Here is a 72,089-nt window from a genome sequence, read left to right as displayed (position 1 = left end):
AGATATTAACCCCAAACTTATTTTATCATTTGCACAATATTGTTGGTAACTTTTAGTTATTTTTTTAGAAAAAATCTTTTAATTTTACAAAATACGTAAGCCTACAAAAACAACAAAAAGCTGATAAGAATTGACTTCAAATTTTGTATCACACGAAATATTGTTATAAATATTTTTTTTTAATTTTAGACAAATCGACAAACGGGTATGGATGGGAAGTTATCAGTGTGAGGAACATCTCAGCCTTTTTTTTAAAGGATTAAGTTTTCCGGAATTGGTTTTTAAATTGAATAAATTTGAGACACATTAAATCTTAAAACTTATTAAGATTTTTCGAACATTTTTTGTAAAACTAAAAATATTTTAACTTATATGTAATCAAGGGATTATAGATGTAACGTCTAAGTTTTTTTTTTATTAAAAAGACAAAGAAATAAAAACGCAAACCACTTTGTAAGAAACCTTTTGAATTGTATTTAAGTCATAAGACTTGATGTACATAATATTCGATCGTACAATCATTTCATTTATTATTTGACATAAAGATTTTGTGGACTGTATTTGATATTTGTAATAGGTTTGTTTCCTTCAAGTGATAAATTGTCCTCTCTCCTTAAATTCCTATCAATTTGTACTTGTACTTTCGTACAATGTATTTGAAAAACCCTCAATTATTGTATTAAAAGAAAAAACAACTTTATGAATTTAGAAACCTTAAAAAAGCCTTATACATATACAATCAACTTCAATTGAATACGCACACAACATTTTGAGCACTTTAAGTTCTAAGAACTGTAGTTTATTTCATTTTATCATTTTCTAAAAAATCTTTAATAATAGGATTTAATAATAGTTCACTAAATAACATAAAAAGTAGGTTTGATATTGGTTCGATCCAGTTAAGTTTTGAAGAAGTTAATTCCGGACTAAAATCACTTCAGTTTAATTATAGTTCTGAACCAGATGGCATTCCTTCGGCAGTGTTGAAAAATTGTTGTGATTCGATCTGTGCTCCTTTACTAAACATATTCAACAAGTCCCTAAAAGATGGTATTTTTATTGATTAATGGAAACTTTCTTACTTGGTCCCTATACATAAATCAGGTTCTAAAAATTAAGTAGAAAATTATAGGGGTATTTGTGAACTCTCAGCAATTCCCAAATTGCTTGAAAGCATAGAGAATATTTATCAGAAGTACAGCATGGTTTTGTATCCGGTTATTTCACTTCGTGTGTCACTAATGCTATGGAACAAAAATTTCTTTTTTTACTTTAGTAAAGCCTTTGATTCTGTGAACCACCAAACACTTCTAAAAAAACTTGAGATTTTTGGTTTTCATTCGCACTCTCTTCGTTGGTTATCGTCATATTTATCTTGTAGAACACAACAAGTTAAGGTTGGAGACACATATACTCTAAGGAAATTCAGTGTACATCAGGTGTCCCGCAAGGTAGCCAACAAGGTCCGCTCCTTTTCATAATGTTCGTTAACGATATTGTCTCGGTCTTTAATTATTGTGAATGCTTATTATATGCGGACGATCTGAAAATATTTTCAAAAGTTTCGAGTTTGGACGATTGTCAACATTTGCAATCTGACATTGATTCTTTATCAAATTGGTGTTACATCAATAGCCATAAATTGAATATCAAAAAGTGTAACACGATTTCCTTTTCCAGAAAATCTCATATTTTTTTTATTCAACTATGCAATTGAATCTGTGGATTTAGATAGGGTTTCAAGTATTAAAGACTTAGGAGTTATTCTTGATTTCCAACATTCTTTTAAAGGTGATTTCGATTATTTAAGTCCTAAGGCCAACTCACTAGTAGGTTTCATAAACCGAAATGGAAAAGACTTTAAAGACCCTTTCGTGTTATTATCCCTGTATATATCTCTCGTCAGATCAATTTTGGAATATGCTGATGTTATTTAGAGTCCTTTATATATAGTTCATTCTGATCGGATTGAAAAGATTCAAAGACGATTTACAAAATATATATTTAAGAAAATTGGTTTTAACTTTAGTCCTAGTTATGAGGCTAGATGCCAATTACTTGGAATAAAGTCGTTACAATCAAGAAGAAAAATTCATAGTGTTATGCTTGTTAGAGACTTACTATGCTACCATATTAAATGTACATCCCTTCTTACCATGGTACCAATCTATGTTCCCGCTAGGTCTATGAGAGCTAGATTCTTCTTATTCCAAAGAATTATCAAGATCTATTATATATTTCAATGAAGTGTCTTCAAATATTGACTTTTTTAATCTTAATCGTAATAAATTTAAAATTGGAGTATTATATTTATTCACTTTTTAATTTGCTCTTGGAGTGCTTATATCTGTTAGCTGTAATATTGCTTGAAGATTAAATAAATAAATAAATAAAAAAAAAATTAAGCTAAGCAATGAAGATTAGGAGGGAACTTCATTTAATGCCAAAAGGCATTTTGTAGGAGTATTTGAAAAATTAGTATAGAAGAAATTCTCCAAAATGTATACGTTTATTGAATACACTTGTATAATGATTCTCTTAACATCCGTTCTTAATATATGTACCAAGATATTTTATATTGTATGAACATATGTACATTGGCAATTGAATGTCATGTTCATAAATTACGGATGTTTATGAACATGACAGTTTGGCTTTCAATCTATCTATACTTTCATTTTTTGGAGTATGTGTGTTTTTGACAGCTGTCACTTGATGTATGTTTAGTTTGGTTTGCAATTTTACAATGAAAAGAACTGCGCTTGACTTTTGCAAATCGTGCAAATTTATTACCATAATAATACTTCAGTTTGCGCTACATCCCATACAGCCAACGAACTAAATATTTTAAAACTCTAAGCAGAGCCTTTTCTTTACAATACCTAAAGCTAAATTCTTGGCCATAACATTAAATAATATGCGTTATATTGCTTCTTGAAAGCCAACTGTCTAAAAATACATATTACACATTTCTCATATAACCTACCATTTTTTTAGATATATGTAAATAAATTAAAGAAGAATATATTTCAGTGTTGTTAATTAAAACTAAGACATTTACTTACAATAACAAAAGGGAACCCAAAACTGAATATCTGGTTATCCGAATATTTGGTAGCCCTTGATTAAAGCAATGCAAATTGTAAACTGAGATTAGTCATTAATAAATAAATGTTTAGAATTGTCATTGTAAGCTAAATCGATCTACTTTTTGTTTGTTTGTAACCGTACTAGCACCCAGAAAGGCGAAACCAATTTCTTTAGTTTAACTAACTTGCACAGTTTTTTCTTTTGCCATAAATGGTCCTGGCCTTAACGAACTGTTGTCTAAGTTTAATCTTTTTATAAAGTTCAGCGACCTCAAAACACATATAAAGACAAAATTTAATTAAGCAGAACAACATAGAAAATCGCCACAAATAATTTGCTACCAATTAACCGCTATTATCAATATTTGAAATAAGACTTTTTTTGGTTCTGCTGTGCTTTGCTAAAAGCAATTAGCAGAGTAACGAAAAACATAGCATGTGACAAAACTAAAAAAAATTGCAACTTATTAAAGACTGCAAATTATCCAAGAAAATCGTTTGATAATGCAGATTTTCACTAAGGCATAACACTAGTGAAAGTCTGTTATTGAAAAGTTCAAATTGGATTCTAGATACTACATTTACTATAGGTAATTGTCCGAATTTGTTGTTTTACAAGTTTTATACATTAAAATGTTGAGTGAATTCAGGGTGGACTTTAGTAACATTCGTGGTTTAAGAAAGAATTCCTATGCCACATATGTCCACATTGCATCAAACAGGCCAGCTGTTTTGGCATTGAGTGAAACTCAAATAGGTGAAGATTCCGATCATTCGGAATTCAATCTAAATGGGTATAACTTAGTGCCATTATTTTTTCCTCATCATGGACTAGCCGTATATATAAGAAATGATGTTGCATACCAACTCCAGCCACAATATGGTTTGTGCTCTAACACAAACTTTAACTTCATGTGGTTAAAATTCACGGTAAATAAACACATCATCCGCACATGTTTTTTATATCGAAGTCCAAATCTGGACAGAAATTCAACTTTTAACGAATTTGATGCTCTGTCTGACTCCATTCAAAGAATTGTTGCCCATTATCCTCACACTGAAATTGTCATTGCGGGCGATTTCAATGTACACAATTCTTCTTGGCTTCGTTATTCTGGTCAGTCAAAACCGGAAGGAAGGTATGTTGAGATCTTTGCTGAGTTAAATCAATTAACCCAGCTTGTCGATGAGCCAACTCGAATCCCTGACGTTGCAGGTCAATCCGCCAACACCCTAGACTTGTTTCTTACCTCTGACCCTAATAAATACACAATTAGTGTATTACCGCCTCTAGGCACATCAGACCATTGTATCATATCTGCAAAATTCTCATGTCGAAAAAATCCAGTTAAAGAAAAAACTCCTATGAGAACCGTTTGGCAATATGAGAAAGCCAACTGGGACGGTCTCAATGAATTCTTCAGGAACTTTAACTGGTCACTATGCTTCCTCGATAGTGACGTGGATTCCAGCGCAGATATGGTTACAAATTTAATTCTTTGTGGAATGAGAAATTTTATCCCGAACAGGGTAAAATCTATCAAACCCAAAGAGAACTCATGGTTTGATTCGAGCTGTAAAGAGGTTATTAGGATCAGAGATGTAAGTTTCCGTTGTTACAAAGCCAACCCGACCGAGGAAAACCGGAATAAGTTCAAACAAGCTAGGAAGACATGTAATGGTCATATTCGTCGAACCAAATTTTTGCATGATCAGAAATTAAGGCAAAAAATACTACAATGTCCCAAAGGTAGTAAAAATTTCTGGTCATTTGTAAAAAACGTACGAAACACCACGTCATCCTCGGTTCCAACGCTCGTCCACAATGACACTCCCTATGTAAGCTCGATTGATAAAGCCAATTTGCTTGCAGCACAGTTTGCTGTTAATTCGACGCTACCGGAAAGTGTCATGAGTCCTCCTGTTCTTGAGAGCGTAAATGATTCAATGGGACGAATCTTCTTTCGCACTCGTGCAGTTGCAAGAGTACTGAAAGACCTTGACATACTCAAATCCGCTGGCCCGGATAGTATCTCCCCAATTGTTCTGAAGAGGTGTTCTTCATCGCTGGCAAAACCACTGCGTAAACTTTTCCATCTTTCCTACTCTACAGGTCTTTTTCCGAGCGGATGGAAAATAGCATTTGTCCAGCCTGTCCCTAAAAAAGGCGAATCCTCCTCTCCCTCTAACTATCGTCCAATAGCACTCACGTCCCTTCTTTCCAAGGTCATGGAAACGCTGATTAATTATCAGCTCAAGAAATATCTCGAAGAACGGAAGCTTCTTAATGACCGACAGTATGGTTTTCGTAGCAATAGGTCCACTGGTGATCTCATGGTCCATCTCACCGAACAGTGGAACAAATCTTTACATCGTTTTGGAGAAAGTAAGATTATTGCACTTGATATTTCAAAAGCATTTGATAGAGTTTGGCACCAAGCTCTCTTATCGAAAATGCGTGCTTTTGGTATTGATGAATCTCTTCTTCGTTGGATTAGAAATTACCTTTCTAACCGTTCAATACAAGTTGTATTGGATGGTTACAAGTCTGAAATTCTTAAAATAAATGCTGGTGTTCCCCAGGGCTCCGTTTTGTCTCCGACACTCTTTCTTATATTCATAAATGATCTTATGTCTGCCACTTCTAATCCATTAACCTGTTTCGCCGACGACAGTACCCTCAGCTTTTCATACTCGTTTATAGATTCACATCCCTGTCCTTCGGATGTGGAACTTCAACGGCAGCGTATGATAAGCTCATTAAATTCTGATCTTGACAGCATTGTCCAATGGGGAATCAAAAACCGTGTAGAATTTAATGCTTCCAAAACTCAATGCTGTCTCCTGTCGTTAAAGCGTAACCCACCCCCGATGCCGCTATCCATGAGCGGCACTTGCATCCAGGAAACTAATCAACTTTCAGTACTTGGTATGAATATCACAGATCACCTCTTATGGAATGATCACATATTCGATATCGCCAAAAATGCTGCCAGATGCTTAGGATTTCTCCGAAGATGCAAGAAATTTTTCACCCCTTCTGATCTGGCTATAATCTACAAAGCTTTTATCCGTCCAAAGCTTGAATATAATTCTCATATCTGGGCAGGTGCCCCCAAAACAAATTTAAATCTCTTGGATAGAATTCAAAAAAGGGCTTTAAAAATGATAGGCGACAGAACTATAATCGAAACATTTACATCGCTAGAACACCGTCGCAATGTTTCATGCCTTTCGTTATTTTATAGATATTTTTACAAACAATGTTCTGTCGAATTAGCCAGTTGCATTCCACCCCTTAAACAATTCAGCCGTAATACTCGCACTTCTGGGAATGCTCATCAGTTTACCCTTGAGCTCAATTTCGGGCGTACTGTTAAGTACAGAGATTCTTTCTTAAATCGCACATCGAGAATGTGGAATGCTTTGGCCAACTCTGTTTTTCCCTCCCATTTTGATGTTCAGAACTTTAAGACCAATGTGCACCGGTATCTCCTCTTAAATCCTTCCCTATTTTCCTAACGCTCGCACTGTGTTTAAATATAAACATATAAAGGGTACTAATAACCCCTTGAGTGCCTGCATATTATAAAAAAAAATTGAACACTTTTTTCTTTCACAGCAAATTTATTTTGAGCATAAGAATTTTGAAGCATAAGAATCGATAAACAACATTTTAAAATACTTTTCAAACAGTAACATGATATGATTATTTTGAATTGCTAAAAAGCTTGGTTTTTGTTTTATTTTTAATGATCATATGGATTGAAGGTCGTTTATTATAGGTGATCGGTACAATTTTTGGAATTAAAAATTTGAACATTTCTCGCCGTTTCAAGTCGTTTATTAACAGATAATAATATCAAAAGAAGCAATCACTTTTTTAAAAAAGTGAAAAATTTGGTTAGCCCCAAATATCTCTCGAACCAATACCGCTAGCGACTTCAATTAAATGTTTTATTATAAATTGTAACGTGATGCCAAATTGGTAGAAATCCGAAACAAATTCCACTAACTTGTTTTTAAGAACTGAAAAAAAAAAATAATTGTCACCCCAAACATTTTTACAAACAATAATAGAATTGTAGTACCCGTGGCATGATGGTAAGTGCGTTGGACTGTCATGATAGAGGTATTGGGTTCGATCCCTGCCTGTGTCATCTAAAGTTTCTTTTCACGGGTACTGTCTCTTGCGAGGAATTGACAAATTCTCAAAGAGTAATTATTATAATTATTACGAAAACTGCTTTCTAAAATTAGCCTTTCGGATTCGGCTTAAAACTGTAGGTCACCTCACTTTTTACGCCAAATCCGAACGGCTAATTTGAGTAAGCACTTTTCACAACAAAAATCACTTTTAGAGGATTTGTTAATTCCTCACAAGAGGAATTTCTTGTGAAATAAACCGCATAGACGGAAATTTATGCACTAACCATCAAGCCACGGGTACAACGAAAAGTTCTTAAACATCGACTTTCGACTCGAATATCATGGCAAAAGTTAAAGGTGTTCAAACTTATTTTGTCTGATTAAAAATATTTTTGTTAACATTAAGTAAATTTTTTAGAAAAATTCAATTGGCAGTTTTCTTATAAAATAATGTCTGGAGAATAAGTGAAGGTACAGACTTTCAAATCACCAGTCAATGCAAAATATTATTGTTAATATTAGATATTTGTTTTCGACAAATAAAATCTGCATTTATAATATTAAATAAAGACTTTCAAAAAATGCTACTAAAATTTGGTAAAAATCGGTTCTCGACTAAAAATCTCGCGAACAAGAAAAGATATTAAAATCAAACAATAAACTGATAAGTAATTGTTTTCGACTTACGAGTAAATATTATGAGAACATGGAAAGATGTTGACTTAAAATGTTTTTTATCTCACCCAGGAATATTGCTATTAATATTTGGTTAAAGTTTTAGAAAAATCGAAAATTCCCTAGCCCAACGTTGGCTAACTAAACGGTGATTTTTTAAGAGCTTGAGAACTTTTAAAAAAAAAAAAGCATACAATTTGCAAAATCTCATCGATTCTTTATTTGAAACGTTAGATTGGTCCATGACATTTACTTTTTGAAGATAATTTCATTTAAATGTTGACCGCGGCTGCGTCTTAGGTGGTCCATTCGGAAAGTCCAATTTTGGGTAACTTTTTCGAGCATTTCGGCCGGAATAGCCCGAATTTCTTCGGAAATGTTTTCTTCCAAAGCTGGAATAGTTGCTGGCTTATTTGTGTAGACTTTAGACTTGACGTAGCCCCACAAAAAATAATCTAAAGGCGTCAAATCGCATGATCTTGGTGGCCAACTTACCGGTCCATTCCTTGAGATGAATTGTTCTCCGAAGTTTTCCCTCAAAATGGCCATAGAATCGCGAGCTGTGTGGCATGTAGCGCCATCTTGTTGAAACCACATGTCAACCAAGTTCAGTTCTTCCATTTTTGGCAACAAAAAGTTTGTTAGCATTGAACGAAAGCGATCGCCATTCACCGTAACGTTGCGTCCAACAGCATCTTTGAAAAAATACGGTCCAATGATTCCACCAGCGTACAAACCACACCAAACAGTGCATTTTTCGGGATGCATGGGCAGTTCTTGAACGGCTTCTGGTTGCTCTTCACTCCAAATGCGGCATTTTGCTTATTTAGCCATTCAACCAGAAATGAGCCTCATCGCTGAACAAAATTTGTCGATAAAAAAGCGGATTTTCTGCCAACTTTTCTAGGGCCCATTCACTGAAAATTCGACGTTGTGGCAGATCGTTCGGCTTTAGTTCTTGCACGAGCTGTATTTTATACGGTTTTACACCAAGATCTTTGCGTAAAATCTTCCATGTGGTCGAATAACACAAACCCAATTGCTGCGAACGGCGACGAATCGACATTTCACGGTCTTCAGCAACACTCTCAGAAACAGACGCAATATTCTCTTCTGTACGCACTGTACTCATTCGTGTGGTTGGTTTAATGTCCAATAAAGTAAACTGAGTGCGAAACTTGGTCACAATCGCATTAATTGTTTGCTCACTTGGTCGATTATGTAGACCATAAATCGGACGTAAAGCGCGAAACACATTTCGAACCGAACACTGATTTTGGTAATAAAATTCAATGATTTGCAAGCGTTGCTCGTTAGTAAGTCTATTCATGATGAAATGTCAAAGCATACTGAGCATCTTTCTCTTTGACACCATGTCTGAAATCCCGCGTGATCTGTCAAATACTAATGCATGAAAATCCTAACCTCAAAAAATCACCCTTTAATAAGGCCCATACACTACACACACTGTTAGAGCTAACGAATGAATTTTGTTGTTTTACAAATGTTTGTGCAAACTGTTTGAGTAGTGTGTAGCGATGATGCGTGTTTGCGCAAGCGGTGTGTATTGAGTTTTGCTCAAACCGATGCCAATTTTCATAAAGTTAACAAGGGGAACACATTTTTTGGACACCATATTCTTTTTCCATGCACATTTTGAAACCTACTGACTTAAAAATGAATCTTCATGACAATTCTTCTACAATTACGCCCGCTCTTGTAAGTCGGAATCTATAATAATTTGTATTATAACACAATATTTATCATTTAGTGGTTTGGTTTTTAATTTATTAACTTCCCATAGGAAGTTATTGTAATGGGTTCGATTTGACAAATTGAAAATTTTGACATTTCTCAACGTTTCAATGTCCCTAGAGTCGAAATAAAAGATTTTTAGAAAGATGTCTGTGCGTGTGACGTTTTTTTCGTGGTCCATAGCTCGAGAACCAGAAAAGATATCGATTTCAAAAAAATTTTGTTACACAGATAATAATGCAGAGAGATGCAGAAAGGGCTCTCAAGAAAATTGCGTGGGTGGTTTTTTTACCATAGCAGTTTGAAAAAAAAAGGTGACAATTTTGGTTAACCCTAAATATCTTGCGAACCAAAACCGCTAGAGACTTGAATTAAATTTTATATAATATATTGTAACGTGTATTCAAAAAACTGAAAAAAATGTGTAGTCTGCAAAATTTTACGGCTAAAATATGATTTTATCTCCAAAATAATTTTGCGCAACGAAGAATAATGTTTTTGACATCTGATAAAATTTTGAGAAAAATCAAATTGACAGTTTTTTTATAAAAAATAAAAAAAAAAAAACATTACTCAAAGTTGGTAAAAATTGAATATCGATTCAAATATCTTTACAAAAACTTAAAATTAAGGTTTCAAACTTATTTTATCTTATAAGAAATATTGTTTTCAGCATTCTGAAAAATGTTGAGAAAAATCGAATTGACAGTTTTTTTAGAAAAAATAAAAACCTAAAAAAAAATCAATAAAAGTTGGTAAAAATTGATTTTCGACTCAAATATCTTTTTAAAAATTTGAGATAATAGCTTGTATCTAATTTTTTCTTATAAGAAATATTGTTTTCAACATTAGGACAAATTTTGAGAAAAATCGAATTGGCAGTTTTTTTTACAAAAAATAAAAACCTAAAAAAAAATTAATAAAAGTTGGTAAAAATTGATTTTCGACTCAAATATCTTTTCAAAAATTTGAGATAATAGCTTCTAACTAATTTTTACTTATAAGAAATATTGTTTTCAATATTCTGAAAAATGTTGAGAAAAATCGAATTGACAGTTTTTTTACAAAAAAATAAAAACGGGAAAAAAAATTAACAAAAGTTGGTAAAAAATGATTTTTGACTCAAATATCTTTTCAAAAATTTGAGATAATAGCTTCTAACTAATTTTTACTTATAAGAAATATTGTTTTCAACATTAGGACAAATTTTGAGAAAAATCAAATTGACAGTTTTTTTACAAAAAATAAAAACCTACAAAAAATTAATTAAAGTTGGTAAAAATTGATTTTCGACTCAAATATCTCTTCAAAAATTTTAAATATTGGCTTCAAACTAATTTTATCTTATAAGAAATATTGTTTTCAACATTCGATAAAATTTTGAAAAAAAATCGAACTGACAGTTTTTTTACAAAAAATAAAACTCTAAAAAAAAAACAATACTAAAACTTGGTAAAATTTTACTTCCGACTCAAATAGCTTTTCAAAAATTAAAAATATTGGCTTCAAACTTATTTTATTTCACAGAAAATATTGCTTTCGACATTAAGTAATTTTTATATAAAAATCCAACAGTACGCAAATTGGGTAAAAATTGATACGAGTGCATATAGACAAACTTTTAAGCAAGACAAATCGACAGACGGGATGGGAAGTTGTCAGTGTGGGTCGCATCCTGGCCTCTTTTTTATAGCTAATATTTACTATCTTATATAAGATAATTGATTTCCTCTCATGTTCGTAAACTTATAAAACAAACAATTTCACCTTTTTTCACTTACCTACTTCCACCATCAACCGCACTTCATATTATTTGATGTTGTACACCGTGGTATCGCTCTGTGAACGCATGATTTGAATATAAAATAAGATATAGGATAAAAATGATTATTTCGGACCTTTATTATGATTATGAGGCTGGAAACACACTCGATTACTTAACTTTAAAAAAAAAAACTGTTTCCTATTTTCTGAACGAAATAAAAAATATTATCTCGAGCAAACTTACATAACTTTTTTAGCGAACTGATTTAGATTCCGTCTGCAGGGGTTAACTGCCGGCTCTGCTGTCAAACTCTCGTACCGACCGCCATTAAATTCGTTAACGTTTGTTTAGGAGGAAATAAACCTTTTTAATTGGCATGGTTTTGGTTTTTTGTATTGTTATTGGGCCAGGTAGACATTTGAAAAAAGTAAACAATAAAATTTGAATTTATTGCATTGCACGACTTGACACAATTTTTGTTTGGTAAATCTGATCTCAAGCCAACGCGCATGTGCTGTGAATGTGAGTCACGATCGCGATCGCGATTTTTCTTCTTTTTTTGGGACTTTTAATTGAATTTTTTATTATTTTTAAAATATCATTAAGTGCTCGACATGAATCTCTCTCTCTGATCAATGGTCATCGATTTTCGTCGTATTAATTCAAGAATATGTGGAGGTTGTATGCAGGTACCTATAATAAAAATCGAAAGTGAGTTCAGAGTACCTCAATGTCTTCAGCTTTCTTTTTCTTTTGTTTTTGTTGTTTTTCAATAATTCTACCTACCTGTGAACTAAAATTACAATGCGAATAAACAATATAAAATTATAATCACTATACTCGAAATAAATGTTTATATATCAGAATAATTATCACCTGGAAAAAAACTTAAATCTTAAGCCTTAAGGCGAGATCAAATAATTTAAAAAAGTGTGTTTCAGCTTTCAGTGAAGGTAGATATAGGTTGTATTAAGTGCTTGGTGTTAAGATTATGTTTGTGATTTCACTTTCTCAATCAACAGACGAAACACGAGACTTATGCTTTGTTAAGGTTTAGATCATTTGAATAAAAATTTTAACACAAAGTGATAAACAGATCTTATCGCTCTGGCTTATAATTGGGATAGTTACATAATGATACAGTGAAACCTTTTCTTGAATAAAATTAAGGTAGAGGTAGATAGAGTTCAACGCGGGTATGATAAATAATGAAACTGTAAATTTGAATCAAGAAAGAAGATCGTAAACGATTATAATTTACATATGTATACTTGAAATAGGAACTGGAAACTTTCAAAATACATACCTATGTCACCTTTAACGTTCTTTGATTGGTTATAAATAGTTCTTCGTGTTATATAAATAATTATGTGCCACAACAGTTCGTAGAAAACTAGGGCCTATCGACCATTCCTGCGTGTGCGAGTCATTTCAGGGATGGGGGGACCTACATCTTAAAGCCGAATTCGAACGGAGAATTTGAGGAAGCACTTTTGATGACAGAAATTGCTCTTGGAGGATCTTTTAATTCTTCGCCAAGGCAAAACCCGTCAAAAAAAGTTCACAGGCATGGATTGAGCCCAAGACCTCTAGCATGACAGTCCTACAGACCATCGCGCCACGGGTACTGCTTCAGATTTCTAAACTATAAAATTTACTTCACAAACGCTAACCCTATGTCAATGCAGAGGAAACAAATATGTCTAGAAAATACAAGGACTTAGAGCTTAAAGTCGAGTTTTAAATATTGATTGGAAATGAAGTCAAGAAAAACTTCAAAAAGTCAAGCGTACTTGTTTTAAAATATCATAAGTTTTCTCACTCAACTAAAATTTAAAATATCTTTTTTTTTATTCTTTACAACAATGGAGATTGGAGTAAAAATGTAAAAATTGAGTGAACTTAAATCATGATAATGGTTTTTAACTATTTGGCATTAAAACTATGAAAATTTGTTTGTAAAACAGACTTTTCATGACGACGCCATTTTGTTAGATTTTAATTCTTATTTTTCATTTAACCAACAAAACTATATGTCTCCTTAATAAACTGAAGACATTGGGCGCATCCACAAAGCTAGTCTTCCTCTACTGCGCCGTCCCTCGGGATTGGATTCGAAGACCTTCCGGGCTGGAGCGTTGATGTCCATCCGCTCTACATGACCTAGCCATCTAAGCCGTTGGACTTTAATTCTGCTAACTAGGTCAGTGTCGCTGTACAGCCCGTAAAGTGGGATCATGACGAAATCTAGAATGCCAAACATCTCGAATGCCGAAAATCTCGAAAATAAAAAAAAATTATCTAGAACACTAAAATCTCGAATCCACAAAAATCCAGAATTAACAAAAATCTCGAAAGACTCTATCTAGAAAAAAATCTCGAAAAAAAATTTTAATTCGAGATTTTTTTTTTTGCATTTTTAACAGTTAATAGTCAATAAAACACAAATACATCAGTTTACCCAATATTTTATTTTCTGAGCAAGAAATAAAATTTTTGCGAATAATAAGAAAGGTGCATTTGTGTAGCAATGTGCAATTGTATGTCAACTTGTCAACTTTAAGTTTGTTAAGGAGCAGTAGGTTATCCCGAATGTATGTTTGAATTTTTGAGGCAATGTTAAAAATTCGCGCGAATTTTAAACATTGCCTCAAAAATTCAAACATACATTCTGAATTTTTGCATTCGAGATTTTTTTTTCTAGATTTTTCCATTTCGAGATTTTATTTTCTAGATTTTTGTTTTCGAGATTTTTTCCATTCTAGATTTTTGTTTTCTAGATTTTCATTTTCGAGATTTTTACTTTCTAGATAATTAATTTCTAGATATCGTGGTAGACCCCCGTAAAGTTCGTCGTTATATCGAGCCCTTCCCGCCATTTTATCGTAAACGACATTTTCAATAAAAAAGACAACTTAATTATTAAAATTAACTAGTAGCACATAGAGACTTGAAGGTTATTGTAATGTCTTAACTTAAGAATAGTTAATAATTTCCAATACTGACTATGGGTACAAGTTGTTTCAAGGACCAGCAGTAAGTTTTTGATTTGTCGTTTACGATACAATTTATTTTAGCGCTTACGATAAATTGGCGGGAAGGGCTAGATATCTTCTGCTCCATTTTCCATCTATGCGTATGGGACCAAAAATCACCCGAAGAATTTTTCTCTCGAAGCATCCTAAGACGCTCTCATCTTTCTTTGACAGGGTCCAGGCCTCAGCGCCATAAATGAGAACCGGGATGATGAGTGTCTTATAGATGGTGATTTTAGATGCTCGAGAGAGGATTTTAATTCACAATTGCCTTCTAAGTCAAAAGAAGAAGCGATTTGCAAGAGTTATTCTTCGTTTGATTTCAGCGCTGGTGTCGTTGTCTGCATTAATAGCGGTGCCTGGGTAGACAAAGTCATTAACTACCTCAAAGTTATAGATGTCCATGGTGACGTTTTGTCCAAGACGTCGTTGTTCAGTGTCCTTTTTTGATGACAGCATATACTTGGTCTTGCCCTCATTGACCACTAAACTTCTTCGCTTCCGTCGCAATGCTCAAAAACGCTCCACTGACATCACGGTTTGATCTTCCAATTATGTCAATATCATCTGCGTATCCGAGTAATTGGATGGATCTTTGGAAGATTGTGCCTCTAGTGTTGACGGTTGTGTTTTGCACAATGCTTTCTAGAACGATGTTGAAGAAGTCGCATGACAGTGCATCGCCTTGTCTAAAACCTTTTTTGACATCAAATGCATCGGTATGATCTTTTCCGACCTTGATAGAGCAGCGTGCATTCTCCATCGTCATTCTGCACAAACGGATAAGTTTGACGGGGATGCCAGAACTAGATATTGCTCGGTAGAGCTCTTCCCTATAAATGCTGTCATACACGGCTTTAAAATCGATAAAGAGATGGTGGGTATCGATTTGAAGCTCCTGGGTTTTTTCCAAGATCTGCCGTAGTGTGAATATTTGGTCGATAGTGGACTTTCCTGGTCTGAAGCCACACTGTTAAGGACCAATCAGGTTGTTGACGAATGGCTTCAGACGTTCACATAATACGGCAGAGAGGATCTTATACGCAATGTTAAGGAGACTGATGCCTCTGTAGTTGGCGCAGTTTCGAGGGTCTCCTTTCTTATGTATCGGGCACACTATGCTGAGATTCCACTCATGCTTTCTTCCGATCATATTTTGCAGATGAGTTGGTGCATGCTCCGTACCAAGTCATCACCTGCTGCTTTGAATAGCTCGGCAGCGATGCCGTCAGCTCCAGCAGCTTTGTTTGACTTAAGTTTAGATATAGCTATCTTCACTTCGTCAAGGTCGGCTAGGCGGAATTGTTGATCTGCGTCGCCGAGGTTGAGTGGTTCTATCTCCCTTACAGCGAAATTCGGTTCGTCATCGGCGTTATATAATTTGGAGAAGTGATCGTTCCATATTCTCAGCATCGACTGCAGTTCTACTACGATGTTCCCCTGATCGTCTTTACAGGCTTCGGTTCGTGGCTGGTACCCTTGGGAGGTTTTTTTACCTTTTGGTATAATTTACGAACCTCATTCCCGTTGTGACATCCCTCTATCTCCTCGATCGCGCGCTACTCATCTTTTTTTTCCATCTAAGAAGCCGGTGTTCCTCTCTCCTCTTTTGCTCGTAGAGCTCGCGAGCAGCTCTAGTCCTTTTGTGCAGCGCCGTTTTGTATGCCTATTGTTTCGCTGCGTGCGCTTGCCGGCATTCGTCGTCAAACCAGGGGTTTCGCTGTGGTGGCCGTGTAAAACCTAGCACTTCAGAGGCGGCATTTCTGATGGCTGCAAGGTAATGTTTCCACTGGTTTTCAATGCTTAATGCAGGCAGCATAGGGCTCCTTAAGAGGTTATTAGAGACTCGATCGATCGATCGGAGAAGGACATAACAGGCTCTTGCGATTGTAGCCGTCTAACGTCGAATCTTCTCACAGTACTTCCTTGTTTTGGCTTGGATCCGGGATATCCGTAGCCGTACCTTGGCTACAACGAGGTAGTGGTCCGAGTCAATGTTGGCCTCTTAGATTGGTCTCCTGTATACTGGAGAAGTGTCGTGCGTCGATCGCAATGTGGTCAGTCTGGTTGACGGTTGATTGATCAGGAGATTTCCATGTCCCGTTGTGGATAGTACGATGCGTGAACTGCGTACTAGCCTACTACGTCTCGCCCCGCAGCGAAATCGACCAGCCTGAACCTGTTGTCGGAGGTGATGTCGCACAAGCTGCATCTCCCGATTGTGCCACCAAAGAAGTCTTCTCTTCCTAGCTTGGCATTAAAATCTCCTAAGACAATTTTAATGTCATAGCCAGGGCACTGCTCATATGTCTTGTCCAGGAGCTCGAAGAATATGTCTTTGGTGTCTTCATCTTTCTCCTCTGTTGCGGCATGGGCGCATATTAGGCTTATGTTGGCGAATTTATTAGACGCTATCTTTTTTCTCGATAGTAGTCGCCGTAGTATATATCGCATTCTTTTAGTTTACGTTTGCCCGGTCCACCCCATCGCACTTCTTGGATGGCTGTAATATCTGCCTTGCAGCAGTTTAGGGCGTCCGCTGATTGTTCGGCTGCACGTGGTCTGTTAAGGGACCTAACATTCCACGTACATATCCGAAGTTCGTTGTCCTTATTTCGTTTGCGTGGGTTTTCAACAGTGAATCCGTCCGTATCCGAGGCTTGTTGGTGCTTAGCAACTAAAGTTATTTTTTACCGTGGCCAGGAAGTCACCCCGACGGCACAACCCCCAACCTGGAGGGCCAGATCCTTAGTATAACTCCAAGGAAGGGGAGCCGGATAAAACGATCCTTACAGGCCTGGGCTCCGAATATGTCGCAGAAGCCCTATAAGGTGTTAACTAATTAGTTCAACCTCACTGGCCACCGTTGATTCCATCTCGAGAATTCATCCGCTGCCACCTGGATAAGGAGAGGTGCCTTAGTGGAAACACCTCTCCCCCTCTCTCGTTTGCTGCCCCCAACAACTTTCCACTGGGGTTGGAACCCAATCTCCAGTTGAGGTACTAGGCACCCGATGTTCACCGCGGGGAGGTGAGAGTAGAAGTTGATAGACAGAGGTGGGTTTTGAGAAAAACCTGTGGACGCTTGTGTCCTCTTGAATTCACATGTCTACCATTTAAACATCTCCCAACTTATTTGTTTGCCTTAATTTGTTTTAATTTAATTTTTAGAGAAATTATGTATTTAATTGCACCTAATTCAGAAAATTTGTTCATATCAGATTCTTTCTCATTTTCTGGATTTTAAATTTTTGTACCGTTAGAAATAAAAATATAAAAAGAATATATTATTTTTGTAAAAAAGTTCAAAACAATTTCTTACATTTAGAAAATTGTTTGAATCTGGGAATACTTTCAAACACAGTGTTTTTAAATGAATTAATAAATGGAAATTTGTAGATGTAAGATTAAGGATACGCATTATGTTATTTAAATTATACGGATTATGTTATTTTAATTTTGTCAGCCTCCTTTAAAGAACAATTTTAAGCGAGTAAAAAATAGTCTATATTTTAAGTGTGTTACCGCCTTTGATTAAAAGTCTAGATCTGAAGGTGAATGATATTAATGCAATTAATGGTAGGTTAATGACAAATTTTAAACGGGCTATTGACGTAAGGAATTGTATATTTATCATTAATTTTATTGAACAAAAAAATCTTCATTTATTAACATCCTCAAAAACACTAATGCAAGTTCTTTATTCGAATTGAAATTTTTGAATGAAGAACGAGGTAGTGGCATTTGCAACATTTCGAGATATAAAGACTCAGTATTGTATACGTCCAATCTTAGAAACTATTGATAAACAAATAAAATAAGAAAAATAATAGATTTTTTATTAATAGTCCGGTCAATTTAGACATTTGACCCACGACAAATTCAGGGGAAGCTGAAAATTCTTAAAATTGTTTAAATTATAATTATAAACATTGTCTTAAAAGTCCCAACCGATCCCATGTAAGGAAAAAATTTTAGCGGGGTAATAAGGTCCAAAAAATGAGTTTCGCGATTTTCTTGAAAACGGTAAGTTTTATCGCAAAATTACCCCAGACATAATTTGTAGATCAGGGAATTTCCTATAAAAAAGGTATCAATAATTTTTTCCCTAAAAGCCACCGCTTCTGAGAAATAACGATGCAAAAAATTGCAAGCGTCATAAACGCACACGTTTCCACGCCACCTCTGAGGTAGTGTACTTAGCGTGTTTTTTTTTTAACGTGGTTTCCCCAATAGGCCTATTCCACGGGTCTGTTGTGATTAGATTTAGAAATTAATAGTTTATTCGTCGGATTCGGAATCGTCAATCACTTCTTCTTCTTCCTCTTCTTCTTCTTCTTCTTCATCCTGACTATAGGTGAATTGTGTTAAAAGTGAAGCATCACATGTTTCTTCGTCAGTATTAAATGAATCCTCTGTTGTTGGTGATTCTACATTAGAACAAGACTGGCCTTGACAATTCGTACAAGCCAGAGAACAAAACAGCCCAACTTTTTTGCAACCACATTTAGCATTGCATCCTTTTTTACAGTTACAAAAGATAGTGTTGAGCAATTTTTCCGGCGCAGGTTGAAGCAAAGTCTGAATTGGTTCTAATATATTATCGACCAACTTCCAACCCCAATCTGTTGGGTTTAGTTGATAACCAAGCCACACTTGAACTTGGTAGTATACCCGAAGAAGATGTTGATGAGCAGAGACTGAGGTTGGAGGAAGACAAGCTAATTGTACTTGTTTCTTATTTCGAGTATTTTTGACAAAAGATGCATATCGAAACTTGTCTAAGCAGGTAGTTTTTTTAGGAGCTCCGTACATACGAAGAAGAAAGTGAATTCCGTTGGTAATAACTTCTTCTGGAGTTGAATTACATTTTTTAAAAACTTCAGCAGTTGCAAGTAAGTCTTGCTTTTCAAACATTTTGAATACAGTTGTTTTACCCCTCCTGTAAAATGCAGATGTCGTATCACAGCCAGTTATGGCGTGTAAAAATAGTATGTGATTTCGACACTTTGCAAAAGTCGACAAACTTTTTGATGAATAAAACTCTGATTGATTTTGAGATTTTCCTGGTTTTAAGAAGAAAATAGTTTTTTCAGCTGGACTTCGAGCAGTGAGTAACACGAGTAAATCTACATCTTCACCCACAACAATCGTTATATTTGTCATGTTAACTTGTTCTATTGCTGTTTCGATAATCAGTACATCGGCGTCGTTATGAGCTTGTTTAACCAGTATATTCTCAGCAGTAAACTTTTCTTTTAACATTGAAATAAATCGAGACTTGTTGTGAGTATTTGCCAAAAATTTCTGTTGACTAGTAGGAACTGTCATAAATTCATCAAATAAAATGTCGGAAGATGAAGATGTTGCCAAAGTTCGACGACGCTGTTCTGCTGCTTTAATATTTGTCGTGCAACCATTATAGCCATCAAATACGACAGTAGCTCTGGGACCAAAATGTCGACGTACATACTGAACGTACTTATCAAAAATAACACTGAATGTTTCTTCAGTATCCCAAACAACACGGTGCAGTAAATATCCACCATCAATAATGTACGTCGCATTATCGTTGTTAATATCAATGTTTACTTTTTCGAAACAACCGTAAATGGCAGACTTCTGTGTTTTACGCATCCCGATATCATCAAACAACGATAAAGGGTACGGAGCTAATTCATATTCGAAATATTTTTCAATTTCATCCTGAAATGCTGCAGTAATACTCATGCGCTGGAACAATAATACAGGGTCAACAGGTATTTTTTCTTCATGAACTTTAATCGTGCTACTCATAGCTAAGAGAGGAACAACTTTATCGGCACGTTTTAATTTAATATCATGAAATGTCAGTCCTATTATTTTTGCCATGGAAGCAAGTCCAACTTCACGAGCTTTATAACAGTTGATTTTATCATCACCAACGACACCACTAGCGATCGATACAATTTGGTTAACCTCTGGAAAAGGATTATGTATTGAGAACCATTCCAAAAGTTTTCGTAAGTCTTTAGCATCTTTTTTTACTCGTGAATCACTTGCATCAACATGCTGCTCGGTCGTATCCATCCTAACATTAGCCAGATCTTCTAATTTTTCACAAACTGTATTCATTGCATGCATACTATAAACCCATTTACTTATGACACTCTGTTTTGTGCTTCTTCCTCGAGCAATACCTCCATCTGTCTTCATAGCTTTCATCATAGACTGCTCAATTACCATGTCCGTTGAAGTGCCACAGCTTAATTTGTCTGAACGTCTCACAGTGAAGAAGAAAGTATATGGGTGAGGTACTTAGGCATATTATGACGCTCGCAATTTTTTGCATCGTTATATCTCAGAAGCGGTGGCTTTTAGGGATCGATTGGGACTTTTAAGACAATGTTTATAATTATAATTTAAACAATTTTAAGAATTTTCAGCTTCCCCTGAATTTGTCGTGGGTTTACTGATTTTTTGGTCTAATTTGACCGGACTATAAGGTGTGTTTATTGGAAAAAGAGAACAAATACAAAATGTTACTTACCCCTTCTTCTAAAAAACCTGACGTAATAGACTGATTTTGAAGTCGTATTCGAACTAAAGCCCATCAATAACTTTAGAGCAATTATTATTTGACTTCCTTAAATTAAATTATACTATATACAGGGTGGCGCACCAATTGTGCTACAATAAGAAATTCAAATAACTTTTTTTTTAATCGATGTATTTCATTTTTTTTATTGGTTAAAAAATTAAATTTTATTTTACATAGTTAGTTGTTTTTAAAGATAGACCGCAAATGACATCCACGCTCTCCCACGCATATGCGGCACCTGGTAAAAAATTAATCCATTGCGGCCTGAAGAGTTGAAGTTGGGATCGCCTCAATTATTGTCGTTATGGACTGCTTTAATTCAGGTAAATTCCTGGGCTTCGTTTTATACACCTCTTGCTTGACATAACCCCATAAAAAGAAGTCTGGTGCAGTCAGGTCAGGTGACCTTGGGGGCCAGCGAAGAGTGGAGTTCCTAGAAATTAATTTGTTTGCGAATTTTTTTGTTTAGCTCCGCATAACTGGTCTGGCTATATGTGCAGTTACTCCATCTTGCTGAAACTAAACGCTGTTGAATGGTATACGTCTTCGGGGTAAAAAAAACTCCTTCAACATATTTAAATAACGGTCCCCATTGACAGTAACGGTTACACCGTTTTCTTCAAAGAAGTACGGCCCGACAATACACCTTGATAAAACTGCGCACCACACAGTGACTGTTCCGGTTCTGGGTGCAGTTCCGCCTCATGGAGCATTTCTGGATTAGACTCATTCCATATACGGCAATTTTGCTTGTTTACATTGCCGTTAAGAACAAACAATTGATCAATGTGTTGTCTTCTTCGGCCATTGATATCATTTTTTGGCAAAATTCTAGGCGAACAGGCAAATCATGAGGGTTTAACTTGCTAGTAATTTGGACTTTGTACGGAAACAAGTTTAAATCGTCATGAAGTATCCGTTATAATGACCGTCTACTAACTCCAATTTGTTCCGATAAGTTTCGGGTCGAAACGCTCGGATTGGCCTGTATTGCAGATGCCGCTGCCGCGATTGTATCCTGAACCCGAACATTGGCATCTCGATGGTACAGCCTTCGTGCAATGCTTCCAGATTCGGCAAACATGTTTACAAACCTCATAATGGTCCATCTACTCGGGGGATTATCGCCTAACTCCCGCCTAAATTCCCTTTGGATGGAAATGACGGACTGCAAAGCATGGTACCGTTGCACTATCCAAATTCTTTTCCCCGTATCCCAAGCATCCACTTTTATAAATCTAAATAGTAACCTACAAAATACAAAAAATAAACCGATTACTCACACAGATAAAAAGTTATTACGTTTTATTTTTGTAGAACGATTCGTGCGCCACCCTGTATTATCGCGATGATGATTATTTTGACCTTATTGTTAAACATACATGTGTTTGTATCCCAAACTAACTTTTTATTATGTTTGTTAGATGCTTGACTATTTAAGTATATTTAAAATATTTTTGTAAAAAAAAACGTAATCATGAAAGTGAATTTTTATTGTACATACATATATTTCATTAAACCAGACAATAATTGAACACCTCACGTCCTAAAGCTGTGGAACCCCACAAGAATAAATTAAATTTAGAACCCAGTTTATGGTTTAAACTTTTATTTTTATTAATTGTTTTTTACTAAACACTTTGTATTTTGTTATTGCCCTGTTGTGATAACAACAACAACAACGAAGATGACACCACCCGCAAACAGCAGTGTGCAAACGCGTTGTCGTCGTCGTCGCGACGCAACGCCATGCACTTTTAAAAACAACATGATCTTATTTCATTCATTCATTTTTTTGTCAGTATTAATTTATTTAAAATAGTTCAGTAAGCATTTATTTTGTATAAAAGTAGGAAATTCACAATAATAAAGTTCACTTGCTATTAAAACGGCAAACTACCAGTTCGTGATTTTTACTTCCCCCCACCAGTGGTAAGGAGTTCAACTAACGAATTGTCGATTTTACATTGGTCCTTCGAGAAGAAGAAACAGTGAAGCGTTACCAAGGCTTTTGACATTGGTATATATTTTAAATAACAAATCTAAAAAAAAAAAAAGTTATCTAAATCGAGAAAAATTACCTACAAATTACGAATAAATACAAGTGAAGCTATTATACGATTAATAAAACTACGCAACGAAAAAATTAAATAAATAAAAACGATACATACAAAAAAAAAAAAAAGTGCTATAATCATGTTGGACGAAACTGAAGTTTTCATTATTGTAGCCAAGCAAAAAACCTTGGCTGAAGATATCGAAACATTGAACAGAAATGTTGGTAAGGACAGTGCGTCAAGGAAAACCCTTAGATACAAAGAAGAAAGACTCCAACGTCTAAGTGCTCTATGGTCTGAGTTTGACTCAAACCATCAAAAAATAGTGTCTACAGTAAAGAAGGACACTCCTTACATGCAAAGGGATACATATAACCGAGTGAAATCGGTGTACGAAGAACTAAGGAAGAAATTAGATGCAATTATCCCAGAACTGGAAAAAAGGAATGAAAGTGAAGGAAAACCCAAAGACAGTGCAGATGTTCTTCAGATGCAAAAGTTGAAAAAACTAAGGCTTAAAGTCACCGCCATAGTTGAGAACTTGGAAGAATTTGAGCAAACTTTCGATGACTACTCCAAGGAAATATATGAGTACCAACAAAAAATGTTACTTGAACAACTTCGAAACATCACCGATCTGCATGAAGACTTTATTGCAAATGCATCGGAGGAAGATCTGAAGGTACCGTATGTGGCAAACAACGAGTATAAGGGTGTAAAACAGGACATTAATAGGTTCCTTCACCAAATGGCATCCAATTTAGTCAATGGCAACAATAGTAACAAGCCAAAAGAAGCGAAACCCGAATCAATGCTTCCGAGGCTGAAGATTCCGACCTTCAAAGGAAATTTCTTAGAATGGCAACCGTTTTATGATCTTTTCTCCACAATCATACACAATAGAAGTAGCCTCAACACATCAGAAAAAATGGAATATCTGAAGACACATTTAGAGGGAGAGCCGCTCCATTTAATCAAACATCTTACATATTCAAGTGAAAACTACAATAGTGCGTGGGAAATCTTAAAAAACCGTTACAATAACGAAAGAAAGATTGTATCTATTCATCTAGAAAAGATGTTTAAGGCTGGACAGCCCAGTAACATTCCATCAGCAACGTCGATCAAAAACATTTTTGATGCCATCAAAGAAGGACTGGCAGCACTCAAAAACATGGGTTTCGATACCACATCATGGGACCCAATTATAGTACACATGACGACTAAAATGCTTGATACCGAAAGCAGAAACCTGTTTGAACAAGGGCTAGCAGAACCAAACAAAATGCCAATTTTGAAGACACTTTTGGATTTTCTAGAAAGGCGTTATCAAGCCCTTGATGTCCTTGCTCCCACAAAGAAGCAAAACAAATCTTTTGATGAACCGAAACATACACTTCGCAACTTTCACATCGATACGAAAAACCTCCAATGCCCCATTTGCAAAGGCGAACATGTTATATACACATGTCAAAAATTCTTAAATGCGACACCAAAAGAAAGATGGCAGCTTTCCAAACAAGCTAAGCTCTGCTTGAACTGCTTACGACATGACAAGCAATTACAATGCTTTAGCAAAAGAAACTGCCATCATTGCAACAAAAAGCATCATTCATTTCTACATATGGATTGGGCTGAGCGATTCCCCCAAAACAAACAAACAGACTCAGCTCAAAAAGACGTGATAAAAACAACCAAACAAGTTAACCACAGTGAGCAGGACCAAAATGTAATAATTGCAACAGCCATATTACAAATAAACAATGAAGACGGACTTGGCCGCAGTATAACAATACGTGCACTGATTGACCCTGGATCACAGGCGTCATTGATAACTGAATCCATAGCACAAACACTTAAACTAAAAAGACAAAATGTTTCTGTTGAAGTAAGTGGCTTGGGTGCAACAAATGCAGGAACCGCAAAAAACAAGGTCAATGTCAAAATAAGGCCTCACTTTACCTCAGAATTTAGTCTCGGATTAGAAGCTCTTGTACTTCCCAAACTTACAAGACAACTTCCTTCCAAGACTACAAGTTGCCTTAAAATTGGAAATTTAGATCAGTTAAAACTCGCTGATCCTACCTTTAATGTTCCTGGACCGATTGACATGATAATTGGTGCTGATGCATATGGTGACATAATTCTTGACGGAATAAAACGAGATGATTCAAATTCACTGATAGCACAGAAATCACAGCTAGGTTGGTTAATATCTGGGCGAACTTCAAATGAAGAAACTAACAAATATAGTATCACTGGACTAGTAACACAGATTTCAGTCGATGTACTTGAAAAATTTTGGGAGCTAGAAGAAGTTTCCCAACCAAAAATTCAGAAAAATGAAGACAAACAATGTGAACAATTTTACAAGGAAACACATTATCGAAAACCAAATGGGAGATACGTTGTCAAAATCCCATTCAACCAAGAAACAATGCAAACTATGCAACTAGGCGAATCCAAAAATCGAGCAATAGCGAGATTCCGTCAATTAGAAGCTCAATTGAACAAGAACCAGAATCTTAAACTTGAATATACACAAGTAATAAATGAGTTTCTAGAGCTGGGGCACATGATAGAAGTTGACTATAACAATCCGAACCGAGAGAATATTTTCTACATGCCTCATCATGCCGTCATTAAACCTACAAGTACAACAACAAAACTAAGAGTTGTATTTGATGGGTCGGCAAAATCGACCACAGGAGTGAGCCTAAACCAACTAATGTTAGTTGGCCCAAAACTACAAGACGACATTACAACAATTTTGATGAGATGGAGGAAACATAAGTACGTGTTTACTTCTGACATAGAAAAGATGTACCGCCAAATCGAACTACACGAAGACCACCAAGATTATCAAAGAATTTTGTGGAGGAGTTCTAATGATCGACCCATTAAAGAGTACAAGCTCACTACTGTCACTTATGGAACGGCATCTGCTCCATACTTGGCCATTAAGACTCTTCAACAACTAGCTGAAGACGAACAACAGAAGTATCCTATCGCTGCAGAAATAGTCAAACATGACTTTTATGTCGATGATGTTATGTCCGGAGGGAATACGATGGCAGAGTGCAGAAAAGCTCAAGAGCAACTTAATGAAATGTTAAGTGGTGCAGGCTTTCATCTCCGAAAATGGGCTGCTAACAACAAAAAACTGCTTCAACATATACCCCTGGAATTACAAAATCAACAGAAAATAGACGTCATGAAGGAAGAGACAATAAAAACTTTGGGAATCCACTGGAATCCTTTAAATGACACTTTCCAGTTCAAGGTCAGCTTGGACACAAGCGTGGATACCATGCTCACAAAACGAAAAACCTTATCCGAAATAGCCAAACTGTTTGACCCCCTTGGCTGGTTGGCCCCTGTGACTGTTAGCGCAAAAATCCTAATGCAGCGCATTTGGAAATCTGAAATCAACTGGGATGACCCACTTCCAATAGAACTTCAAAAACAATGGAACAAGTTGAAAAGGAATTTAATAACAGTTGAAGACATCAGAATCCCAAGGTGGATAGAAATTACAAAGAACCAACATTTTGAGCTTCATGGATTCTGTGATGCATCCGAAGCAGCATATGCAGCAGTGGTATACGCAAGGGTGGCTCTACCAACTGGTTATTTTGCTACAACACTCTTAACTGCAAAAACAAAAGTAGCACCAATTAAGAAGAAACTTCCTCTTCCAAAACTGGAGCTATGTGGTGCTCATCTGCTGTCAAAACTACTGGCAGAAACTTTGAAAACCTTTGGCTCACAAGTGGGAAAAATATTTGCCTGGACAGATTCCACGATCACATTGGCTTGGATCCAAAAATGCCCATCTACTTGGAAGACATTTGTTGCAAACCGAGTTTCAGAAATACAAGAGGCAACAGACACAACTTGCTGGAGGCATGTACGATCATCCGACAATCCAGCTGATTTTGGTTCAAGAGGCTGTTTCCCAGAACAAATGTCCAGCAATCAGATATGGTGGTTTGGACCTGATTGGCTGCAATTCGATTCAGATCATTGGCCCTCACAAGAACAACAAACGAATGCAGTGATTGATATTCCTGAAACAAGAAAAGTCCTAACAATTGCAGTAGAGGAAACTAGTGACATCACCAAAAGATTTTCTAACTACTATAAGTTAATAAGAGTAGCTGCTTATTGTAGGCGATATAAGAACAACTGCAGAAGCAAGAAACTAAACAATCCAATTAAAACTGGTGTTTTAACAGTTCAGGAGTTGAACATCGCAACAAAAGGAATTATACGATATATTCAAGAAAAGGTATATTCCGAAGAACTAAAATGCCTACGAAGTGGAAAGAACATCAGCAAAAGGAGTAAAGTACTCTCCTTAAATCCACTTTTAAACGAAGACAATATCCTTGTTGTTGGCGGCCGAATACAAAATTCGGAGCTTAATAACACAGAAAAACATCCAATCATCCTGCCTCACGAAGAGTGGTTTACAAAACTGCTAATTGAAGATGTCCATGAACGAACGTTGCACGGTGGTATCAGACTTACACTTGCAAAACTAAGGCAGCGCTATTGGGTCATTCAAGCTAAAAGATGTATTCGACAAGTCATACATAAGTGTATGAAATGCTTCCGTTTTAAGGCACAGCCAAAAACTCAACAAATGGGACTACTTCCAGCAGCTAGAGTAACACCATCAAGACCGTTTACACACACAGGTGTTGATTATGCTGGACCAATTCAAATATTAATCTCCAAGGGGCGAGGAAACCGATCGACCAAGGGTTACATCGCCATATTTGTTTGCTTCGCTACCAAAGCTATCCATATTGAACTTGTGAGTGACCTTACCACAGCAGCATTCATGGCTGCATTGAAACGATTTACTTCAAGAAGAGGTCTTTGCTCGCATTTCTATAGTGACAATGGTACAACATTTGTTGGGGCCAACAAGGAAATCCAAAAACAAATGCAAACAATCATCAAGCGTCATGAAGAAGATGCATCATCAAAACTTGTGAAAGACGAAATCGAATGGCATTTTATACCACCCGCATCACCGCACTTTGGAGGACTGTGGGAATCAAGTGTCAAGTCGACAAAATATCATCTAAAAAGAGTTATCGGTGAAACAATGCTTACGTTTGAAGAACTGTCAACCCTGCTGACACAAATAGAAGGTTGTTTAAACTCTCGACCACTTACGGCAATCGAAAACGATGTTGATGACACCACTATTCTGACTCCTGGACACTTTTTGATAGGAGCTGCTCTTAATGCAGTACCCGAACCAATTATAGACGAAAAGAAAACATTTCGATCTCGATGGCAGTTGATACAAAAAATGACTCAAGATTTTTGGAAGATCTGGTCATCCGAATACCTTTCGCAGCTGCAACAACTTCCCAAATGGAAACAAAAAGAAGAAAACATCAAAGTTGATGACATTGTGCTCATCAAAGAAGACCGGCTACCACCAACAACCTGGATGATGGGAAAAATAGCAGAAGTTCACCCCGGCACCGACAAATGTGTTCGAACAGCTACAGTGTTTAGTAAAAATAAACTCTTTAAACGGCCCATCACTAAACTGTGTCGATTGCCCATAGAAAATGAACAACTAGAAACACAAGTCCGACAAGTCAACTTATCAACGAATATAGCTCAGCCATTCTTTTGGCTATTCATACTATTCGGAGTGCTGAGCATGGCTACTTCCTTCGCCACAACCCGTCATCATGAGGTCGAAATCACACCATTTGAAAGTCAGCCAGGAATTTATTTCGAAGATGTGGGACAAGCCAATTTAATTTCTAGTTCTTGGAAAATGATTGTGTTTTTCAACATGAGTAATTATTGGAACGAGTACGAAACGTTCACAAAATTAATTAACTCAATGGAATTATTTTGTGGATCAACAGACCTGGTTGAAGTCAAATCAACATTATGTGACAAAACGTTGATTCAATTCAAACATCAACTTCAACAAATCAAACTCAACAACGAAATCCTTCTTCATGCTAATGAGGACTCGGCAAGAAGACAAAAACGGTCACCATTTGATATTATTGGAACGGTGACCAACGAACTTTTTGGAATACTTGATCAAAGATTCGCTGACAAGTATGAGGAGACAATTGCAACGATAAACGAAAATGAAAAACAGATAATAGACCTAATGAAAAATCAAACGACGATTATTGAGTCAACTGTTAACATTTTTAAGAAGGAGCAATTAGAAAACCAGAAAGAAATCCAGCTATTAAGTACAATTGTTTCTAGACTTTCAAACGAAACAAAAAGGTACGAAAACCTGAAATTGTTTTCCTCAGCAGCTCTAAATGCCATCCTTATAATGATAAATTATAAGTCGACTCAAAACATATTACTCGAGATGTTGCTCTCAACACATACTGGAAGGATTCATCCACTTATCCTTACAGTGCAACAATTTAAAAACGAATTAACAAAAATTCATGAAAATATCCCCCGGACATTGATGATTCCTGGAGAGAGGCATCACGAATCAATCCTACAACTATATAAAACATTAAGTTTGAGAGGAAGGGTGACTGGTAGCAATATTATAATGGAAATTACACTACCTTTGCTATACAACGAAGAATTTAAGTTATATAAGGTGCTCGCAGTCCCAACTTTTAACAATGGAAATTTCACTTGCATCGTTCCATCATCAGACTATTTGCTGGTTAATTTACAACGAAACCACTACTATCCAATTAACAAAGACGAATTTTCGCGTTGCAAGGAAAGGCCATTTGAAACTTACTGGTGTACTCTCCAACACCCGCTATACACAAGTGGATATTCAGACAGTTCATGTGAAATGAAAATAATTCAAAACGACCGACAACCAATAGATTCATGTCTGGTAAAAGATATCCCACTAAAGACCTACTGGATTGAGATGCATCAACAGAACACTTGGATTTATAGTGTCCCAAAGTCTACAACAGTTAACATCAATTGCGACTTCGATTCAGTACCAACTATCTTAAAAGGTTGTGGGATAATGAAGCTGCCATCAAATTGCTTGATACATGACCAGACTACAACAATTATTGGAAGAGAAATGATGACAAGCAGATTGAAATCCTCAGTGTTGCCATCATTCAACCTCTCTGAGCAGTTAAGTTCGCTTATTTTTAAAACAGAGCAACAACAACCGATCTTACAGCAGTCAAATATTTCTTTGGAAATATCAAGCTTGGAGCAGGCAATAGAGCTTCAAAGAAGTCAAGAAAATATCTTGAAAGAAATCAGGACCCACCGAATTCATCAGTACTCACTATTTGGATCTACTGGGTTTCTGGTTATAATCTGCCTCATAACTGTGGTTATCATAGTTCGAAGAAGACCTCAATTATCTAAGCAAACAAAAAGAACTGAAACAGTATTCAAGGAACCACCAATAGCTGATGCTGTCTTTGAAGATATCGATTTCTCTGTGTCTCCAGTCTGAGGGGCCCAGCATGTTGTGATAACAACAACAACAACGAAGATGACACCACCCGCAAACAGCAGTGTGCAAACGCGTTGTCGTCGTCGTCGCGACGCAACGCCATGCACTTTTAAAAACAACATGATCTTATTTCATTCATTCATTTTTTTGTCAGTATTAATTTATTTAAAATAGTTCAGTAAGCATTTATTTTGTATAAAAGTAGGAAATTCACAATAATAAAGTTCACTTGCTATTAAAACGGCAAACTACCAGTTCGTGATTTTTACTTCCCCCCACCAGTGGTAAGGAGTTCAACTAACGAATTGTCGATTTTACATGCCCCTTCAAAAATAGCAGCATGTATATTGGACATAATTCGGCCTTTGCCATATCATTTAAGGAAGTGTAGCTTAACTAAACTTACCAACCACCCATAAATTTTATTGTGTGGTAATTTAAACCTCTTGTCATACAAATTGAATCGAATTAGGCCATACATAGAGACCTAGCCAAGAAATAAAAAAAAAAGCAATCAAAAAAATAAACAATTGCTGTCTGAGAAATTTAAATTAGTCAAACTAACCTTCAGTTAAAGTGTTCAATAATAAATACAAAAATAATTTTCTACACGTTAACATTTTGTCTATATGTATCTATATACCTTTATAGATACAATTTATAAAACATATCTACTCGTATCAAAGATACAAAAGAAACTTTTTTGTGGTTACTGTTTGTTGGTCTGGTGTTGAATTTTTCAGCTAATGACATCGGTTGGAGTTGGAATAAAAACAACCGACTGACTTATTGGCCTACAGTTGCAGTGAGAAGAGATACATTTGATATGGATGCAATCTGTTGCAACTTTCCCTTTATAAGTAAGAGCCTCGACTTGGTTGTACAAATAGTCTCGTATAAACATAACCCTCATTGTTTTTTTTTTTATAAGCATATATACATACATTAGAAGTAAACGAAAAACGACATTCCCGCTGCCGGCCGGTCGCCTTCAGCTAGGAAGTTTTCACACACCGTCCGTAAGCTAGATAGTTTCAAATTTCAGGTTAAACTGAAACGATTTTTCATTCGCTGTTGGTTAACAAAATGCTTTCGAATAAAAGGTTTAATTTTGAATAGCCGGCTATCTGAGCAACTGTCAACCCTGGATCTACCATCTTTTGACATTTGAAATTAAATATTACAATCTTGCTAAAAATTAAACAATACACGTATTGAAACTTTCTCGGCCAACAATAGTGCAGACAAAATTGAGTATCTGAAACAAATCAGTGACGAAACTCCAAGTTTTTCAATTACTCACCGATCTAATTATGATTGTTGAAAAGTATCTTCACCCTAATGGCTTAAACACAACTATGCGTTAGGTCCATCAGGCTCTTGAATGACTTCATACCGACTTAAAGATATCATGTATCGATTTAAATTCAAGGCAAATATTTGACAAATAAGTTAAACCTCAAATTTGTCATGAAAATGTCATGAAAGAAATGATCATACTTCGTTCCAGAACCGATCGATGCTCCAATAGGTCAGTCTCCTTACGATATCTCCAGGACACTTACTAAAATTTTGTAATCATAATTTGTGCAAGTTAAATTAGTATTATAAGTTTATCTAAAAATTAAGATACTACTCCTATGTAGCCAACGTAATCAAAGTGCAAATTATTAATTTTAAAATATTTAATACTAGCTTTTTACCCGCGGCTTCGCCCGCAGTGGAGAAATTAAATAAGTATGAGAGATAAAGGGTAAGGGTATAATAATAGAAATGCCGCAATATAATAACTAAATTTTATTGCTTGGCTGAGATCAACAATTTTTAAAAATTACTACAGACAATGAAGTTTCAACACCTTAATATTTGAAATGCAACAACAAATGTTGAAATATATTTCACCGTAACAAAAATAAATAATTCTGAATTCTAAAGAAAGAAGAGTCCTCCACTGCCGGAGTCTATTTTACGTAAAACTTGATGGAAAACATGATTTTGCTCTGGAAGTAATTGAGGGACTTGAGGGGCTGCCACTTGATGTTGCAGTGCTATGAAATCATAATCTAGCTCTCGTGCAATTTCATTATCAAAATCATCCACATTGTCTCTCCGAGGGCTGGACATTCCAAAATCATCTAATTTTTTTCCAACCATCGTAAAAACCTTGTTAACTTCCCATAGGAAGTTATTGTAATGGGTCCGATTTGTCAAATTGAAAATTTTGACATTTCTCGACGTTTCAAGGTCCCTAGAGTCGAAATAAAAGATTTTTAGAAAGATGTCTGTGCGTGCGTGTGTACGTACGTTTGTACGTCCGTACGTCCGTAAGTCCGTACGTTCGCGACGTTTTTTTCGTCGTCCATAGCTCAAGAACCAGTAGAGATGTCGATTTCAAATAAATTTTGTTATACAGATAATAAGGCAGAAAGATGCAGAAAGGGCTCTCAAGAAAATTGCGTGGGTGGTTTTTTTACCATAGCAGTTTGAAAAAAAGGTGAAAATTTTGGTTAACCCTAAATATCTTACGAACCAAAAACGCTAGAGACTTGAATTAAATTTTATATAATATATTGTAACGTGACACAAAACAGGTATATTTTTTGAAAAAAATCAATATAACGGTTTTTTTATAAATCAATAAAAATTTGTCACCTCCAAAATTTTACGACTAAAATATGATTTCATCTCCAAAACAATTTTGTGCAACGAAAAATAATGTTTTTAATATCTGATAAAATTTTGAGAAAAATCTAATTGACAGTTTTTTTTACAAAAAATAAAAACCTAAAAAAAAAAATGTACAAAAGTTGGTAAAAATTGATTTTCGACTCAAACATCTTTTCAAAACTTTGAGATATTGGCTTTAATTTACTTTTATCTTTCAAAACATCTTGTTGTCAACATTCAGTTAAAGTTTGAAAAAAATCGATTTGACAGTTTTTTTACAAAAAATTAAAAACCGAAAAAAAAAATTAACAAAAGTTCGTAAAAAATGATTTTCGACTCAAATATCTCTTAAAAACTTTGAGATAAAAGGTTCTTACTAATTTTTTCTTATAAGAAATATTGTTTCAACATTATAACAAATTTTGAGAAAAATCGAATTGACAGTTTGTTTACAAAAAATAAAAACCTGAAAAAAAATGTAGAAAAGTTGGTAAAAATTGATTTTCGACTCAAATATCTCTTCAAAAATTTTAAATATTGGCTTCAAACGAATTTTATCTTAAAAAAAAATATTGTTTTCAACAGTTGGTAAAATTTTAAAAAAATTCGAATTGACAGTTTTCTTACAAAAAATAAAACTCTAAAAAAAAAACAATACTAAAACTTGGTAAAAATTTACTTTCGGCTCAAATAGCTTTTCAAAAATTAAAAATATTGGCTTCAAACTTATTTTATTTCAGAGAAAATATTGTTTTCAATATTCAGTAATTTTTATATAAAAATCCAACAGTCCTTTTTTTTCATAAAAAATAAAATATCCAAAAAATAGTGCGCAAATTTGGTAAAAATACATATAGACAAACTTTTAAGCAAGACAAATCGACAGACGGGATGGGAAGTTATCAGTGTGGGTCGCATCCCAGCCTCTTTTTTTCGATTATAATTAGCGTTTTATTGTAGACCTGTTCATTGAAAGTAATGTCTGTGTGTACTCGCTGCAGTTGATGTAAAATATCTTCAGCCATGCATTCTTTGTACTTATTCCAAAGAGTTTGAGGGTGAGAAAGACCGCAAGATATAAAAGCGTAGCGTAAAGTTCCCTGATTTTATCTGGCGATCGGCATTGTACAGCTTCCTCCATAGTTTCATTCCAATGATTGTCATTTTCTAACAGTCGCCAAGCTTCACATGCTTCTCGGTAGGTTTGACATTCCTGACCATTGACAATTTTAAGTTCTGTAAAGCTAATTGGACTTCTAACATGATGCAACAACATGCGCAGACATTCGTTACATGTTCGGTAAATATAGAAAAATTAGAAACAGTTGAAACTATATTCAATTGAATTAGATATAATACAGTGGGTTGGTATTACAGTATTCAGGGTTGAAACTTCATTACTATGATGTTAGATGGCGTTGAAGTAGCTAAATTTGACGATATTTTGACAAACAATTTTCTTATTTTTCGTAAATTTTTTAAAATTTTTTTTTAATAAAAAGTATCCTATGTTACTTCTAATACCTTCAAGAGTGTATGTGCAAAGTTTCATGATGATCGGTTAAGTAGTTTTTGCGTGAAAGCGTAACAAATAAACTTACATTCGCATTTATAATATTAGTATGATATATAATATATATATATATATATAATATATATATATATATATATATATATATATATATATATATGAATGAAGTATGAAGTATGATATTAAAATTAAAATAAATTTAGCACTTATTCCCTTAAATTTTACAATGAATTTCTTGTACACCATTAAGAAAAATTTAAACAAACTAAATAAATATCTCTTACTTACAAAGCAGATGGTTGCATACTTAGGTACAATGTATTGTACATATAATTATATAAATTCTCACAATTGTTTTCATTGATAACAAAGACTTGGTATTTTCACAAGAAAACATAAAGAAATTACATTATGTTGGGATGTTGCGGATGGGAATAGCAATGAGGTTTGACGGATGTAACTTAGAACTTTAGGTTCTGGAGTTGCTTATTTTGATGAGCAGTTTTTCTGCAGTTTCAAGTTTGACGCCATCTTATAGATTATCTGAGATAATTTATTTGTATGCTATGCACTGAAACTCGTTTTCTTTTTCTAAATCAAATCAAGAAAATACAATGGCGGCCGTGGCGGCCATTTTGTTTTAGTGACATCTGTCGAATCTTTTGTTTATTATTCATTTGTCTATGCCAAATCATCATGGCAAGTTACACGATTGAACAGCATTTTCAGATGAAAAGCTTTATTTTTAAAATGAGTCTTCGTTAACGCAAACGTTGATCGCATTGCGCCCATTTTACGGGAGACTTGGTGGCCCTTCACATTCGACTCTTCGACGTTCGGTGGCCAAATTTGAAAGGACCCGTTTAGTAAACAATCAGCCAACACCCATACGTTCAAGGGACGCAGCATCGGCCGAGAACATTGCCGCGGTCCGTGAAAGTGTACAGCAGACCCCGAGGCAGTCTTTCTCTCGCCGTGCACAAGAACTCGGGCTTTCGTAGACTATAACTTGGCGACTTGGGCCCACACCCGTAAAAGATCCAACTGACCCAGGAGCTCAAAGTTCAGCCACGGCGTTTTTTCGCTGACTGGTCTTCGAATCGTTTGGTAGAGGACCGCAATTTTGGCCGAAAAATCATCTGAACTGACAAGGCGTATTTTTGGATGAATGGCTGAGTTACTTAATTACTTAAGGTGGCGCTACAGTCCTGTGTGAACTAGGGCCTCACCCAACAAACTTCTCCATCTAGCTCGGTCCCTAGCTAGATGTCTCCAGTTTCGAGCTCCAATTTGGGTGAGGTCACCTTCCACTTGTTTGCGCCACCTGATCCGCGGTCTTCCTCTACTGCGCTGTCCTGTAGGTGTGGATTCGAAGACTTTCCGGGCCGGAGCATTGGTTTCCATACTCTCTACGTAACCCAGCCATCTTAGTCGTTGGACTTTTAACCTTCTGGCTAAGTCTACGTCGCTGTACAGCCCGTACAGCTCGTCGTTCCATCTTCTCCTCCACTCTCCTTCGATGCATACGGGACCGTAGATCACACTATCCGCTTTTGTCATAGTCCATGCTTCTGCACCGTATAGCAGGACGGGGATGATAAGGGTCTTATATAGCAACACTTTGGTCCTTCGAGAGAGGACTTTACCACTCAATTGCTTTCTTAGTCCAAGGAAACAGTGCTTAGCAAGAGTTATTCTTCGTTTGATATCAGCGCTGGTGTTGTTTTCTGCGTTTACAGCTGAGCCTAGGTAGACGAAGTTACGTCTGTCGATGGTGACGTTTTGACCAAGACGTCGGTGTTGTGTGTCCTTTCTTGACGACAGCATGTACTTTGTTTTGCCCTCATTAACTGTTAAACCTATTTTTGCCGCCTCTGCCTCAATACTCACAAAAGCCCCATTGACATCACGCTAAGTTCTTCCGATTATGTCAATGTCATCAGCATATGCTAGTAACTGGACAGACTTTTGAAAGATAGTGCCTCTAGTGTTGACGTGTGAGCTCTGCACTATTCTTTCAAGCACGATGTTAAAAAAATCACATGACAGCGCATCACCTTGTCTAAAACCTTTTTTGACATCGAAAGGTTCTGTTAAGTTGTTTCCAACCTTTATGGAGCAGCGTGAATTCTCCATGGTCATCCTGCACAAACGGACGAGTTTGGCAGGGATGCCAAAACTAGACATAGCTCTATACAGCTCGTCCCTGTATATGCTATCATTTGCGGCCTTGAAATCGACGAAAAGATGGTGGGTGTCGATTTGGTGTTCTTGAGTTTTTTCCAGGATCTGCCGTAATGTGAATATTTGATCAACTGTGGACTTTCCTGGTATAAAACCACACTGATAAGGACCTATAAGGTTGTTGATGATGGGCTTTAGACGTTCACATATTACGGCAGAGAAGATTTTATAGGCGATGTTAAGTAGACTGATTCCTCTATAGTTGGTGCAGTTTGGAGGGTCTCCTTTTTCAGGATCGGGCAAACAATACTGAGGTTCCATTGATCTGGCATGCTTTCTTCCGACCATATCTTACAGATAAGTTGGTGCATGCTCCTAACCAACTTATCTCCAGCTGCTTTAAAGAGCTCGGCATTCAAGCCATCCGCTCCAGCGGTTTTATTAGACTTCAGCTTAGATATGGCAATCTTTACTTCGTCTAAGTCGGGAGGCCGAGATTGTTGGCTTTCGTCGTCTATGTTACAAATTATATATATAATATACAAAACCAGACTGTACAAAAACATTTAAGATGTGTATATAAAAAGTTTAATAAAAATGAAGCAGACAACACCGAATATCTTGTAAATTTTGTTCAAGAGTCTAATCCTTTTCAAATATCTTTTGTATAATTTCTTTTTCGCCACACGGTGACTTCGTTTTTCTTCCTTTAAAATTTCTTTAAGCTTTTGCTGCTATTTCCTGCTCAAAAACTTTCTGCAAATTAAAAATCTGAAAATACAAACAAATTTGGCGTATAGACGAGTACTAACGATTGCAAGAAGTCGGCCAATTTTTGTCTATCACTTTTGACAGATGAAATTGGGCGTTTGCATGGTTGATAGATCTTTGTGGTCTTTATGTCATTTTATGATTTGAGTTAAATGTCGTTTTGTGATGAGACCGCATTACTTTCCAAGGTTTACCGTTCCAAGTTTTAAAGCATTCATGGAATACACGCCCAGAACAGAATTAAGCTATCAATTTGGACATACTGGTTTGTAGCTATGTATATAGTCCTCATCTTTATATTACTTATTGTTTAAGTTCCAAAAACTAAGGTTTAATCCGACACCTTCGAGCTGAAGTTGTGATTTATTTGTTATTACCTTGAGAAAGTTTTTCAACTGAGACGTTGTATTTATTTTGATAAGATCGATATTTCTACCTATTGCATGCTTTTGAACCTTTTCTAAATTACTAATTAATTCATAATAACGGTTTAGGTATGAAATAAATTTTTTTCTAAATTTGGAAAATAGTTTCTTGCACGATTTAAACATATACATACAAACATATGTCTATAATAAACACGCAAGTTAATCAATATACGCCTATATGCATCAGGTGACGGTATTTTTTTGGTTATATGGTAAATTTCTCTTAATAAACAACCATCATACTCTAACTAAGTTTTATTTAAATTTGAAAAGAAAATAATAAATTAATTATATTATTACAACAAACGATATCAAATATCGTAACTTTTTCTTTTTATTATTACAGAGCTATAAAAACAACACTTTTTATTCGTCATTTTACAATGGCACCAAAAACGACGACTTCATCTCATCGGCAAGCAGCTGCTTTTAATGGGGTCCCCATTGTACTTTTATGCCTACTATTCACCTGTTGCACATTGTTCACAACCTGCTCTGGTCATGGAAGACTGATTGAACCACCAAGTAGAGCATCAGCATGGAGATATGGTTTTCAAACTCCTCCAGACTATAACGACCATGAATTGTATTGTGGTGGATTTACGCGTCAATGGAAAGGCAACGATGGTAAATGCGGAGAATGTGGGGATGCTTGGAACTTGCCCGAACCAAGACCGCATGAATTTGGTGGCAAATGGGGTCAGGGAGTTATTGTACGTAGATATAGTCCAGGATCGGAGATGGTCATTAGAGTAGAACTAACCGCTAGTCATATGGGGTAAGTTAAAAATACAAGTAGTTCTTTTGTAGTTGTTTATGTTTTTTTTTTTTGTTGCAATTCTTAATGTTAGATATTTCGAGTTTCGATTGTGCCCAGAACCCAAAGCTAAACAGGATTGCTTGGATAAGAATCTATTGACCGTTTTAGGTGGATCACCTGCCATACCAGCACCAGAAGATCTATCAACAAGATTTTATCCCAGAAATGGAAGTAGAATATACGAAATCAAGACTCAATTACCAGGTAAGAGTGGAGAAAAGGAAATGTTCGTTGCAAGTCAATTTTGTGTGTAAAGGGTGTCCCGAAATTAACGCAAAATAGTATTCTTTTTATCGTAATTTTTGTATTGGATCATAAACAATATCCTCAGCGTGGCTTGTTAATACAGACCTGTGATTTTAAATAGCTTTAAAAAATTAAATGGTATTATATCACACCATCTTGGGGACAATTCTGAACTTATAGGCGAGAAATGACTGGAAATGTTAAATGAGTAATTGAAGTTTTTCACAGGCTGTATGGCAAGTTGTATCGTCTTGTTCTAACTACATACATCACCAGTAACTTACTTTATTTTCAAAAAAATATGGTTCAATTATGCCTTCAGCATACAATCGCAACAAAACTCGTGAGTAAGGGAACACCCCAAGGTGGTGTCCTTTCGCCTCTTCTATGGCTTCTGGTCATGGATACAATTCTCGTTAAATTAGATAGATGTGGAGTGAAGGCCTATGTGGATGATTAGGTGCTATTGGTGTCAGGAAAGTACATATCTGTGATTAATGAAATCACGGAGTCAGCTTTGAAGAAAGTTAGCAGCTGCGCCAAGAGTTGTGGACTAGGAGTTAACTAAAGTAAAACTGAACTGTTGCTCTTTACCACCAAAACTTAAGTACCACCCTTTACGCTACCTCGATTAAACGGTCAAATCCTATCATTGTCTTCCAGTGCAAAATATTTGGGAGTTATACTCGACCCTAAACTAAGCTGGAAACTAAATATTGAAGTACGGGTTAAGAAGGCCTGTGTTGCCTTCTACGACTGCAGCAAAACTTTCGGCAAAAAGTGGGGACTTCAGTCGAAGATGATTTTATGAACGTACACAGCCGTAGTACGCCCAATCTTAACATATGGTTGGATTGTGTGGTGGCCTGCTCTTAGCAAAGCCTATAATATTAATAAGCTAAAGAAGGTTCAGAGAACAGCTTGCGTGGGCACCACAGGGGCCATGCGTACTTGCCCAACTAACGCCTTTAACGTTATTTTGGATCTTCTACCAATCGACCTTTTTATTAAATACATAGTTTTTTGCAGCGCTATTAGGCTGAACTAATCAAACAGCTAGTTGGCAAAACCTTATGGTCACAGCAACACAACGATATTATCTCGGTAGACATAGACACTGACTACTGCACTCCTACTTTGAGCCTTAGTAAGGGTTTTAAGGCTATTTTCCCATCCAGAGAAGATTGGGAGGATGACATCGTGTCGATAGGTTTCGACACAACCATCTTTACAAAGATGGAGTGCGGAGTTGGTTTTGGGATCTTTTCTGAGTCCCTAAATGAAGCCAAATCCTTTAGGCTTCCTGACTTTGCTAGCGTTTTTCAGGCTGAACTGCTGGCAATAAGTCAGGCATGTAAGATACTTAAATAAAACCTAAACCAAAACCGAAATGCGGCTATCTTTACAGACAGTCAGGCAGCTGTCAAAGGCATTAACTCGGCCATATCCTCATCTAAATTGGTCCAACAATGTCGCGATAAGCTTGCGAGCCTGAATATTAACCTCGGTGTCACCCTGATCTGGGTTCTGGGCCATAGTGGTATCGTGGGAAATGAACGGGCTGACGAGCTAACCAGGCAAGGATCGGCCCTTCATAGCTTACTTGCGGAAATGGTTAACATTCCTCTTGGTGCTATGAAGGGTAAAATCTTTTCTATCTACCAAACTGAATCAAACCGAATATGGAGCAATTTACCCAACTGCATTATATCTATAGGAAGATATGGCCCACCTATAACAAACCCCGTACAAACGATCTATGCAGGCCAAGGCAAGACATAGCCAGGACTGTTGCGGTTTGTACCGGACATTGGCCTATAGTAGTTCATGCAGAGAAGTTGGGTATCTCTTACAACACCTTTTGCCGTAGCTGCAGTGACCAAAGAAAAAGTGAAACGATAATACATTTCCTCTGCAAATGTCCTGCTTTTGCAAACACTAGAATGAAATACTTTGGAAAAGCATTCTTTCACGAACTTGATGAGCTATCTGAGACAAAGATTAGAGACCTAATCTTTTTTCTTAAGGCTACAAAATGGCTCTAACATAATCGCTATGACGCTTCTCTATAAATCTATCCCTTTCAATCACAGGTCAAACGAGTTTTTGGTATCAAAATGGCGCACTACAGCGCTAATTGGATCTCAGGCTAGGTTGCCTTGAGATCGCCATTTCTACATACCAACCTAAGCAGTGTTACGTTGTGGATGCATTTATTATTCGGCAGTTACATTTGGGTTCTCATAACCACAGAAGCGGACATTTTTTTTATTAAACCCATGAAAGTGGAAATATTCTTCGGTTCGAGACCACATTTTATATGAAATTTTCGAACTACGGCCGCCAGGTTCTCATAATTTTTTGAAAAATGGTTCAATAATGATGAATATACGAATATAACGTTCTATTTTGGCTAACCCTAAAATGTCAGGTGTTGTTTTTTTGTTTAGGGTTGTCAACACTTTACTGAATAAATGCCCGCAAATTAAAATTGTATGTTCATTTTGAAACACCCTTTATAAGCAAAATAAAAGCTTAATCTAATGGTGTTTTCCTTTGGTAAATTCAGATTTTCTTCAAACGTTGATTTTTTTCCTGGTGCATGGAACACGATTTCTTTTTTCATTGTATAAGTTCAACTTCGTATTTTTTTTAATTCTGTTAGTAAAATATAGTTAGGTTAAATCTGCCGAGAAATCTAGATCTGCAGAATTGATCTTAAGTCAAAAATAAATAGATTTGTTGTAGATCAAGAATAAATCGATTTATTTTGCCCATTGAAAACCCAATTACAGATGTTATACTTATTTTTAAGCTTGTGAGGGTCTGGCTAGTGCAGATTATTTTATTTGAAGGGTTATTTCATTTAAGTAGGGCATATTAATATTGTACTTATATTGATTTTTTAAAATTCTTTTTTATTTTATTATTTATATAAAAGCTAAACGAAAATTCATGGAAATAAGCCAGCAAATTTAAATTGCACTATTAACTAACTTACTGCTCATATGCGGGAAAGTTGTCATTAACTCAAGTACTATCGCACTTATTTCATTAAATTCTTATATTCGTCGGTTTTGTTTATGGCAATCAAATTGTACTTTTACAATTGGTTGTCGTAGTCTTAGTTTAAATCCGACTTTGAAATTACTCTATCACTTTTGGTTTTTTAAATATTACTTTTTAAGATTCGAAAAAAAAACACTTTATTATGGAGTAGTTTTTTTCGATAAAACTCGTGATTTTTTTTTGTTCTTAACGAAACCACCGTCTAAACAATTCTATTATATCAAATTTTTGAAATATATTTAAACAAATAAATATAGGTAATGTTAAAAACGGATATTTTTTACAACTTGAGCAGATAGAGTAAAAGTTCGGATTCGAAATCAGCATTAAAATTTAACTCCAAAATGTATTTTTCAAAACTATTAAAGTATTAAATTCAAAGACGTCGCTGGAAAGGCAAAGTGATATGTTTAAATTAAAATTTTACTTTAGTTTTAAAATTGGCTTCTTTTTATTAAATCTAAAATTAAAGAAATGATTTGCTTTAAAAATATTTCTTAGATATTGAATTGATTCTTTGGTGTGGTGGGAATTTATTGAAAAAAAATTGACATATGTCACTTTGCTTTTCCAGCGACGCTTTAGAGCCAAATAAAAATGTTTAACTAATGGGAATTTTTAGAAACCAAGTAAAATAGTTAAATGATTTAAACTATATCTAGAAGACAAAGATTTGTTTGTGTATATGTTGTGTTTTAACTCAGCCGTTAAAACACCGTTTGCGGTTGTCTTAGCATTCTTTAATAATTAACAGGCACTTAAGACGTTATTAATACCCTTAACATGTTTAATGTTTAAATACAGTGCGAGCTTTAGAAAAATAAGGAAGGATTAAAAAGGGGTTGCCGTTGCACATTGGTCTTAAGGTTTTATATGAGAGTGAAAATGTAGTTAGGTAAAACATTCGAAATTCAAGTGCGGTTAAAAAAAGAATCTCTATACTTAACAGTTGGTCCAAAATTGAGTTGAAGGGATAAACTGATGTGCATATTTTTAAAGCCGGATGGCAAGCATTCTGATTCAGGATTATTTATGCAAAAGAAAAACATATAAGTTTGCCGACCAGTGCAATTTAGAACAACTGAAATTTTCTTTAAATCTTTACTGAACCCATGAAAATGGTCTTCTAAATCCATAGGTTAACCATTTCGGTTTTTAAATATCAGTCTTGTGTAAGAATGTAAACGGTGATTTTTTAAGAGCTTGAGAACTTTTAAAAAAAAAAAACGCATACAATTTGCAAAATCTCATCGATTCTTTATTTGAAACGTTAGATTGGTCCATGACATTTACTTTTTGAAGATAATTTCATTTAAATGTTGACCGCGGCTGCGTCTTAGGTGGTCCATTCGGAAAGTCCAATTTTGGGTAACTTTTTCGAGCATTTCGGCCGGAATAGCCCGAATTTCTTCTGAAATGTTGGCTTCCAAAGCTGGAATAGTTACTGGCTTATTTGTGTAGACTTAAGACTTGACGTAGCCCCACAAAAAATAGTCTAAAGGCGTCAAATCGCATGATCTTGGTGGCCAACTTACCGGTCCATTCCTTGAGATGAATTGTTCTCCGAAGTTTTCCCTCAAAATGGCCTTAGAATCGCGAGCTGTGTGGCATGTAGCGCCATCTTGTTGAAACCACATGTCAACCAAGTTCAGTTCTTCCATTTTTGGCAACAAAAAGTTTGTTAGCATTGAACGATAGCGATCGCCATTCACCGTAACGTTGCGTCCAACAGCATCTTTGAAAAAATACGGTCCAATGATTCCACCAGCGTACAAACCACACCAAACAGTGCATTTTTCGGGATGCATGGGCAGTTCTTGAACGGCTTCTGGTTGCTCTTCACTCCAAATGCGGCAATTTTGCTTATTTACGTAGCCATTCAACCAGAAATGAGCCTCATCGCTGAACAAAATTTGTCGATAAAAAAGCGGATTTTCTGCCAACTTTTCTAGGGCCCATTCACTGAAAATTCGACGTTGTGGCAGATCGTTCGGCTTCAGTTCTTGCACGAGCTGTATTTTATACGGTTTTACACCAAGATCTTTGCGTAAAATCTTCCATGTGGTCGAATAACACAAACCCAATTGCTGCGAACGGCGACGAATCGACATTTCACGGTCTTCAGCAACACTCTCAGAAACAGACGCAATATTCTCTTCTGTACGCACTGTACGCATTCGTGTGGTTGGTTTAATGTCCAATAAAGTAAACTGAGTGCGAAACTTGGTCACAATCGCATTAATTGTTTGCTCACTTGGTCGATTATGTAGACCATAAATCGGACGTAAAGCGCGAAACACATTTCGAACCGAACACTGATTTCGGTAATAAAATTCAATGATTTGCAAGCGTTGCTCGTTAGTAAGTCTATTCATGATGAAATGTCAAAGCATACTGAGAATCTTTCTCTTTGACACCATCTCTGAAATCCCGCGTGATCTGTCAAATACTAATGCATGAAAATCCTAACCTCAAAAAAATCACCCTTTACATACAATATTATTCTCGGTATCGATATGAAGGCAAATGAGAATTGAATTTAAATGGTTTTTATTTTTCAATATAATCTCCCCTAACATCAATGCATTTGTTACTTCTTGAGATAAGCTTTTTTAAACCCTCAAAAAAATAAGTTTCCTCTTTCCCTGCAAAATACCCATTTATTGCCGACTTGAGTTCTTTATCATCCGAAAATCTTTTTCCACGAAGACATTTTTTCAAATCCGGAAACAGGAAGTATAGGGTGGATGTTGAATTTCTTCAAAACCACAATCTCGCACAGCAGCCTTGGAAACTCGCGCCGTGTGAACAGGAGCGTTGTCATGAAGAAGCAACACACCCGCTGCGAGTTTACCCCGTCTTTTCTTTTTAATTTACTCCCGCAAATTATGCAAAGTGGAAGCGTAGGATTTGGTGTTGATGGTTTCACATTTTTTTTTTGTTCTCAATGAGTAAGATTCCCTTTGAGTCCCAAAAAACTGTGGCCATGAGCTTCCCGGCAGACGGAGTGACTTTGAACTTCTTCGGGGGGTCTGTTCCTTTTTTATGCCACTGCATGGACTGTTGTTTGCTTTCAGGGTCATAGTGGTGAACCCATGTTTCGTCCCCAGTAACAATCCGATGGATAACACCGTCCGCGTTCTTACTACACATCTCCAAAAGCTCTCTACAGCATGCGATTCTCACATTTTTCTGAGGCGCTGTGAGCATTCGTGGCACCCACCTTGCACTGACCTTTGAAAGGTTAAGATGATCATGAAGGATGGTGTGAATGGTACCAGTCGAAAGCTTGGTGATCTCTGACATCATTTTCACCTTTATTCGGGCATCCTCGAGAATAAGTTTTTCGACTTCTTTGATGCTTTCTCCCGTACAAACACTAGCCGAGGCGCCGGAGCGGGGGTCGTCTTCAATGCTCTCTCTGCCTCTCTTGAACTCACTTGACCACTTTTGCACAGTTGATAATGAAGGTGCGGAGCCCTGGTAAACTTAAACACCATTTCTTAATGAATTTTTTTTTGACTTTTGCTTAGTGAGAAATTTAATTACAGCGCGATGCTCAATTTTCACCATCATCGTCTCAGTTGCCATTATGAATCTGTTTAAATAGAGATTTAACGGTAAATAATAATCACATTTATATGAAATTTTACATGAATGCACTAAAATAATAGTATTACTTGATAAATTAGTCAATTTATATATAAAACCACAGCTTCACCCCGATACCGAGAATATATTGAACGCCCCTTTAAATTTAAAGTATTTTCTAAAATATAATTATTTATAGAAGGAATAGAGGATATTTCATTATTTAATGAGTTAAATATAATAATTATTTTATCTATAAAAATAATTATAATATATTACCATTTTTTCAAAAACAACCTCTTAAGCCTCTTTCCTGGTTAAGTTTTTCTTTTTCTTTCGTTTAGTTCTATTTTTTTTTTAAATTAAATCAATAAATTTATATTGAATATTATTCAATGATCTAACAATACAAATTAGTGTAAACAAAATCATTTGTTTTCGTTGAACTTTCACCTCTCCTGTTTATTTATTCATTAAACAAAAATATAAATGAAGTTTATTGTTTTTTTTTATTTTATATTGTGGGTTAAATTATTTATTTTCTTTTTCAAAACGAAATTAATTTAAATAAATTATTCAAACTTGTTTTATGTGCGTGGTAATTTTATTTAGTAAATTTTATTTAAATGCGAAGTTAATGATTTCTTACTTGAATAAATTTAAAAAGAATTTACTGAAAAAATGTCGACTGTCATACCTTTGAGACAACAAAAATGTAGTTTTGTTTTGTTGTTTACATCTTATAATATATTTTATTTGACATTTTTATCATTTTTGATTTTACAGAAATAACTTATATTTTCCCTTATTTATTAAAACAAAATATACATTTTAAAGAAGGTACTGGAAGCGATAAATACTTTTGAACAAAAACATTTGTTGGATCTTTATAATAGTAATTTGGGTGGCTTTGGATATAATATATTTATTGATTGTAAGAAAAAGAATACAACAACAGATTCCATAATATCTGAAGTCTTCATTCATGTCAATATTCCCACAGAGAAATGGTTGAGAGTTGAAAGTTACTAGACCCTGGGCCCTATTTCATAAAAAGTGACAGGTGACAATTCTAAAAATTTGTCACACTTATTTGACAAATACAATGAAGGAGTTTTTGGAAGCATGTACCATGAACGACTGAAATAAAGTCTCTCATTCGGCCTTCCTAATGATTGGAGCTTGCTCCAGGCCGAAATTTTGGCGATAAAATAAGTCTTGTCCTCGCTTAAAGAAAACGTGATATCAACATTTGATATCCTTATTTCTCAGATAGTCGGGCCGCTATAAAATCTCTGGAATCTGTCTCTGCAGACTCTTTAACAGCCCATAACAGCCAATCATCTCTAAGGGAGATCGCACAATAGCTAAACATTCACCTCTCCTGGGTACCATGCCATAGAGACATTCCACGAAATTGCAAGGCAGTTGAACTCCCTACAAATTTAACAGTACAACCCATTCTACCACGTTTGGCTAATGCTGGCATTCCAATCGCTACATGCAAACTATTTGATAATGCAAGACGCTATAAAGAAGGCAAACATCATCAGATGGAATAACATCACCACGTGTCAGGTCTCAAAATATCTGACATGCACTAGATTTTAAAGGGCTAAACTTGCTTGATATCTCTAAACAGATCGCATATTAGCTTGATAATCAGTGTCATAACCGGCACTGTCTAAAATAAAAGCACACTAAGCGCTAGGTGTATTCTCAAATGACTATGGGGAAGCTATATGGATGAGAAAGAGAAGGAAACAGTTCTTTACCTTATCAGTCCATTCCCCGCTCTAGCTCAAAAACGCAATACTTACTTAGGAGAATTGTTCCATGACGATCTAAACGATCTCAATTATATTAACCTTATTAGTCTTTCACGTTTCGTAAGAGTATCAAGAGTATGGTTTAATCGAGCTGAGAAGAAAGCCTTAATACTTATGTATGTGGTATCACAATGGACATTAAACTGGCCTAATAGTGTCCTACTTCATACCGGATGGCCACTTTAACCTATCCTGAAAAATCTATGTGTTACATATTTATAGTACATATACATGTACGTCACTGATCACCCGATCACTTACATATATATATTACTACCTATGTGTACATACCGCCTTATATTTCTGACGTTTTGTCATTACATTTTCAGTTCTCGAACAAGTCAGACCAAGTAAAAATTAATCTAATACCTATTGTACTTTATTTCTATTATAAGTTTAGTTTTCAAATAAAGTGAATTAAGCACAATTGTTTATGATTATTTCAAGATATAATACTATGTTTTACAAAATATTGACAGGTAACAAGTTTGCCAAAAAATATAATGACAAATTTGTGAGGATAATTTTGTGATTGCTAATAATTGGTCGTGAAAATTCTATTTTATTATTATTTTTGTATAATTATTAAAAATTGAATTGCATAAAACATTATAAAACCGAGAGTTTTAAATTGAACAGCATTCCCAAAATAATTTTTTAAAGATGTTTCTTCAAATTGTAGGCCAATTGACGATTCGAAATAACTATTTATTCTTTGTTTAAAGTTCCAAAGGCACCGTCGACGTATCATACGGAGACCCAACTGAAAATCGTCATCACATTCACTTTCATTTGAAAATAAATCCCTAACATTTTAGATCGTTTCACTGTCAACACTTGACCGTAATATCATTCAATAAATTAATTGTCAGTAGAAATTTGTCGGGAAATTCCTGACAGTTGTGGAAAAATATTTGACAATTCATTATCATGACAATTTCATTATGAAACAAAAAGATGACAATTGTGGGGTATTTTCATACAATTCTACAAAATTGTCAAATTGTTTATGAAACAGACTTTGACAAATGTCACGTTCTAATTCAACAAATTGTCATTGAGCTATGGATCCACAAATTTTCAGTTTAAAAATGGTGTCAGTTTTAAAATGGTTCCAAATGTCTGGCAACCGTGTGATCTTGGTAGGTAGAAATGGCGATCTCAAGGCAACCTAGCCTGAGATCCAACTAGCACTGTAGTGCGCCGTTTTGATACCAAAAACTCGTTTGACCTTTGATTGAAAGGGTTAGATTGATAGAGAAGCTTCATAGCGATTATGTTAGAGCCATTTTGTCGCATTGAGAAAAAAGATTAGGTCTCTATTCTTTGTCTCTGATAGCTCATCAAGTTCGTGAAAGAATGCTTTTCCAAAGTATTTCATTCTAGTGTTTGCCAAAGCAGGACATTTGCAGAGGAAATGGATTATCGTTTGACTTTGTCTTGGGTCACTACAACTACGGCAAAAGGTGTTGTAAGAGATACCCAACTTCTCTGCATGAACTCCTATAGGCCAATGTCCGGTACAAACCGCAACAATCCTGGCTATGTCTTGCCTTTGCCTGCATAGAAGATCGTTTGTACGGGTTTTATTGTAGGTGGGCCATATCTTCCTAGATATAATGCAGTTGGGTAAATTGCTCCACCTTCGGTTTGATTCAGTTTGGTAGATAGAAAAGATTTTACCCTTCATAGCACCAAGAGGAATGTTAACCATTTCCGCGCAAGTGAGCTATGAAGGGCCGATCCTTGCTTGGCTAGCTCGTCAGCCCGTTCATTTTCCACGATACCACTATGGCCCGGAACCCAGATCAGGGTGACACCGAGGTTAATATTCATTGCTGGACCAATTTAGATGAGGATATGGCCGAGTTAATGGCTTTGACAGCTGCCTGACAGTCTGTAAAGATAGCCGCATTTCGGTTTTGGTTTGTGTTTTTTTTTAAAGTATCTTACATGCCTCCCTTATTGCCAGCAGTTCAGCCTGAAAAACGCTAGCAAAGTCAGGAAGCCTAAGGATTTTGCTACATTTGGGGACTCAGAAAAGATCCCAGAACCAACTCCGCACTCCATCTTTGAGCCGTCAGTAAAGATGGTTGTGTCGAAACCTACGACACGATGTTATCCTCCCAATCTTCTCTCGATGGGAAAATAACCTTAAAACTCTTACTAAAGTTCAAAGTAGGAGTGCAGTAGTCAGTGTCTACCGAGATAATATCTGAGGAAATCAATTTCGTTGTGTTGCTGTGACCATAAGGTTTTGACAACCAGCTGTTTGATTCCTTCAGCCTAATAGCGCTGCAGGAAACTATGTATTTAATAAAAAGGTCGATTGGTAGAAGATCCAAAATAACGTTTAAGGCGTCCGTTGGGCAAGTACGCATGGCGCCTGTGGTGCCCACGCAAGCTGTCCTCTGAACCTTCTTTAGCTTATTAATGTTATAGGCTTTGCTAAGAGCAGGCCACCACACAATCGAACCATATGTTAAGATAGGGCGTACTATGGCTGTGTACGTCCATAAAATCATCTTCGACTGAAGTCCCTACTTTATGCCGAAAGTTTTGCTGCAGGCGTTGAAGGCAACACAGGCCTTCTTAACCCGTACTTCAATATTTAGTTTCCAGTTTAGTTTAGGGTCGAGTATAACTCCCAAATATTTTACACTGGAAGACAATGATAGGATTTAACCATTGAGTCGAGGTAGCGTGAAGGGCAGTACTTTAGTTTTGGTGGTAAAGAGCAACAGTTCAGTTTTACTTTGATTAACTCCTAGTGCACAACTCGTGGCCCAGTTGCTAACTTTCTTCAAAGCTGACTCCGTGATTTCACTAATCACAGAGGTGTACTTTCCTGACACCAATAGCACCAAATCATCCGCGAAGGCTACCGCCTTTACTCCACATCTCTCTAATTTAACGAGAATTGTATCCATGACCAGAAGCCATAGAAGAGGCGAAAGAACACCACCCTGGGGTGTTCCCCTACTCACGAGTTTTGTTGCGATTGTATTGCCTAGAGAGGCTCGAATCTTCCTACCACTGAGCATGGAAATAATCCATTTTCGAATGAAGTCTCTTACACCGAACTTAACGAGCGATTCTTCTATGGATTCTGTAAGGACGTTGTTAAAAGCACCTTCTATGTCTAGGAAGGTGGCAAGAGTAAATTCTCTATAATGGATTGTTTGTTCTACAGTACGCACTACCCCATGGAGGCCAGTCTCCGTAGATTTTCCTTAAGATAAGCATGCTGAGAGCTTTCGAGAGGTCGTCCAACTAGGATTTCTCTAATATGGTAATCAAGAATGCGCTTCAAGTTTTTAAGCATAAAAGATGTTAAGCTTATTAGTCTGAAATCCTTCGCGGATTCGTGACCTCGCCTACACACTTTCTGGGATAAAAACTACTTTGACCTGTCTCCACGACATGGGCACATGTTTAAGAAGGAGACATCCTTTGAAAATTTGTTCCAGCCATGGAGCTTCCACATCATGCAACTTTTGAAGCATAACTGGCAGCATGCCATCCATGCCTGGGGATTTATACGGATAAAAAGTATTGATGGCCCACAAAATATTTTCTCTGGTTATAACAGAATTGACTTGCTCCACATGAGCTACGTTTTGCTATATGGTTTCAAGCGATTCGGGGTTATCACTCTCGCAATCCAGAAAGTGCGTCTTCATCAGTAGCTCAAGAGATTCGGCTGGAGAGGCCTTCCAGGTTCCATCAGGGTTTTTTAGAAATGAAGGATTACAATGTTCACCGTGTGATCTTACAATGACAGGTTCACACGACATAAGGGACTTGTAGGTAAAGCAAGTATTTAGTACCTGATTGGCCAAACCTGACTGAAAAGGTCTAGTCCACTTATATCAAATTGACATAATTCATTGATTTGTGGACAACAATGGTTTTTGGCAAGATAAATTTAAGATAGAGGTTTGTGAAGCAAGGATCCGAGTTTGAAATGTATGACACTTGAAAAACTAACTAGTTTTCTTTGGTCCAAATGTACGTACAAAGAATGCAGTTGATTGCAAACGAAGTTACTTACGTTGTCTAAAACGTTATTATCAGCTGTTGTCAAAAGGCTTTTGATGTTGTCAGTTTTTTAGAAGACATTTTTACTTAGCATAGTGAAGTGACAAATGGCTTCACATGTTAGTTGTTGGAAACGTACAGAACAGATCAATTCATAGACTTTTTGATTTCAAAGCTCTAAAACGTTATTTCAAATGATTTAAACAACAAATAATAATTTTCCTGCATCCATTCAAAATTAACATTTTAAAAAGTTACCAAATGTTTTTCTACTAACAAACATTGCATGTTTTTTCTCTAAAATCATATTATTGACAAAAGTTTCTTTTTTTCTCAACAGATATGAAATGCAACCATTGTGTACTCCAATGGCGTTACATTGCTGGCAACAATTGGGGAATGTGTGACAATGGAGTTGGTGCGGTCGGATGTGGTCCACAAGAAGAGTTTCGCGCATGCTCTGATATCGCAATAGGAGAAGGTGGCAAGACAACAATGCGTCCGTTCCGGCCAACGATCAAAACAAAAACCACAACTACATCTACGCAATCATCTTCCACCGAAGAAACCCAAACACAAGCAACAACAAAAGACCAAAAGCCACTGCCCGAAGAGGAAGTTTCACCATACCTGGCCGTATTTATTGTGGCAATCACTCTTCTCTTTGTCTTATGCATCTTGGCCAGTATTTATCTATATCACTATCATGGTCAACGTGTCAAGCAATTACTACGATGGAGGAATGCAAAAGATGATAAAAATGGCAAAGGAGTCACCAATATGCAGCAAGCTGCTACAGAAGCTTCTGATATTAAAAGTTCGGCCTTGGCTATGCCACCAATTCCTCCACCCAGAACCAAAAGACTGTCTCAATCTCAGGTTAAAGAGTTTTCGGCTGATCAATCGAGCGTAGCTTAGTTAACAACATTAATTAAAAAGAAAATTTCGAATTATTTATAACAATTATGTTTAAGATTTTCATTTGTTTTTACAAAAAATTACTGCCGCATATTTTATTTAAGTACCTAAATTACTCATAATTACTTTTAAGATACAATACAAACCATTAAAGTGAACATCTAGACGTTATATTTTGTTTTATGTATGTTAATTGTGATACAACAAAAAAGTACTGATCTTTAATATTCATGGAAATAAAAATTAACCATACATTTTATACAAACGTCATCTTTTTTATTGTTTTAATTTTTGAGACGCGTCGCAAGCAAGTTGTAATTTAGTCTTGCTGCGAAACATAAGACGTGACTGGTCCTTGAAGGTTTCAATATAAACTTATTATTGTACTGTTAAATTACTGATTGAATCAACATCAAGTGAAAACTGATATGGTATGAGTTGAATCAAATGATAGAAAAATATGATATGATAACAGAGCAGGAAGTCAATTCTAGATTATTAAATTATGATTTTTTCATGCGGAAATATTAAATTTGATTTTATAAAATAAAGAAGTTCACACAAGTTAAATCAAAAATCTAAAGTCAACAGTTCTTCAAGATGATATCTACTGACACAAAATGTAAACCAATTAATGAAATTAAACTCTCATTTTGAACGTTTCATCACACGTTTAACTTTACCGTTATAGCTGAGTTTCCAGAATTGAATTGATCTGTTCTGTATTTTTTCAACAACTAACATGTGAAGCCATTTGTCACTTCAAGGTTCCTACATCGAGACAATTTTACTCGCCCAATATGACACTTTATCACATGGAAACAGCTTTTGATTCAATCAATAAAAAGGCTCTTATGTACAAATTGTACAGGGATATAGTGTGACTGATGTCCACTTGCTTTCTGTTTATACATTGAAGATATTCTTATGATCATGTCTGCGGAATCACTTTTGAGGGACTCCAGATCAGGCAGGATCTTATCGTACGCCGACGATATCGTCCTTTTGGCAGAGTCTTTAGTCACTCTAACAGATAGCGTAGCTATTGCCTTGAGTGGAAATTGTCAATTGTCATTCTAAATAAGTCAAAAATAAATGGTCTTCAGTATGCTAAGAATGACGGTTAGCACTTTATGAAAAATAAAATGCACGACCGGGTCGCACGAACTTGCTCCTGCGTGCAAAAAGTCTGTTTAAAAAAGTACGAATATAAGATTTTAAAATATACCTGGGGGGTTATTATGAAAAACGAAACTCGTTCAAAATAACGCTTATTCGTTAAATTGCGATTAGAAAAACGATTGTAGTGGCACTAAATCGTCAAATTGCGATTAAGAAAAACGAGAATCGTAAAAATGACGATACTCGTATTTTTATTTACGAGTGCCTTCAGCTCTCGTTCAGTTTTCGTTTTGGGGGTAGATGTCAAATGTCATTTATTTTTTTGTTTTTGTTTTGTTAAGTGCGCAAAAAAATGTAAGTAAATAATAAATAAAATTGTCAAAAACATACAAATAAGTTATTTCTAACCTTCTAGGCCTACAACTAATGCTAAGCAGTTGGATTTGCTGGTAGCTTTTATGGAAACCAATCCAAACATAGCAAAAAATTAATTGCCGACGAGCCAAGCCAAAGCCAAATCCAAAATTATTTGGAAGGCTTTGACTGATAAGCTAAATGCATGCGGTCCTCCAGAGAAACCAAATTTTTCATAAAAATGTTGTTTGCTTGCAGTCTTTTCTTCTTCCGTCGATAAAAAGGATATAAACTTTGGGCAAAGAACATTTTCCATGACTGTCAATATTTTTGAGAGGGTGACCGACAAAGTTGGTTGTGCCATACCAACAAGGAAGTCCTGTCCGGTTCCTCTTTGGTAACCACCCTCGGCCAGAAACCGAAGTGTTCCAGCTAATTTCAATACATTTGGTATGTATGTAGATTTGAAACTTGGAAGGTGAGGATCGATCTCTTCTAATACATATTTGAATGCGTCCTTGTTCAAACGATAAAGAAGCTTGAACCTGGCAAATATTTAAGGAGTTTTTTTTTAATACTAGATGGAAAGGATTTCACTTTACTTAAGTTGAACTTGGAAGGCTCATTGGGTTCGATGAATCTCTTAAAACTCTTCTTTTTATACGCATTTCCTCTTCTTCGTTAGTTTGGGATTCATCTTCGCTTTGAAGGAAATAGTCGCAGTGAAAAAACATTTTATAGAATTTATGCAAATTACATTTATTTTTGAAACTTCCTCGACTTTATTTATATTTTGACATTTATTAATAGGAGTGAAGTTAGTTGCTCATTTAAAAAATTATCATTTTTCGTTTTTGCCTGGCAACTTTTTTTGCTTTCTATTTTCGTATCTTATAATCGCTCTTCACCATGACTTTCGTTTCTTCGAGTTTCGTTTTTTCTGCCGTTCGTTTCGTAATTCATAATAAGGGCCCTGTAAAATAAGTTTGTCTTCAAAGATATAAATGTCATTTTATTTGACAAAAACCCGCAATTCATCCCAAGGGCCAAGACGCAACTCATCCTAGGACATTTCATCCCGCAAGTGAAATATACTTGTAAGCGTACTTAACGAAAACAATTGTTTATGTATTCATCTATTTCGTTCAATTGGATAGCCTTATTTTAATTTCATGTAAGAAGAACCAGGATGGAAAGTAAATTATCTGAAGATTAGATAGAGGAAGAACATGTATGTTCAAATTGTAAAGCGATCACCTATTGGTTGTGTAGTTAGGTAGGTGTCTAAAACGAACATAGAATAGTTCACTTCGCGTGCTCAGCTTTATGCAGATAGATAGATAATGACATGTTTATGATGATAGTGAAAGAATGTTATTGGTAGGTATCCTTCTTTCCTACAAGTTTTTAGCACAAACATGGAGTTATTCCGTTCAGTTTATTTCTTTCGTTAAAGTACAAGAAATTGCTATTCATGTGTTGGTTACAGTCAGGCTCTTGTGCGTTTTGAATTTTAATTATGAAGTGACACGGTAAGCAGTAGTTGTAGGGGTTTTACAAAGCAAGTAAAATATGTGTTAAACAACCTTATTCTTAAAGAATAATATTTTAAAATCTAATATACAAAAGTACCAAGATAATACTTCTTGATAGACACTTTAAAATAGATTGTTGATTAAATATATCATATTCGTTTCACTAACATAGTTGGTATTTACAATAGTTATAATTATAAAAATACATAAATTGTACCAAATGCATTAATTTGGCTAAAAGATAGGAATGTATATAAAATTTTGTCAAAATAATTAACTTAAAATAAAAATAATTAAATTAAATTTTACCTGAAAAATAAGTATGTCTTCAAAAATTTAAATGCCATTTTATAAATCAAAAAACCGATGACTTTATTTTTTTTTTTTTGAAAATCGTTAGAGCGGTTTTTTTTTAATTAATTTTGTATATATAAGATTTTTCAATTTTGTTCTAAAAATATTTTTGGTATGCAGTTGTTTAGAGATTAAAAATATACGCTATGTATTTTAATTTAGTAAAAAATGGTTACCCGTTTTTGAGATATTGATTTTTGAAAAAAAAAATCAAAATTTTTTAAAAATCCAAACAATAAAAAATTGCACTTTTGATAATCAAATATTGTTGAGACAATATAAATGCTTATTCAGAAAAAAAATTATTGAAATCAGTTCACTAGTTGCTGAGAAAATTAAAAACCAAAATAACGGTTCTATAAAAGGTACCTTTCCTGAGCAATACAAAAATATGTTTCTCTTAAAATAAAATTTTAGAGAAAATTTAAAAAAAAAATCTATCGGTTTGGTTTTGAGAAAATTTTCGTTTTTTGACCAAAAAAATTGTCTGGGGGCCACTGTTATATTTGATCTTATAAAAAAATTTAAAAAAAAAATGCCTAACGCGAATCTGCTCAAAACCTTAACTTCCAAGTTTGAATTCAATTGACCCAATGGTTTAGGTTGTAGGAGCGTGGACAGACAGACAAAACTGACCGGACGGAATCGCGGGACCCACTTTTTTCGACTTCTCTACCATCGCAATATCACGTTTGATTAAAATCTCGAGTTCGAAATTTTGCACTAATGCAAAACTTGCCATATCGTTGCTATACATATTTCGCAAGTAAAAAACTATTAGCATTCAAAAAAGCGATATAACCTCGTTTCAGTTCAAAATAAAAGGTTATTGTTAACACTTCTGAACCAATTATGCTTTATTTTTTAATTTCTAACTAAAACGTCAATTTCGGCTTCGAGACACAACACCAAAGTTCATTCTATTTATAGACACAGGTATCTCGCTTCTATACCCGACACCATTACCATTACAACTCCAATTCCAATAAGGCCCGACTGGTTTGATAAGGGGAAAGATTTAACTGATATTTGTCGTTTGTTAAGTTTAATTGGAAAACCTATCAACATGGAAACCATATTTGAATGACGTGTTCGAACGGTTTCACTCAAAACACAAAACTGATAGATTTGATTTGATAAACCAAACTTCACTTAATCTAGGCCAATTAAATTATTTTAGTGAATATGCTACTGCAGAGAACCTTAAAATTATTTTACGAGCAAGAAGAGATTTTCTGACGTTAAATTGCGTTCTTCATCATTAAAATTTAAATAAAAACAATGGACATAAGCAAATTAATAAATTTTGAAGATTTCTTGTGTGGAGTCTTAGAACAATCGATAACTTTAAGATCTGGGTGGAGAAGTGTATCTTAAATGTGTATATAAAAATTGACCAAAAAAATTGAATTGTGAGAGAAAATGCAATATGATCCAAGAACAACAACAAACTATATTACTAATTTAATACAAAAGTTACCGATGTAGTTCACAGAACTAAATAAATGAAAGCTGCGAGGAAACCATGGTTTTCTTTTTTATTGTTTGTTTTATCAACCGATCTCTTGGCGTACCTACATATTATTTTATTACTTTTTATCTATTTATGTTTTAAATTGTTTATCAGATTAGTTTAAAAACAAACATTTCTATTGTAAAATATCAAACAAAAACAATTGTCAAGTTGACAATAAATATTAAATATAGTGGTCCTTCGAGCCGGAGCAAATGATTATCTATATAAATCTAGAGCCGGCAGCAAATTTTGGGAGTGGAGTGAAAATCAAAATTCCTTTTTATGAATGTATTGAGATATTCACTAATAATTTTATCAAATTTAACCGTGTGGCAGGTTTTTTCAGCAGTGGCCGGGGATGAACATTCGAAAATGGCAATTTTTCCAATTTTTGAGTGATACTATGAAACATGACCTGATTTCAAAAATATGTGTCCAAGACGTTTTTTTAAATGCATTTTTCAACTTAAAATCTTCATAATATAAAACCATCAGAATGGTACACTTTCCCTAATTACAAAAATGTATACCAAATGTTTTTTTTTTTCAAATGCATTTTTCAGTTTTTTAAGTGTCAATTTAATTAAATATTTTTTTTTGTTTATATAAATTAAATTACCAATAAAAAATTATATTATTAATAATATATGTAAAACCGCCTGTCAAAAATTTAAACCAATTATGGCAATAACCGATAATTAAATCGTCAATTTTGTTTCCTTACAAATATTAAAACCAAGTTTTCTGTTAATGTTAATTTGATACTTGTTTCTTTTTGCACTTGTTAGTTTAAGTTTCGAATCAAGTTTGTTTTTGAGCAAAGCTTAATATAAGGCAGCAATCAAACCAATAGTATCGAAAAAGAATTTGCAGTTGCACGTAGTCGTTTGAGAAGACTCAACACTTCAACTTTACCATGAGCGATGGGGCCATCAAGACAAAACACACGTCAAACAAATGATTGAGAAAGATTTTGGAATTATAGTCATGCTCGACGAAAAGATTTGTGAGCCTTGTATCTACAGATCCAGACACTTTTCGAGAAGCCATCAACAGTAAAGAAAAATTTTAATGGAAGAAAGCTATGGAAAGAGAAATCCAGTCATTGAAAGAAAACCAAACATGGCAATTTACTTCGTTACCAAGAGGTGCTAAAGCAATACATTGCAAGTGGGTTTATTGTTTGAAGAAGCATGCAGATGGCACCATTGATCGATATAAGGCAAGGCTTGTAGCAAAAGGATTTACTCATTGATTACAGTCAAACTTTTAGCCAGGCAGCAAAGTTTGATGTATCAACAGTATCTTGTGACTTAGAAGACACCATATAATATATGAAACAACCGGAGAGATTCGAAGATGGTACAAATCAAGTATGTGAACTTAAGAAGAGTTTATACGGCCTTAAGCAATCATCAAGATGCTGGAACATACGTTTTGGAAGTTTCATATCCAAACTAGGATTTCAGCAAGTGATGCTGATCCTTGTTTGTATATGAGGGAGAGAAATGAAAAGAAAATAGTACTTGTTCTCTACGTAGATGATGGACTTATTGCATCGACTGATCAACAAGAGTTGGAGATTTTCATTGAAGAACTGAAAACCGAGTTCAAAATTACTTCAAATAATGCATCGTACTTTCTTGAACTCGAAATGAATCAAACAGAAAATGGATTAAAAATAGACCAAAAAGCGCACGCAAGAAAAATTTTGGAACGTTTCCAGTTCAGTCAGTGTAAAGCAAATTCAACTCCAATAGGGAAGAATTCAGAAACTTCGCAATCAGGGAAAGAAGTACCCAGTAAATTTCCATACAGGCAAGCAGTTGGTGCTCTGATGTATCTTATGGTAGGCACAAGACCTGATTTGGCTTACAGCGTTGGATTCCTTTCAAGATCCTTAGAAAATCCCACAAGAGAGGATATAACAAGAGTTAAAAGAGTTTTTCGTTACATATCTGGAACTTTGGACTTAGGTATTGAATATCGAAAAGATTTTAAGAAAGGAATTCTAGAATGCTTTAGTGATGCAGATTTTGGTGGATGCAAAAGTACTGGAAGATCATCTTGTGGAGTTGTAATCAATTATGCAGGTGGAGCTATTTCCTGCCTTAGTCAAAGACAAGCAATGGTTGCAACATCCAGAACAGAATCCGACTTTAGAGAATGTTAAGTATCAATTAACAAGGGAAAGTATTGAAACCAAGTTTTCTGTAAATGTTAATTTGATACTTGTTTCTTTTTGCACTTGTTACTAAATATAAGTTTCGAATCAAGTTTGTTTTCGAGCAAAGCTCAGTTTTTATGTTTTTCATTTTTTAATCTGAACAATAAACTCAAAGATAATTGTTCAATTTTGTAAACGTAAAATCTTTTATTCGGAAATTTGATTAGTTTGATATTGATTGTAGATAATTCAAAAACAAATACATAACTCCAAAGTGTGAGATCGACTACGTTTTAGTTTTAAATTGTGTTCATTTTAGAATCAGTCATTTCGTTATTTATTTTGACCAGCTGAAACACTGGTCTCGTTGACATACTATAGATATGGACTTCTAGTCGGAATCATATTCACATGGTAAACTTCATTGTCCCTAATGCTTAACCAGCTTTATTTACAAAAAATCTAAGGACATCTATTATTATAAAGTTTGACAAAATCATCCTTGTTCACAAATCGAGTTCCAAAACTTGTCGCCATATTTCCGCTAAACGTACAGAATGTCCATTTACGTCAAAAAAAAGATAACATAAAGCCGAAATTGGTTTTTACTAATCCATATGTAGTACTTGTAGTACTTGCAAAGCACTGTACTTTTAGGCAAATGTAAACATTTAAACATTCGTTACTGACACTCGCTTTCCATAAACCGACGAAAAGAACGTTTTTCGATTACCTTCATCTCCTAGATTATTGCACATCACATCGGTTCGACGAAGTCTGAACTATTCACAATTGCGAATTATTTGCCTCGCTGTTCATTTCGATTTAACGATTTAATTCATATTTCGATTAAAAAAAAACTTGTACAGATTTTCCGCCCATATAGTCCATCGGTAATTTTTAGAAAAATCATTGAATTCTGCCTTTACATTTGTTGACAGCTGATGAAACGTCAAACCTCGATTTTCTTTTCTCCAGGCTTCATGTGAGATATTTTGTGTTGAAAGAAATATTTATTAAAAAAATTTTGTTTTTATTTAATTAAGAAAAATGTCATTCATTCGAAATACACTCAAAACAGTTTTACTTTCTTCCCAACTGAAATCTTACCCTCAATTAAGTAAGTTTGTATTGAACTTCTTCTTGAATCTTCAAACACTAACGTCCAGTGTATTACATTCTTTTTAGATAACACACGAAGTATAAAAAGATGGGTAGCTCCAACATTACGTGAACTCCGTCGTCGACGAGAAAAACTCGGACCAGAATTACCAGAACCCCGATCGCAGTTTCTCGATTGGAACTACAGTGCCGAATTGTATGCTTTTGGTAAAAGATTAAACGAAGAATTCGACCAATCGTCTCTTCAGTCGGCCCTAACCAATAGATCGTATATTATTCAAGAGGAAAACCAACAACGTGAAGTTGGCATTGAGGAGCCCCAAGTTAATTTAACCGATAATACCAAACTAATGGAAAAAGGTGCTGCAATAGTTGCCGATTACATTGATGCCTTCCTCAGATATTCACTACCCAAAGTTCCAGAAGAAGGTATTAAGGCATTTGCGGCATATCTTATGTCAGAAGATACCCTCGCTCATGTATCACGACACTTGGGACTTACCGAACTGGTATTTTCCGGCGAATATCCACCCTCGAACGAAACTATGGCAAGAAGTTTACTTGCTGTAATAGGTTCGTTGCAGGAATCTTCAGGTTCAGAGAAGGCATTTAGCTTTATTCGAGATTTCATCTGCACACAGCTCAATCAAAAAGATCTTAGTGAACTTTGGGTCATTGAGGATCCGGTAGAGTATTTGAAGTCAATTTGCAAGGATTTAAAACTCGCTGAACCTGAACCAAGACTTATTGGTGAAGCTGGAAAGAATACCGTTCTTGCGGCCTATCAAGTCGCCATTTATTCAAATAAAGTACAAATTGGTCAAGGTAAGTTTTGGGTCATAGTTTCTACCTCAAGCTATTTCAAAAGTAAATCAATTTTATTTTCTTTGATTTTTCATTGTAGGCTTTGGAGAAGACACCCAAACAGCAATTCAAGTAGCTTCACTCGATGCTCTACGTTCTTTGTTTGGAATTCAGGAAAATATGACACCTTTTAATTTTGAAATTCAAGTTGACCAACTATCAACCGCCAAAGCAGCGAAGCGACTTCAAAAATAAATAAGTCATCAAAAAAATAAAACAGAACTTTAATAAACTAATTAATAATAAAAGATAATATGTACGTATGTTGAACAATAATTTTGTTTATTTTTTTTAGACTACAAATTGGCATGGAACAAAATTAAATTTTAAGTGTCCTTTGATAAAATCTAATCTTTTGACTAAAACAAAGAGAAAGACCGGCGACCAAGTGACTAAGCACTCGAAGCCTTAGAAGACTAAAATGGACAGGATCGAAATAAAAATATATTAATTCAATAATACCTATTTCAAACATCGGAGTGTTTTTAACAGTTAAATAGTTTTACTTCTTCGTTTTACGCAGTACTATCGGGGGTTTCAGGTTTTATTGAGCTTGCTGAAGATTTTGGAGGATTCTCTTCGGGTTTGCTTTCTAAAGAAAATGGTGGAATTTTGCAATCGAAAGAATGTCCATCCTCACGCTCTAGACGGAAAGTTCCCCTATTTGAAAAAAATTTTAACATTTGTAGTTTAGTATGTTTTATAATTTAAAAATATATAATTTTTGTTACTTACCACATATGACCACTTGGAGCTTGAAGGCTTACGTGACTACTGTATTGAAAAGCTGGTAATTTACGACTTAGAATAGGTTCTTGGCCGACAACGCCTCGTCCTCTGACTGTTTCTAGGGTACCCGATAAGGAAAATATCCTCCAATGCCTTTCACGAAGTTGAACGCTTAGTTCACCTAAATTTTCCAAGCGGATGCAGTAGCGCCACTAAAATAATAAACAAGTGGTTTCGATTGTTTTTATATTGTTATATTAATATTTCAATAATTTTAGTTTAAAAATGGGTCCTATTGGTCATATTGCTCTTCTAAAAGAAAAGTTATACCTTTTAGTTAGCACCGGTAGCGTGATGGTTAGTGCGTAGGACTGTCATGATAGATGTCTTGGTTTCAATTCCTACCTCTTGAGAGGAATTGACGAATCCTCCAAGAGTAATCCTTGTTGTGGAAAGTGATCCATGTTTTATTTCGGATTCGGCGTAAAAACTATAGTTTCACTCAATCCCTGACATGGCTAGCACATATAAATTGTAAAGTTAGTGACTGTTTTTCGATAAGTTTCCAATGATTTCTTGTATGTTTCAAAAATCAAAAAAAAATCCTATACGTGCTATGCGGATCTAACTAATTGGAACTTCATTAATGCTGAAAGAAAAGTTAAACTCTTCTATAGGAGAAACCTAAGAAATAATATGTAGGCTAGACATGATTTCCAATTTTACCATTTTGTCCAACAAATGAATATTTCAATATATTCCAAACTCCATTTTTACCTCTGCAGAAAACAGCATTTGTACAATCATACCCAAAACAGGCCAATCCTCCTCCCCATCTAATTATCAACGAATTACACTTACTTCGATTCTTTTCAAACGCTGATTAACTACCAGCTTACGAAATATCTCGAAGATCGAAGGCTACTTTATGACTGATAGTAGCCATACTATCGTAGGAAGAGGTCAACTAGCAATCTGATGATTCATCTTACCGAACAGTAGACCAAATTTTTACACCATTTGGGAGAAAGTAAGATTGCTGCGCTTATTATTACAAGAGAATTTGATAGGGTTTGGCATCAGAATGTCTTATCAAAAAGAGCCTAGTGCCCATTAGTGGATACTTAGTCATCTTGGAGAATGATAATGATTGTCAAGTTGCATTAGTAACTCAATTACATCAAGTGCCTCACCCGTCATTACCAGGAATACTCATCACATCAGTATACCCTCGAGCTCAACTTCGTTCGTACTGTCAAGTAAAGACATTCGTTCTTTAACCTATAAAGGTGAATGTGAAATGCTCAACCGCACTCTTTCCAAGTCATTGCAACATTCGGAATTCAAAACCAATGTAATGTGCACTGGTAGCTCCTTTCAAACCCTCTCTTCCTATCCTAATGCTCACACTGTTTCCTAAGTCTGTGCATAATAAGGGTTACAAAAATCCCCTTATGGACAAAAATATCAGCTTAGTGGGCGTGATATTCTTGTGCACGAAATGGTCTTTTACTTACCAGACAAACTCAGCAGAGTCCAACGCACTGCATGTCTCTGCATAAGCGGGGCATTGAGAACCACACCCTCAGCAGCGTTAGACACTCTCTTCCATCGGACACCCCTCGACATCTTCAGTAAACAAGTGGCAGCGAGTACAGCGATAAAACTGACGCCTCGTCTCAATGGACCAACAAAAATGTGGGACACTCTATCATTTTGAACGTCTTTGGTTCTATACCAAAGTACATAACTACACCATTCCTAAACCCCTATTTGGTAAAAACTTTCAGGTATCCATTCCATCCAGAGATGAATGGGAAGATAAAAAACTCCTGGATAACAAAAGTATTAATTTTTATGCAGATGGATCCAAGACAAATGAGGGAGTGGGTAGTGGTGTGTACTCAGAAAAGCTTAATCTAAGCATCTCATTCCGCCTCACTATTCATTGTAGCGTCTTCCAAGCGGAAATTTTAGCGATCAAAGAGGTTCTTTCCTGGCTAAGAGAAAACGTGATATCAACTTCTGATATCCGCATCTTCTCTGACAGTCAGGCTGCTATCAAATCCCTTGACGGTGTCTCAACCAAATCTCTAACGGCCATCGATTGTCGATCGTCTCTTATGGAGATGGTGCAGCAATTTAACATTCACCTCTGTTGGGTGCCGGGCCACAGAGACATCACAGGAAATTGTAGAGCCGATGAACTCGCTAAAAATTGAAAAGTCATACCTATTTCACCTGAAAGGGAGAAGATAGGTATACCGATAGCTACATGTAAACTTATGCTAAAAGAAACAGCTTTTGCGATAGCAAATTCTAGGTGGCACAACTTACCAACATGCGCAGCCACAAAACTCATATGGCCTTCACTGGACCTAAAGCGCTCTAAAGACTTGTTATCTCAAAGCAGACTTCATATTAGCTCCCTAATAGGTGTCCTTACGGGACACTGGCAGACACGCAATATGACTTGGCGTAGCCTCAAATGACTTCGGTAGGAGCTGTATGGACGAAGAAGAAGAGGAAACAATCTCTCACCTTTTCTGCGCTTGCCCTGCTCTTTCAATAAGACGCAAACTTCATCTGGGACACTACTCTTTTGATAATCCCAGTGAACTAGCTAAAAAGGATATCAAATATCTTCTTCGCTTTATAAAAAGCTCAAAATTGTTCTACTAGTTAGAAGTAATTCTCTAGATTCATGTGGTATCACAATGGGCCTTTCTCTTGGCCTAAGTGTGTGGATTTTAATCCGCAGCCACGTTAACCTAACCTAACCTAACATACTAGATCTAAGGCAAATGATGCATAGTGCGTAGGACTATCATTAAAGAAGTTAAATTTCTACCTAGTGTGCCACCTAAACATTTTTTCCAAGTCCATTGCCTACTGATTCTTAAATGGCCATAAACATCGGCAAAGGAAGAGGTGTTTCTGTACATTAACCCCCTTAAAATAGACATACATATGACTCCTTACAAATGTTAAGAAAATCTCAGATTTTACAATCCTTGGCAGTAATCCTAGATAAAAGCTGAACTGCGGTTGAAACACAATAAAGAGATCTAAAAAAGTTCATATAGTATTCTTTACATGCAATAGGATCTTCAGCAGGAACTCGGGACCGAATCCTAAAATCATTGTGTGGATGTCCACTGCAATAGTCAAACCAGTCCTCATTATAAGGTGGAATGCGTTTGAGAAAGTTCAAAACCTAAAAACGCTTACAAGAGTTCACAGAATGACATGCATAGGTATTACAGCAATCAGGACCGCTCCTACTGCAGAAATCGAAGCAATGCACAATCTATAATCTACAGTTGTGTTCATAAAAACAGCAGTGCTGGTTATATTTTATTAGATTAACAATTATTAAAAAAACGGAAATTCTTACAAAAAAATGACCATGTTACTTGCATCTAACGGTCTTTCGTTTTCATATTAGAGACTTTTAGCTTAAAGTTATACCCTATTTTTCCCGGTGAGCACCCATTATTTCAAACTCTCTGGATATAGAGAGTTCATAAAAATAGCAGTGCTTTTGATTTTATAATTAAAAAGTGTTAAGAATTAATTTTTTTTATTTTTCGTTAAGTGAATATTTTACTATATAAAGTTTTAAGTATTTGTAATATACTAGCCTATACAAAAATAATAAATATTAGCTCAAAAATAAACAATGGGACGGTCAAGACACTGCACCGAAAATATTCGAAAACTTATTAAAAAATTGCGTTTGGAGGGAAAAACATACCAAAATATTCAAGACATACTAGGCTCCTCAACATAAATGGTTTGTAACGCCTTAAAATGGCAAAATAAACCGAAAACGCGAGGCCCAAAAAGGATGACTACTGAAAGAACTGACAGAAAAATTGTTCATTTAGCAAAACAGAACCATAGGCTCTAGGAAAATAAAATGGACTTCAACTGTCTGTTAGCACTGTCACAATACGAAGGCGTCTTTTATAAGCAAAGTTACCAGCCCGAAGTTCACGCAAGGTACCATTCTTGACGAAAATGCATGTGGAAAAGAGAATGGAGTTTGTTAAAGCACATAGAGATTGAGAAAACAAGAGAGATGGATGGATGGATGGATGGTCGTCCTTTTTGCTTCCAAATGTCGTCTAGAATTATGTGAAAAGACCCTAAAAAGAAGCATACGATCTACGGTACACTATAAAAACAGTGAAGCATGGTGGAGGAAAAATTATGATATGGGCTTGCTTTTCATACAACAGGGTGGGGCCTATTTATACCATCGGGTGCATAAGGGATGCAACCAAGTATGTGAATTCTCGAGGAGGTTATTTTACCCTATGCTGAAGAGGAAATGCCGTTGATCATAACCCAATGCATACGTCAAAAAAGGCAAAATCATTGTTTGCGCAGAAGAAGTTATCCATTATGGAGTGGCCCGTTCAATCCCTCGACCTTAACCCCATCCAAAATTTGTGGGCGGATGTTAAGAACGCAGTTCATAAAGTAAAACCCAAGAATTCGAAAGAATTGTGGGAAGCAGTGCTTGATTCGTGGAACGAAATATCAATCGGGAGGTGTCAGGTTTTAGTGGACTCGATGCCACGTAGATACGAATCATCATAAAAAACAATGGTTATGCAACAAAGAACTAATTGTAAGCTAACATTATTTGTATACTTTTATATAACTTATTGCAGTGTTTATTACTTCTTTAGTAATAAATCCAGTACTTTGTCATGCACTGCTATTTTTATGAACAGCCTTTTATTTAAAAAACTGTTTTTACTGTGACGAAACTAACGGTAAAAATCGATAATACTTACTTTCTGTTATTGACTTACCGAAAGATGTATTAGAAATGCGAACATATTTACTTAAAAAGCGAATACCTTAAGAAACATGAATAGCAACGCAGAAGTAAAAGTTAAAAACAACAAGCTGATTGTCGATGGTAAAACATGAACAGCGGAAGAAATTATCAATATAAAGACGCACCCTAAGCAAAACAAAAGAAAGCTTTCTGATGATGACTTTGAAAAAGATTCAGATATAGCGAGGAGTTCGTCCAAAAAGAACAGTAGACCACAAACAAAAAATAAAATTTTCTCATCGTCATCACCATCGTCGTCATCATCCCCCCTGATGAAATATGTCCTCAAGAAAACCGTCACTATGGGTCAAAGTGACGACGATAAAAATGGTAACCAATTTGCTGTAGATAACTTCGAAAAAACAACAAATGAATAACAACTAACGAACAATCCACCACAACAAATGCCAAAAGTCAACCCCAGCGAGCCAATTATTAATAACGAAGACAATTTTATAATGGATAAACTGAAGAATAAACCTCCAACCCGGTCGGCCACCGTGGAGGATTTCGGCCAACACCCCCCCTTTTATAAATTTGCGGAAAGCATCTCACTAAACAAAAAACATACATACTATCCAATAAAAGCAATACAGGTACGAAACCCTTATACGTAGCAACTCTAAACACACTAACTCTCCAATCAAAAGAAAAATTTGTTGAACTAGAAAACGCGCTTAATAAGATACACTGGGATATAATCGGTTTAGCAGAAGTAAGACGACAAGGCGAAAGCATACAAGAACTCAACAACGGAAATATATTTGCTTACTTTGGAACTAAACAAGGTCTTTATGGCGTCGGTGTCCATATAAACAAAGAGTTAAAAAAGAATATTCAAGAAATTAAAGGATTTAACGATAGGATAATAGGAATAAAAGTCAAAGTAGAGAATTGTAACATATCCATCACATAAGTCTATGCACCAACTGAGAAAGCAACTGATGACGAGATGAATCGCTTTTACAAGACACTGGAAATAGCGACAGCACACTTTAAAACAGAGATTTTACTGATAATCGATGATTTCAATGCTAAATAAAGGTTTCAGGTAAAATGGCGAAGAAACCATTATGGGAGAATATGGCTACGGTAATCGAAATGAAAGAGGTAGTCGTCTTATCCAATATATTTGGCAACAAAAACTTATAGTTGGAAACTCGTTATTTAAAAAGAAACCGCAAAATCAATGGAACTGGAATTCACCAAGTTAAAAGTACAAAAACCAAATAGATTTTATTCTTTGCAATAAAAGATCAATCCTTAAAAATGTGTCCGTACTTAAAAACTTTCAATTCGAATGAGATCATCGGATAGTACGCGCGGAGTTGTTAATCAACCATAAAACTAGACAACTTCATAAAACTACAAGAAAAGTATTAACAAAATCGATAAGTACAGATATCATCAAAAGTTATAATGCTTCAACAACGATATAACATTATATCAAGGTTGAATGAACCTACTCAAATAGCAACTGGAAGTCCCAGACCAATGGACGAAATCGGAAATAATTCTCATACATAAAAAAGGGAACAGGAACGATATCAACAATTATCGCCCGATAAGCATAATATCATCGATATACAAGGTTTTTGCGAAGTGTTTATCTGAGAGAATGAAAACCACTCTTAATTTACCTTTTAAACAAGCCGGTTTTAGATCAGGTTTTTCAACAATAGATCATCTACAAACCGTTAATCAAATAATAGATTTTCATCGATTCTGCAAAAGCGTTTGACACAGTAGAGCAGAGATTTATTTGGAAGGCGCTTTTCAATCAAGGTGTAGACGAAAAAATAGTTCGAATCCTAAAGAAAATGTATGACAGGAGCACATAAAAACGGAATGTATCGGACCAGATTTTAAAATATCGCGAGGTGTAAGGCTAGGAGATCCAATTTCACCAGCACTCTTTTCCGCAGCCTTAGAAGGAGTATTTAGAAAGCTAGACTGGGAAGAGAAAGGATTGAAGATAAATGGCAAATGTCTCTCAAACCTCCGATTTGCAGTGAAGAACTTCAAACGATGCTGAACGAACTGTGCTCGGAATGCGGAAATATTGGGTTGTCAACAAATCAACAGAAAACTAAAATTATGACAAATGGTGCTTATGATCCAGTTCGTGTTAATAACAATATATTAGAATACGTTTAAGACTACACATACCTTGGTCAGATTATCTCATTCAAAGACAAAGAAAAAAAGGATATAGAGCAGCGAATGACTAACGCTTGGAGGCAGTTCTGGAACGTTAAGCATCTTCTTAAATTGAATATTTCGAATAAAACAAGGAAATATGTGTTTGACTCAACAGTTCTTCCAGTCCTCACCTATGGGTGCCAAACTTGGTAAGGCACGAAAAACACTGAAATAAAACTCCAATCATGTCAGAGAGCATTGGAGAGAGCTATTTTGAACGTTCATATTGCCAAGAAAATAACCATCAGAATATAAGAAGTCAAACTAATTTTGAAGACGTTAGACACAGGCTTAAGAAACTCAAATGGGAATGGGCAGGACTATTTTTATGAACACAACTGTGTGTACATCATCAATCGCACATCAACCTAAACTAACGCTATGTATACAATTCCGTTACAAAAAGAAACAAGCCCGTTGGTTTACCCAATTTTTGTCTCATAAGAACAGCCAAAATTACTTTTTTGGGCTAAAATTTGTCTGAGAATTAAAAATAAAATAAAATAAATAAATTTAAATAAACAACAAGGCAACTTTCATCTTATTCTATTAAATTCGACGTAAAACATTTTTCTTTAAATCCACAAGACTTTATTGTGCTAGCGTGACACAAAACTGTCATGGGAGTTTATATTCACATTGGATGTATCATGTAAACATATAGATTTCGTTTGTTCTCATTATGATTCACAGTCACATTGTCATTCAAATGCAGTATATTAATGTGAAATCTCAAAATAAGATTCGTGCCTTAAACTAACGAGTAAGGAAAATAACATGTCATGCTAACCGCATGATGATGCTTTAGCACACGAAGCAATAAAGCGGCACTCAGTTGTTTAGCTTATGCTTCTTAAAGCTTAATTTTTTGATGGGCCAGAGGTCGTCCCCTTGAATTAGTATCACTACTTTAGATGCTTGATTCGGGTGAAGCGATCTAGCCCTAATAACTTTTTTAACACTTAACGCCAGCCAAAATTTCAAGGCCTATGAATGAATGTTTCATGTCCTGTATAAGAACTCCAAACCTTAAACACAACACTAAATTCTCTTACCCAATAAACTGATGAAGCTGGTGTTTCCCGGCATCCCATATAGAACGGAATCACGGTCACTCGAATATTTTCAGTAGTCTCTTTATGCACATCGGACAGCTCCAGCCATGGATAGTTCTTTTCTTGCCAAGCTTTGAGAGTATCTCGAGCCTCAAAAGCTGGATCACTGCCTTCAACTTTGGCTAAGAACTTATCAAACAGCTCATGATGTAATGGATTCTTTTCCGTGGATGAATATGGCATAATATCATCATGTGATACATAATCCAAGCCTGGGATTGCATAGAGACTTCGATTTGAATCCTGATTACCAAGAAACGTTACAGCTTCTGTTTGAGCTCTCTAAAAACCAAGAAAACGTCAATTTAAGGAAATACACACACACACAGTTCTTACAATAAATGGACAATCTCTCGAATCAATTAGAACTTGATAGAATGTATTCACTTTGCCCTTGAGTTCTTTTGTAGCATTTTCATTCGTTTCCGTCGACGACGACGATGTGGTCGATGAGGAGGTGTCCTTCTTTTCGTCAGCCTTTTCTTGTTTATTTATACTGCTACTACCATCATCTTGTTGCACCTTACCTGGTGCATGCAAATCACGATCGTATACTCTGGCAAGCCATGGGAATAGAACAACTCCACGATAACCAAAGATTCGATGTAAAAATAATTGGCCAGTTAAATATTGGCCTTCTAATTTTGGATTCTCAAGTCTTCCGACTTCAGCTAATCTATAAAATAAATACGTGACAGTAATATTATGCAACTCAATTGTTAAAATAAAATAAAACTGTGCGCAATTATTTGCTTGTGAAATTGATTAAATAATTTACTTGTTAATTTACTTTGTCGTTATATTTTTATTATTATTCCCTTTTTATCAATACATACTTTGTCAATTGTGCGTGTCGTGTTGATATTGTTCGAATAAATATATCACAATATGCAATACGACCGATTGCAGCTGATTTTATTAGTAGACCCATGAATAAAAATGTATTTTGTTTAATTTTTATATTTGAAAAAAATATATATAGGATTTATTTTTGTTTTAGAAGTCTACAAACATTCGCTAGTCGCGAAATGTCAAAATTGACAATTCTATTTGACATCGGACCTGTAAGCGTTCAGAGTGAAATATTTGTACGTTGAGTTCGAAATGAGAATTGTGAATTCGGGTCGCTGAACGATCAACTCAATCCAAAGTTTAACTTTTTGTCCTCGGGCAAAAATGCAAGTGTGAATGATTTTCCGTGCAAACTCAAAATCGACCTTTTTTTTAAACAAAAAACTTACTTAATACTCTTCTTTATCGCAAAATGTGCTGTGATCGTAGTATTTTTGTACACAGATATTACACTACATCGGGTTTATAAAAGTTTTAAGATTTGTTTATTATTTCTCTTTCTTGCATAAATCTTTTTTTGTACCAATGTCTACAGTTAACTACTTTAGATTTGTGATTCAATTTTATGATCCCATATTAATAAATTCTCCAAGTTTAATCATCTTTATTATAGATTTACATGTATCCGGTTGGA

At 35.5% G+C, this 72,089-nt stretch overlaps 4 protein-coding genes and 1 non-coding gene across 5 annotated transcripts; 4 read left to right on the top strand and 1 right to left on the bottom strand.

Moving 5' to 3' along the window:
• Window positions 1-38,385: 38,385 nt before the first annotated feature.
• Window positions 38,386-52,938, top strand: LOC129943045 (uncharacterized). Its single transcript, XM_056052257.1, has 3 exons — window positions 38,386-38,932; window positions 39,006-39,178; window positions 52,091-52,938. Exons 1-3 carry the CDS (start codon window positions 38,538-38,540, stop codon window positions 52,666-52,668), a joined length of 1,146 nt encoding a protein of 381 aa, XP_055908232.1. The 5' UTR covers window positions 38,386-38,537; the 3' UTR covers window positions 52,669-52,938.
• A 6,031-nt stretch (window positions 52,939-58,969) lies between these two features.
• On the top strand, window positions 58,970-59,722 carry LOC129946147 (uncharacterized). Its single transcript, XM_056056230.1, has one exon. It carries the CDS (start codon window positions 58,970-58,972, stop codon window positions 59,720-59,722), a length of 753 nt encoding a protein of 250 aa, XP_055912205.1.
• Window positions 59,723-60,691: 969 nt separating this feature from the next.
• Window positions 60,692-61,978, top strand: LOC129940006 (39S ribosomal protein L44, mitochondrial). The gene is made up of 3 exons (XM_056048226.1): window positions 60,692-60,836; window positions 60,905-61,663; window positions 61,743-61,978. The coding sequence occupies exons 1-3, from the start codon at window positions 60,767-60,769 to the stop codon at window positions 61,895-61,897; spliced, it is 984 nt and encodes a 327-aa protein (XP_055904201.1). The 5' UTR covers window positions 60,692-60,766; the 3' UTR covers window positions 61,898-61,978.
• On the bottom strand, window positions 61,960-71,631 carry LOC129940005 (polymerase delta-interacting protein 2). The gene is made up of 5 exons (XM_056048225.1): window positions 71,440-71,631; window positions 70,940-71,279; window positions 70,544-70,885; window positions 62,438-62,643; window positions 61,960-62,362 (listed from the first exon to the last, which is right to left on the bottom strand). The coding sequence occupies exons 1-5, from the start codon at window positions 71,532-71,534 to the stop codon at window positions 62,218-62,220; spliced, it is 1,128 nt and encodes a 375-aa protein (XP_055904200.1). The 5' UTR covers window positions 71,535-71,631; the 3' UTR covers window positions 61,960-62,217.
• Window positions 70,235-70,432, top strand: LOC129943599 (U12 minor spliceosomal RNA). Its single transcript, XR_008781321.1, has one exon. It is a non-coding gene; the product is annotated as a U12 minor spliceosomal RNA (small nuclear RNA).
• Window positions 71,632-72,089: the final 458 nt, after the last annotated feature.

The sequence above is a fragment of the Eupeodes corollae genome, chromosome 1 (genome assembly GCF_945859685.1).
Source record: "Eupeodes corollae chromosome 1, idEupCoro1.1, whole genome shotgun sequence".
NCBI lineage: Eukaryota > Metazoa > Arthropoda > Insecta > Diptera > Syrphidae > Eupeodes > Eupeodes corollae.
Note: the sequence above shows the minus strand (reverse complement) of the source record. Positions and strands in the feature narration are given on the sequence as shown.

Coding starts and splice junctions, on each gene's coding strand:
- LOC129940005 (XM_056048225.1), bottom strand. CDS start 71,534: ATGGGTCTACTAATAAAATCAGCTGCAATCGGTCGTATTGCATATTGT. Junction 71,280..71,439: donor CGACACGCACAATTGACAAA/GTATGTATTGAT, acceptor TTTATTTTATAG/ATTAGCTGAAGTCGGAAGAC. Junction 62,644..70,543: donor CAGCTTCATCAGTTTATTGG/GTAAGAGAATTT, acceptor TTATTATTTTAG/TGGCGCTACTGCATCCGCTT.
- LOC129946147 (XM_056056230.1), top strand. CDS start 58,970: ATGCTGGAACATACGTTTTGGAAGTTTCATATCCAAACTAGGATTTCA.
- LOC129943045 (XM_056052257.1), top strand. CDS start 38,538: ATGGCACCAAAAACGACGACTTCATCTCATCGGCAAGCAGCTGCTTTT. Junction 38,933..39,005: donor CTAACCGCTAGTCATATGGG/GTAAGTTAAAAA, acceptor TCTTAATGTTAG/ATATTTCGAGTTTCGATTGT. Junction 39,179..52,090: donor AATCAAGACTCAATTACCAG/GTAAGAGTGGAG, acceptor TTTTCTCAACAG/ATATGAAATGCAACCATTGT.
- LOC129940006 (XM_056048226.1), top strand. CDS start 60,767: ATGTCATTCATTCGAAATACACTCAAAACAGTTTTACTTTCTTCCCAA. Junction 60,837..60,904: donor GAAATCTTACCCTCAATTAA/GTAAGTTTGTAT, acceptor CATTCTTTTTAG/ATAACACACGAAGTATAAAA. Junction 61,664..61,742: donor TAAAGTACAAATTGGTCAAG/GTAAGTTTTGGG, acceptor TTTTCATTGTAG/GCTTTGGAGAAGACACCCAA.